The sequence below is a fragment of the Chelonia mydas genome, chromosome 3 (genome assembly GCF_015237465.2).
Source record: "Chelonia mydas isolate rCheMyd1 chromosome 3, rCheMyd1.pri.v2, whole genome shotgun sequence".
Classification (NCBI taxonomy): domain Eukaryota; kingdom Metazoa; phylum Chordata; order Testudines; family Cheloniidae; genus Chelonia; species Chelonia mydas.
The window spans coordinates 157,952,268-158,024,356 of record NC_057851.1 but is presented as its reverse complement, the minus strand read 5'-3'; the positions used below and the strand labels follow the sequence as shown (position 1 = coordinate 158,024,356).

Here is a 72,089-nt window from a genome sequence, read left to right as displayed (position 1 = left end):
GTGGAGTAAAATACTACTCCGTATGACTAAGGGTGGCAGATGTAGACCATGATTTCTGGTACACGACATATCACTATATAATGCAGAGGGATAACTGATGGCATGGGATGAAAGTTTTATCAGAATGAGTTTGCAATAGCTCTATTGCTCACAAGCGGGGAAGCCACAGAATCATAGAAATGTAGGACTGGAAGGGACCTGGATAGGTCATCTAGTCTAGTCCCCTTCAGCGTGACGGAGTTCTGGACGTCATTTCAAATAAATACCAACAAAACCTTTATACTGTATCATACCATCAGGTAGTCTGTTTATGTCATATATTTTATGGAAAAATATATTCTGGAAATGTTTTACAGAGTTTTAGAAAATTGTGCCAGTACTATTTTCCATATCCCTATCCCTAAAAAGCCAGGCTGTATTAATACTGTGAGTCCAACTGCACATGCCTCTGAGGGAGGCAGAAACTACAGTCTGAAAAGGACCTAAAATGGTTTTTACACGTTTAATATTCTCACAACTTCAAAGTTAGATATATGGATGCAAATGATGTGTATCCTAATGGAAAGCAGGAGTTTTCCCATCCCAGAGGTACAAAGTTTCTATTACTACATTGATGGATCACATACCAGCATGGGCCTTATACCTATCACAGGCCTATGAGTTGATAATGCAGTAAAGGGGAATTCCATATTTATCGGGAAAGAAGACATTTCTGGGGCTGCATTTTCAACAGAGCTTGTTTGCAGCTGTTTAGATGTTTCTGCAGTGTTAGAAGTAGTCATGGGGTAGATGGATTAGTGGATAGGGCACAAGTGATCTGGTCAAACGTGCATGATAAATGCAATTTATCACATTTCACATTTGTCACATCAATAGCTGCAATACTGAATATACAGTATATATATAAATACAAAATTATAAGTAACTGAAAATAGGATCTTATCATGGAAAGTGTCAAGCACCTTAACTATGGTGTTAGTAACTGCATTGCCTATAACGCAGTATATATAACTTACACAAACAGATTTGCAAATATGCTGTCATCTGTTCAGACCCAATACGTTCTCTTAATATGGGAATTGTTAAGTACTGCAAATAAACTCTTCAGGTATACATCTGTATTGAAAAGTTTGCATAACTGAGCTTGTTTTGATCTTGATGTCACAGGCTGTTACAGTTTCTGCATGTAACAATTTTATTTTCAAAAAGAAAGCGTTTATGGCATAACCAGGAAAAAAGACAATGACAACAAAAACGCCGAATGAGACAAGAAGGGGAAGCTCCCAATACTGCAGAGAATAATAATGGTTACATTTCTATTTGGTTACTGTGGCACAATAAACCAAAACTACAAAATGAACTTTGACTCAACAGCTTCTTCTCTCCTATTAATTTAACAGGAAATGTTTAAAATGTAATTATCACACAACATGCTTATATCACAGAAAACACTGCTCTTCAGGGGCCATAATGATCAATGCATCAAGGAATTATAATGTTATGTTAGCAAATAATCACAGCTATGATTATATAGATATCACCTCAAGATAGGTACAAGCATCTCCTTGAAGGTACCCAAGAGATTTCACTACTGGAGACAGGGTGATTAGTGGACAGGGGATAAGATGGGAAGTCAGACAAGGGGACCCCATGTATTCCTGACATAGGCAGGCAAACCCTCATAGGCTTATGTCAGGGGTGAATTTGTTCCCTGGTTTCTATTCCAGCTCTGACACTGACTTACTGTGCAAAGTTGGGCATCTCACTTAATCCCTCTGCACACCTCAGGTGCATCATGGGTAAAACAAGGAGGATTGTATTTACCCATCTTTGTAAGAGCTTTGAGCTCTGTGGATGAAAAGTAATATAGAAGTTCCAACTATATTTTTTTATTTTTCATTGAGGCTGGTATCTCCCCCCCCCCCCCGCCCCCAGGTTTGATTCTGTACTCTTTGACCACCCAAAAATACTCCCCTTAACTTCAGAGGGATAAGTCTTATAGTCAATAGCACAAAATAAACTGGATGAGTCAATCACAAATCCTGCGAAGTACTGAGAGCCATCAGCTCCCACTGACTTTGGAGGTGCTCAGTACTGCATATCTCTGGGAGCTGAGCCCCTTTGAAAGAATCCACCCAAGCCAATGAAAATATTCTCTCCATCAAAGCAATTTTACAGAGCTTTGGAAACAGCAAAAAGACAAAACAAATATTGAGTGAGAAGCAAAAAAGCCAGTATTGCATCAAATACTAGCCCCAGGCCCTGTGACAACAAAATGAGGTGACATGCAGCCATACATGAGTGGACAACATGTCAGCTGCACAGAGGGTCTCTTCATCCTCACACATGTCCCCTAACTGGCAGTTTACCCCCTCAAACACAATGTTAAGAGACACAGGAAGAATGTTCTCTTTTTGAAAAGTGTCACATAAAGTAGCTTACCAGACTGGTTGGCAGAAAATCATATTTTCTGATATCTGATGTCACATTTTATTAGATTTAGGTTACTATTATCCTACTTACTTAGCGGTTTTAAAGTATCCTTTTTATAGCTAATGCCACAGGTAGAATGTTAAACTACAGACATTTTGCAGTAGAGGACTAGACTGTTCTTCACACACATCTGGTAATTTTTGCCCCAAACAATGCACTCAGTATTTTTTATGCAAGATTTTTTCATGCCCACACAATTATCCCCATTCTTCCATTAACCTAAGAATGAATCTGCTTATAGAGTTTGCTAAAGAATGTAACCATTTTCTATAATACAATTACTGAATACACATTATATGGCTTTAGATTTAATCCCAGACTCCAGAAGGCAGAGTCCTTCCAGTTCAAATGTGACTACCACTGTAGAGTTTAAAGTTTGCTGGTGGATTTCCATCTTCTAACAACAATAATACATAAATTGGACTCTCTCTCTCTATCTTTTGCCATCTAGCAATTTAAATTGTTATCAAATAAAAATTTCCACTCCCTCCCCCTTACATTTGTGTGAAAAAAATCTGTTTTAAAATGCTGTTCTTAATCTTTTGGCTTTAGTATCTAATATGTCCTCTACCCTGACTGGCAGGAGATAGACTCAATGATACACATTTGGAGAAGTCTTTGCCATCTCTAATTATGATAATCCCAGTGAGCATTAGATCCCAAAACTGAACAGTTTTCCTAAGCAGAAACATTGCAAAATATCCAAGAAATGTTAATCTTTAACATAGATTCTGATTATTAATTGAGTTTTGAAACTAATATTTGAATGCAGTTTGCAGCCATTTTGCTTTAACCAGTGTTACTTATACTGAGCATGATCTTGCTCCCATTTAAATTTAATAGCAAAACTGCATTTACTCAAGGGCAGATTTTTAACCCACAGTACCAAATGCCAGCACATGGCATTCTGATCGGGCAGCAGAAGCAATGCCTTATTTACAGGAACACTGCCACATGCAGGCAAACCATGCAAAATATAATATTTTGAAAAAAATCCCATTAGAATACAAATACACCTTTTGCTGTATTGTCATGGAAATCTTTGATTATTGCATGTGAACTGTAGCTAGCTCATTTCTAATCAGCCTCCACCTTTCTGATTCTTTCAGTGATGCCACAATTCAGTGACAGATGTCATAGTTGCATGCATGACACTAAACACTAGATTGTAGCAGTATTGGATGAACCAGGCAGAAGAGATCGGAAAGGTTATGGAGTGGTTGACATGATTATACACAAACTGAAATCATAATCATTGTGAGAAAGGAGGAGCAGAAAAAGTTCATGATAATGTAACAGAATTCTAAGAGAATATTAACATTTTAAAATCTTGTTGGAATTTTTGCTGAGTTCTTTAGTGATACTTAAATTCAAATAAAAGGGAAACAATTTAAAACGGACTCAAGCAGCCACAAAGTTTTGGCAAAGCAACTAGAGACTACTTGCTACATGATTGGTTTTTGTTGGCTTTCAAGTAAAAATCCAAAAGGCAGCACCGTACATTCATTTAGGGTGATAATTTTACATAAGCGTGTGACACATGGCATTCTACATTGCAAAGAATTTTCTCTGGACAGAACGTATCTTCTTGTCAAGTTTTTTAAAATGTCATTTTGCATATTTTAAAATGTTAAGTCTATTTTCTAGTCTACAAATTGTCCAGCACTTGAATGAGACACATCCAAGGAAAACTTGGGTGCAACAGTAAATGGCGTATGTAATTCAGTAGGTGATGTTCTCCCATTAGTGTCATATTAAAATATAGTGCTGGAATGGTGTCAGAGCATTGTGCTAGTGGAGGCACTGTGTTATGGATGAATTGTAGAGCCTCGGCTCTGCCCACGTATGGTCATTAAAGAGGTCATGGCGTTTTTTCTGAAGACGGGAATATTAGTTTTAGTAACCTGGACATAGTCTAACAAAAGTAATTGCATTTTGCCCACCAAAATTCCCTCTAATTTTAATTCCATAAATGATCCTAAATAACCCTGTTATATGGAGTGACTGGTACAGAATGGGTGCTACATTCCACATCAGAGGTGGGTACATTTCAAAGTCATTGTTCCTAACCAAAATAAAATTGTCACAAAGTTTACTAAATCACAGGTTTTTGTGCTACCAAAACATCTCTGATATATTATGAACAGAGCCTGAGAAGAATTCCCACTTATTTCAACTTCTCTTTACAAGTGTTCCACTCCATGGTTCAAGTTACTGCAATAAAATCAAATAATTTGTTCACCCAAACCAACAATTTCATCTTTACTATCTAGCTATTGATATAGCAAGGCCTCCCAGACAACTATGACACTTATATCTCTCAACTATGTTCATATATAAACCATGTACATTTTAAAATAATCTTTAAATTAAGGCTCTTCTTTATCTTCTCAGAATCATTCTTGTCATGCAGATACATTATTGCTCCAGTCTAGTGGCTCTCTTCATTTCTGACCCTGTGCCTTCTATCTCACCTGAGAAATTATCTCAGGTTTTTATTTTTCGTATCCTTGTGGAGAGTTATTCCAATATTTTGTGAATTATTTCTCCTTATCAAAATTCCTTTCTCTGTTTTTAAAAAGTTATTCAAGTTCCCATTCAAGTTCCCATTCAGGTCCTCTTTCTGACACATATGGTTGACTGCCTTAGTCACCCTTCTGAAGAGGAAGAATTGTCTCCGAATCTGAATTTAATTGATGGAGGTCGCACCCTTACACTGTGGACTGTTTTAAAGGAGCTGAATGTAACCTTCAGCTGTGTCTTAATTCTGTAGAGATTTTATCTCCAAAGCCCTTCCCAACAAGTTGAGGTTGAAAGCTTACCAATATTTGAAGAACACCATTGAGTAGTAGGTTGTATTTGTTTGTATCCTGCAGTCATTCAATTACGAAAATAATCCATTATGGAACATCTTGATTAAAAGTTGTCTTATTCTCCCATTTGATTAAAATCCAGCATTACATGGAATCAATTGGTCAGTACGTTTGTGAAACCTGTGTAAACTGCAGAAAGAAGACTAATTCATCTGTTGTTCTTTAGCTCCTGTTCACCTTTGTTGTGTCCTCTGATTAGAAAAGCCAATTGAAAACAACAAACAAGCTATTCCAAAGTTCTTCTTCATAACATATCTACAGTAATTTTAGTAATTTCCCTGCTGTAAGTCTTTTTTAATATTAGAAAAAATAGCAGGTGTTAGCCCGATCGTGGGTTTAACACCAAGTGCTTTCAGTGTTAAAGTCACTAAAGCAAACGGGAGCCGAGGATCCTGTAGGATCAGGCCTTTTGGCCTCGTAGTCCCTACTCAGCCAAAATTTCCACTGACTTAGATGGTGGCATCAGCTATTCTTGGCAGGGACCTCAATGAGCATTTTACCTGGATAAGCCCTTAATAAAGACTTTTGGACTCAGCTCCTTGTATGATTCCACCATAATATCAGTAGACAGTGCTTATCTTGCATGCCAACAAAACAATTCTGTAACTGTAAATCTCAAACCAAGCCTTCAGTTAAGGTTGCTAAGTGATATCCTGTGTTGTGACCTACTACATCACACTAGAACCCATGTGGAGTATCATTAAACAACTACAACCCATACTTGATGGGGACCACATCCCAAAATAAATCTTTCCTGAACGTCCTCTTCTAGCCTTCAAACAACCCTCCAACTCTGTCAAGCTCATCATCAAAAGCAAGCTCTCAGCAGACCAGGATACACCAATTCAAAGTGGCATCAGACTCTGCCAGAACAACAGATGCAAAACCTGCAGACAAATTTGCACTACTACAGTGATCAATACCCGCACAACACACCTTTCAAGATCCATGGGTCCTACCCATATCTATCACAACATGTGGTGTATCTCACCCAGTGCACTAAGTGCCCCCAACAACTGCTATGCGAAACCAGACAATTACTACGCTCTCGAATGAACTCACACAGAAAAATGATAAAAGACAAAAACACCGCATCTCCTGTGGGGGAATACTTTTCACAAAACAATCACTCAATATCTGACATCTCAGTAATCACTCTCAAAAGAAACCTGCACAACACCTTAAAAAGATGAGCCTGGAAATTTAAATTCATCCCTTGCTGGACACTAAAAACCAAGGACTTAAAAGAGACAGTGGTTTTATGGGCCATTACAACAATCTGCAATACAGCCTACTGCCTGCTAACCCTTAATTTCCCACTTCCTTTTTAAGTGGTCTCCTACAGCAGCATTTTTCAAAGTTCGGATCGCGACCCAGTACTGGCTTATGGTACGTCAGGCGAGTCTCGTCAGTGGGGGGACTGCCCAGCTACGTCAGGCTAGTGCCCACCTGCTCCAACATCACGCTGCACCTTGGAAGAGGCCAGCCCCGGGTCCGACTTCTAGGCAGGGGGGCCACGGGTCTCTGCGCGCTGTCCCCGCCCTGAGCAGCGGCTGCGCACTCCCATTGGCCAATGGGAGCAGGGGGGAGGGGGCAGTGCCTGCGGGCAAGCGTCACGTGCCTCCATCTAGGAGCCGGACCTGCTGCTGGCCGCTTCAGGCACAGCACAGTCCACAGTGTCAGGACAGACAGGAAGCCTGCCTCTGCACCACAGCTGCACCACTGACGGGGAGCTGCTGAAGGTAAGTCCGGCGCCCCAACCCCATGCCCCAATCCCCTGCCCCAGCCCTGAGCCCCCCCAAACCCAGAGCCCTTTCTTCATCCCAAACCCCTCATCCATGGCCCCACCCCAGAGCCTGCACCCCCAGCCCAGAGCCCTGACCCCCTCCCGCACCCCAACCCTCTGCCCCAGCCCTGAGCCCCCCACACACCCCCAAACCCCTCATCCCCAGCTCCGTTGGGTCGTAGGCATCAACAATTTTCTTTAACTGGGTCCCCAGAAAAAAAAAAGTTTGAAAACCACTGTCCTACAGCATGTGTGAAACCCTTATGCTTAACAATACGTCCCAATTTGTATTTCACTCAGACACTCTGATTACTTTCTCCAGATTGAGAAAGCGCTTGGTGAAGCTTGAAAGCTTGTCCCTCCCATCAGCAGATGTTGGTCCAGAAAAAGATATTACCTCACCTAGGTTGTCTCTCTCACATCCTGGAACCAATATGGCTACAACAACACTGCAAACAAACAACGAACTAGCGATTTAGAAATGAACGGCTTTTTAAACCCATTCAATACCCTGAGCCAAACTGTCCTCCTCCTGACTGTGTTCTTTAACTCTAGAAGGACTGAGCCTGTGCTATAGTTTATGATGTTTGACAGGTTGCAAAGGTGAAATCTTGGGCCCACTGAAGTCAATGGCAAAGCTCCCATTGGCCTCACTGGGGCTAGGATTTTATCCTAAATGGGATTTTAAAAAGCTAGTGAAGTAGTACTAGCCTTTTGGCGCTAGACACCTGGATTTATAGTTTAGGTATGACTTGTAGATGCAAATGTAACAGTTTGGAGCAATGAGGAATTTTGGGGTAGAAGGAACCAATCACACCAACAGCAGAACTGCAGTAGGTTGCCCAGTCAGAGCTTTGTGGGGAAGTGTGTACAATACAACCCTGAAGCATGTTTGGCTTGGATTATTATTTCTAGGCTGTATCAGTCTACCAACATTTTCTTGAAATGTAAATAAAAGTTCGTTTGCAACATCGGTGGTAGCTTTTGCTAAATTTAGTTGGATTCTAATAATTAATTCATTAACTTCTAACACTAAAATTCTATGAGTGAGATTGATTTTCTTTACAGACAAGTTCCCTTACATCAACAATGCCTTAATCCCTGCTGTTCTGTCTTTCTTTTAGGTCACTCTTCGAAACAAGTTCTTACACCTCAAGAGGTTTGCCTACTGAAACATTGTAAAAATAAACCATGAACCTGTACCTTCAGTATGTTAGCAGCAGGAAGTAATGTTCGTTATGGGAACAGTCTCCTTTATTACTTGATAAGCATAAATGACATCGAAAAATTGACATGCACTTGGAAAAAGACCTATGGGGTGGCACATAATTGTCATAGCTGAGGATCTGACTCAGGAGTTGTCTATACTTATGGCTAGATCCGCATTGCTGCAATCAATGCAGCTGTGTTGATTTAGCGGGTCTGGTGAAGACCAGTTAAGTCGATGGCAGAGCACTCTCCCATTGACTCCTGTACTCCAGGCTCCCAGAGAAGCGTAAGGTAAGTCAGCGGGACAGCATCTCCCATTGACACAGCGCGGTGTAGACACTGCTGTAAGTAGACCTAAGTTACATCTACTTCCGTTACGTAACTTACGTGACAGAAGTAGCATAACTGAAGTCAACATACAGCTGTAGTGTAGACCAGCCAGCCCTCAGTGTCTGTCCCAAAAAGTGTACAGTTTAAAAGTTACCTCTGAAACATTGGAGGGTATTGAAAGGAAGAGTAATCTTAATAAACATTCACATATGAAACACTGGATAAGTAGATTGTTGAATTTGGTATTATTTCCACTTCAGAATTATTAAGTGGAACCAAATGTTCCCTAGAATTAAGGGAAACATTTCATATTAGCTAAGGCAGAGAGGTGAGACTATAATTTCTGTGCATAAATAATATATACGGTAAAGCAAAGAACAGAAGCGAACAAGAAAGTGGTGCTAAAACTACTTCTGGAGGTGGGTATTTGTGATGAAAATAGGGAAAAGATTTATGGAGAAGTAATTCAATCAAACAATATGAAGCAGGTCAGAAGTATTTCATGCCAATGTAATGTATGAAATCTGTATCAAATAATATCTCTCTGTGTTATTAGACAAACAACAAATCAAATCCCCAGAATGCTGCAGAAAAAAACAAAACAAAACAAAGGAGAAAGCAAAAAGAAAGGGCAGATGCAAAAGATCTCATTTTGGAAACCTACAATATGTTGATTGATAGAACTAGCATTTTTCAAGCTCTGTCACAGCTGAAGTATAAAGCTGTCAGTGCCCATGATAATGATGGATGCTCTAAAACATGCAAATAGCATGAAAAATCATTTCTCACATAATTTTGGAAGATGAGAAGAGTTCTGAACTGAGGGGAAAGGGGAGGGTAGGTCAAGCTTAACATTCAGCCAAGAGGAATAGGAATGGGCTGCCTTGCTACTGTCTGAATTGTTAATTACTCTGCAAGTAAAACAATGAGTTATGTGGGCCTTCTACAAATTTTCCCACAGATCTTTTATTGTGACCAATGAGATAGGGGGCCAGAGAGGAGGGGGGAAAAGCCAGTTTAATAATTAAACACAATGGTGTGCCTACTGTAACAAATCCTTATGAAAGGAACAAGGCCCACTAGCTGCAGTCACTTTCAGGAATGTGTTGTTTTAAGAATGTGCTGTGTATTTCAGAGGTGACATTTACAGTATACCATCAATATTGGGGGTGTTTCAGTTAATTAGCCATTTTTATTAACACTAAAGTACAGTAAAATCCAATGGAAGTGTTGAGAATGTAAATTAGAGCTATCCCCAGGCAGCTCTATCTCGAGTGGTGAACTGCTCCATACCATTTATGGTACTTTCTCCGCCCCCTCTCCCCAATGAGGATTGTTCAAACTGCTTCACTTTCCAGTTGATTTTCTCATGGTCAGTGTGAGTGTGGGGGTGTGTGTGTATGTGTGTGAGTGAGTGAGAGAGAAAGTGCATGTGTGTATATATACACAAAATGTTCCTTGGTGTAGTCAGTGGAAGCCTAGCCAATGATCATAACAAAAAAACTAGTGTCCAAGATGTGGCCTTTGGTTTTTCAGTGGTAAACTGTGCAATTTTCAGATAAAATATTTTTGGGGGTGCAGTGTTTTGAACAATAACACAAGGGGCTAAATTCTGCTCTAGGTCAACAGCTGAGAGAGGTGGCTGCACCCCAAGACTGCAGAGCAGTATTCAGCTGGATGAAATATCAGGACCAAGACAGATGCATGAAGGTCTGAAGGGTCTGTTCCCCAGGATGTTCCCAAGAGTTTTTGTATCAGAGTGGTACAGGAAGAGAGCTTCATTGTCAAGTGTTCTAGGAGAGGCTGGTATGTCAGGCTATGGTTGAGTATTACTCCCAGGTGTGTGACAACTGGATGGAATGGCAGTGGCCATCCTTGACCTTGGATCAAGATGGGTTGATTGGCAAAATGATTGTTTAGATAGAAAGTAGATAGAATTAGTCTCCATTGCTGGAAGTAAATAAGTATCTATGTCTTGGCTAAGAGATGGAGGCCTGGGCAGAGTTGTGCATGGCCCTAAAGGCAAGAAGAAGAAGTTTAAACTTAATATGGTGAGCAAGAATGGATGGGTTCAAACAGGGAAGTGACGTGGTCTGAGTAAACCCAACATCTGCTGGTTCACTAAGGGAGAACCCAGGCCCCCTGCATGACAGTCCATTTCAATACTTCTATTCAAACACAAGGGATTTTCTTCTCTCATTAGGGCTTCAGACACCAGTCTATATCCTTCTAATACCCACCACACCAACATCTTAAAAAAGGGAGACTGATGGAAACAAACAAAAGGTTATTCTAAGTCTTCCAGTGATATTGTGTTACCTGTGTCTGTCTTTCAGGCTGTAAGCTCTTGGAGGCAAAGATTGTCTCTGTGTACACTACTGAGCACACTGTCCCCAAAATACAAGTAATGAATAATGATGAACTGCCTTCTCCACTGTCTTACATCATATACAGCCATATACTCCTGTGTAAAGCAAGTGTTAAATAGAAGACTTCAGTGGGAACTGTGGTTCCTCAGCAACTCAGGGTATCTTAAGTTGGGCACCCAATAATGAAGGCACAGAAAACTGGTCAACAGTTCTGAAAAATGTTAGCCAAACATTTTAGCAAATTATTAATTGAATTTCAAATTGAGTTTTGAGGCAGATTCCACGTAGTATTTTGTTAGATACCGGCAATTATTCATAAAGAGTCCAACACCAATCCTGCAACTGCATCCAGGCTGGCAGAGCCCTGTGCCTGGTAAAGACCCACAGATGGTTTTAAGCAGGTCTCGGGTTTGTTTTTTCCTTGTCTGGATCCTGTATCATCTTTTCAGACCTGAAAAAAGCAGTGGACATTCAAGTCCAAATACTAATAACTACTGACATTTGTTACCTGAAAATTTCAGAGGAAAATGCCTTTCTAGGTATATTAAAGTTCAGTTCTGAATATTAAAACAAAAATAAAAGATAAAAAATATCCATGTACTGCAGCCTGTACTAGCATAAGCACTCACCTCCAAAGCACCCCCTCATGTCACTGCTAGTGTTGCCACACTTGCCTCCTGCTGCCCTGGTGCAGAGCAGTGAGTGTATCCCTGCCTCAGTTTCCCAATGGATTTTCAATAAGTTCAATGAGACTGCTATGTAGTGAACCATGCCCCTTCAGAGGTCTACATTATTTAACCAAAAGCCAAACAGCCAAACAGACATGCAAGCAACTTCACCCCCACTCTCCTAACTGGGGTGAGGTGACTTAATATTAGTCAGTCTTCCCGACTCACCTGAGTCCATCCATCTCCTCCATCCAGACTAATCACCGGTAAAGGCTTCTTGAACCAGGACCCTCTTTTGGAGTCAAGCCTCCTGCCATCACTTGTGGAAGAGATACTTCTCTGGACTCAGGACCCTGTAGCCCTTCTCTGGAGTGCTGTGTCGTTCCCCTAGCAATCTGGACATCTTTCCACTGTCTAGTAAAGTCCTCTCACTGGAACCGGGCCTTCTGAAAGGGCTATGCATGGCAAAGCCATGGGACTCCGCTCCCTCCAAGAGTACCCTTCTTCAATCCCCTCTTGTAGTAAGCGCTCTAACCAGCTCTCCTGAGAAGTCCCTCTCAAACTTCCTGTGCATGTTCTAGGTCTTTTGCCTGAGTCCTCCTAACCCTTTATAAGGCCCAGTTTTTCCTTAACTAATTAACTGCTACCCAGCCACCTGAGTAATTAACTACTCACAGGTGGATCTGGGTTGGCTCATTCTCCTTAACAGAGCCTGTGACAGATAGGTTTGTCCCTGACTTCCCTAAAAGAGCCAGCCCCTGTGACATACCCACATCTTCCACTTCTGTTGTCTCTTTAGTCTTAAGTGCTTGGGCACAGCAGATGCTGGAAGTAGCTGCTGATGGGTAGGTGAATTTGAAACCAAAAGACACACTCAAAACCAATTTATAACAGTTGCATAATGATCATGATATACTGTATCTGATCCAAAACAGGCAAAGTGATGCCTATTTTTGCCTGTCTCTTCATATGAGAAAAGACAATGATAAATAATCTTGATTGTCCCACCCTTCTCCCCCAGAACAGAAGTAAAGTTAGATATGGCAAATACAACTAAGTCAGGGAAAGCCCGCAAAAGACAGGGGTACTGAATACTTTACTATGCTGAATTTCTTCAGACACAATGTAGTACTGAAGCAGTGCATTGTATATAGCCGAGAGGACCGGAGGCCAAGTGAAAACCACGGAGTTTTAAAATATTGCTCTGAGGCACCTTCTCCCAATAATGCTAGGTGACAGGACAATGCTAATCCACTGTGCACTTTAAGAACAGTGAACTTGAACAAGCAATTGCTGTTCATCTGTGAAGGAAGACACAAGCTGGTAGAAATGTGAACACTTAATTTTATTAGAATACATGGACATTTACATGCAAATTAATTGAGTCTGTCTGGCACCTAACTGAGGCAGGAGTTTCTCTGCATTTCTCACAATAAACATATCTGTAGAGGAGAAGTAAATGGAAATAGAGATCTGCACTGCCTGAGAGAGCGAAGTTGTACTTAGAACAGCTGGATAGATCGCTCAGCAGCAGTTAATGTAAGTGAAAGTTCTCAGGGGAAAATGCCAACATTGTATTATTGTGCTGCTATTGCATTTAAGTTTTATAAAAATTTCAGATACTGGGATATATTACCTTGCAGGTGCCCCTCTGGAGCACATACGTGCCACTGAAGTCAAAAAGCTTCCATGAAGTTTTAAAACCTTTTCCAAGGCACTTCTTCTATATTCTCATTAGATTATTAATCTGGGGATTTACTTCAGAACATGAAACACGAACACTGGAACTCACGCTTTGGATCCAAATTTAGCGAATATGGCCCATTAACAAAAAATGAGGGACGGCACTCTATATGTTAACCTCTACATTAACAAAACAAATATAATCCAGTATTGAAGGAGACTGATAAGAAGAATGCATTGTTTCAGAGCAGGCTTTTGAAACCAAAAGGACTTTAACCAATTTATTCTGACCAAGAGGTGGACACAGTTTCATGTGTTTACAGCATTACTGTGCTGGTCATGAAAGTACAGACTGCCCCTCCTTCTGTTTTCCATGAAAATGAATCTGTACCATTTACATGGAGCTCTTAACCTTCAGACTGTCCTTACTACAGCAACACTACTCCTATTGTAGAGGCATGTTTACTTAGACAAATCTAATTTACCCTTTGTTAATGTGTGCCGTCTTTACTTGCTATATCACATTAAAGTAGAAATAGAGTTACAAAAAATTATCTTGCTTAAAATCATTCATAAACTATCATCAAGGGAATAAATTTACCAATTTCCCTCTTAGTTTATAACCATCCACTGTACTAACTTGACCTTTACCTAAACAGGGCTATAATTGCAGTTAAATTTATATAATTTACAATAACAACAAAAAATTACTTTTGAGGAACTGCTACTGGGCATGAATGTCTCACGGCCATTAAATGCATCATTCATCTTGAGAAGAAAATTATTCTTATCCACGTCGACATTTTTAACATAAACTGTAGTACTCTCTGTTGGCACTTTTTTACGTACCCATTAATCTCAATAGTAAAGCGTAAGTCTCACGCACGTATTCTCTGAAGTTTGGATGTCACTACTGTGTACAATAAAAATTGTATATTCATGAACTCCATTTGTTTTATGTCCTTCTCTCTGTCAAAGTCTCCCAAGCAGCATATGCTTTGCTCTGTGGAGAATAAAATCAAATTTGTCTGTCTTGTCATATTGTCATCAAAGTGATAGTATCACAATTAGATTAACATTTTGTGAAGGAGCTGAAGGGAGGGAAATGAAATAGGAACACATTATAGAAAAGCCCAGTTAACCCTTTCTGTAGCATAACCCCCCCTTCCCCTTTCAGTAGTACCCGGAGGTAAAAAGGTAATCAGAATCTAAAATAAGTGACATTGTCAAATTATTATGATCCATGTTGGAATCAATTAGGTCTGTTTAGTAGGCCTGCAAGGTAAATTTTCATCTGAAGGAGTCATTAAGATTAGTGACAACAACAATCTTTAGGAGTAAAACACTTTCCAGGTTTTTTCAGCAAATCATCATCACTGAGCCAGAACATGCCGTTACCTAGAGCGAGAACTGGTCAGAATGGCTGCTGAGAACATGCCTTGGCACTCACTTGGATGTGACACATTAAAGGCCAGATGTAGAGAAAACTTGAGCGCCATTAAAGTGGCCGTCCTAGGAATTTACTATAGAAAAATAATAGTTGATGGCAAGATGAAAGAGAAAAAAAAAGGGGACTTCAACAGGCTCTCTTCGTTCTTCCAATCCCTTTGCCCCTGTACTCAACTTTCATAGTTATTTTGATAAATGAAAATAAAATTAACATGTCATCCAGATAAAAGGGGAAAGTTTGGTCTACAGTATGCATACGGAAGAAACCAAAAAGAAAACAGGAAAAAATCTCTAAGCACAGTTATATCATATACATACACATACCCACGTACCATTCTGGTATAAGTGGAGATAATATCCATGCAACGAACTGTACAGACGCTCGATAAATAAATATATCCCATGCCTGTGTAACTTATCTTACAGCGATGACCTCATCATCTGCCTGCTAGTCCACCTGTTCTGGGACTTATTTTAACATTCCAAACCCCTGAGCAGCAGCAAACACACACCTTTTTCCTAAATCCGCATGCGACAGAAATGTTTTCTCCTTCTCTGACCATGTGTGAATTTCCCCCCAAATTCGGGCAGAATCTTTATATGATACCAGACAACCATACATGCCTCATGTATTATAGGAAAACTATTGAGAAATGTTGTAGCGAGTTTTTAATTGTTTTCACTGAGACTACTTCTTGAATTCCTCTGCAGGTAAAGTCAGTTGCCTTAGTTATTATGAGAGGTATCACACAAGGTTCAGAGAAAGAAAAAATTAATACAATTTAAAACCTCTGAAAAAAGGACCTAAAATAGATTTTCTGTATATAAAAGTGACATTGCTTTAAAATCTGATATCTTGGGAGATCAGACTTTAGCGAGAGAGCATTGCCTGCCCATGTCTGAGTGCAAATCATAGCTTTAGCTGTAATTTCAAATTAAAAAGGGTGGGTCTGATCGTGGGAGAAGTTGAGTTCCCTCAACTCTCACCAAAGTCAACGGGAGCTAAGGGAACTCAGTACTTTCCAGGGTCAGGCCATGTATCACTAAAAAAAACCCTCACCAACATTAAACATAATTAAAGAATCTAATGGTCACTAACTAGTAATAGACCAACAAGAAAGAATCAATCGTTGTCTCCAAAATCATCTTATTTACTACAGCATATGCATATTCCCCTTAATGACAGTAAAGGATAGTGACATTGAATGATAGGCCACTGATGACAGTGAATACGAATGATTGCTTCTTAATTAATCAGGACAGTATTAGTAAAAAAATTGCACTTAACAGTGATACATTTTGGTGCATAACCAGGTGATTAGGGGGCATAATATTCTGAACTCCAGTAGCAGAAGTTGCAGTTAAAAAAGAAATGGAGAGAACATCATTTTTATTCTTTTGTTTTTATTCAGTACAGTAGATACATTTTTTTCCCCATTTTTAATCTTTTCATACAGGGGTTTTTTTTAGTTTAATTATCTCTTAGTTTGAACTCCACTTTAACAGGTAAGCTGTTTACTGGACATCCCAATTAAAAGGAATCTACTTTATTGCACTATGTTATTCTTTCTGAACAGGCTGGATCACTTAGGACTCCATCACTTAGGCTTTATTGAGGAAAAACTCTCATGGTCTTTAACTGCAATTTTTGGCTAGCCACAAGCATTGGCGTGGAGGATTTTATTCAGCAGGTTGTACACGGGCAATGCTCCCATTGCCTAACAATGAGAGTAACTCATGCAAGAGGACGACAGAATTTGGTTCAGTATATTAAAGCAAAATTTGTCTGACCCTGCTGTGGATTTCCTTTTCTACAGGATCTGCCTTTTTGTAATAAGGATCCTTCCATTAGCCCTAGAAATATTTCTTCATGATAATTTTATGACAAACAATAAACTGCTAGATATAAAGGCTTATCTGCATTTCTCCAATACACAACTATCTTCCCAGTCTGATTGAATTTATCAGTAACTTTTACAAACCTGAATCTTAAAGAATTTAGATGGTTTGCACATCTCCCCTCTTTTAATTTACAATAAATTGGTATTATGCCATCTGGATGCTTCACTGCCTGGATGCTTCGCCTGGAAGCATGTCCAAAGTCCAATGGAAACAAGCCACTCCAAAAGGAGAAAGAAAACAGAGAAAGGTGAGAATCTAGCTCAAGAAACACATGGTAAGAAGTCACAAAGATAAAGACTATGTTTCAGAAAAAAAATCAGCTTTCACATGAATGATCAGCCCATACACAGCAGATGTCCTTAGGTTGAGACCTTAGGTTATTAGGAGCATTACAGGGCAATCCGTACACAAGGACAAACTGTTCTTGAGCAATTTCTGAAATATATTAGACACAAAACAGGTTTCTCCTCAGGAGCATGCCAGCCTTTGTTTCACCTCTTCTACTTTTCCCTGAACAAACATATTTATTGTGGTCAGTTCAAGGAAATCAATACTCCCCAAATGGGGCTTCAATCCCCTTGTATAAGAACCAATGGCCCATTAGGGGGATCTTTTTAGAATGACTGGTTGATATCTACCCACGTCCTCAAAGGTTCTGTACCCATGTTGTTTAATGAAAGAAATGTGACTTAGTATCTTTGTATACATTTTATTAAAACACACACACACATTCTTTCTCCCCCTCCCCTCGCAACAGAGATATTATAGTATAGACCAGGGGTCTCAAACACGCGGCCCGCAGGGTTATTTTCTGCGGCCCGCCAGCTCCCCGTGTTCCCCCCGCACCCCCAGCATTTACCAAGAGCAGCTCCGGCCCGGCGCACACCAGGGGCAGGGCAGGCTCCCTGCCTGCCTGCCCTGCCCCCGCGCCGCTCCGGGAAGCGGCCAGGACCTGGGGGGGAGGGAGGGCACAGGGGTCTGTGTGTTGCTCTGGCTGCACCTCCAGGCACCGCCCCCTGCAGCTCCCATTGGCCGCGGTTCCCCATTCCCGGCCAATGGGAGCTTCGGGGGAGGTACCTGAAGGCACCGCCAGGGCAACACACAGAGCCCTGTGCCCCCCCACCCCAGGTCCTGGCCACCTCCCGGAGCGGCGCAGGGGCAGGGCAGGCAGGCAGGGAGCCTGCCCTGCCCCCAGTGCGTGCCGGGCCAGACCCGCCCCCGAACCCCTCCTGCAGCCGAACCCCCTGCCCTGAGCCCCCTGCTGTACCCCGCACCCCGACGCCCTGCCCTGAGTCCCCTGCCACACTCCTCCTGCACCCCAACCCCCTGCCAAACCCCATGCCCCTCCTGTACCCCAACCCCCTGCCCTGAGCCCCCTGCTGCACCCTGCACCCCAACCCCCTGCCCTGAGCCTCCTGCTACACCCTGCACCCCGACCCCCTGCCATTAGCCCCCTGATGCATCCCACACCCCTCCTTCACCCTGACCCCCTACCCTAAGCCCCCGCCACACACCACACCCCTCCTGCACCGCGACCTGAGCCCCCTGCATCACCCGCGTCCCGACCCCCTGCCCTGAGCCCCCTGCTGCACCCCGAACACCTCCTGCACCCCAACCCTCTGCCCTGAGCCCCCTGATGCACCCTGCACCCCTCCTGCACCCCAACCCCCTCCCTGAGACCCCTACCAGACCCTGCAGCCCTCCTCCACCCCCTGGGGGCAGGGAGGGGGCGCAGTTGGGGTGGGGATTTCAGGGAAGGGGTGGGAAGATGCGGGGCAGGGGCGGGGCCTCAGGGAAGGGATGGAGTGGGGGCGGGGGCAGGGCAGCGGGGGTGTGGGGTGGTCAGTGGTGCGGCCCTCGGGCCAATGTACTAGTCCTCATGTGGCCCTCGTGGTCATTTGAGACCCCTGGCATAGACTATAACAGAACACTTTTGATAAACAGAAGTTTGAAAGCTTATATACCCAAAATTGGAGTTGACAATTTCAAGCATCTGTAGTTTTCAACATAGAACACAGTCTAATTAATAGTTTTATGAGGCACTATTTAGACCTTGGGAACTTTCTTTCGGGTGGACTTTATGGCTGCTCAGCCACATGAATGCACACAACCACACTTTCACACCCTATAATTAGACAATAAAAAAAGACTGGGGTGTCTCCCAGCTAACAAAAACAAAAGACAAAAAAGGCAAAATAAGATACTTAGGGGTTTATAAACTCTTCAGTACTCACAGTCTTCTGGACTGTCATAGACTATAGACAAGAAGACAGACAGTCATGTTCTGGAGGCACAGCACTTCTTGCTAGTGGGCTTTCTTCAAGTGCAAGGACACTGGTGAAAGGCTGGCATAGCTTGTTTGTTGATACTTTGACTTCTTCTTGTCAGGTCCTGGAGATTCTGGAATGTCAGTCTTACTTCAGGAGGCTTGTAGATCCAAAAGGTAAGGGTTCTCAGCCTTAATCTTGATTCTTATACTTTTGCAAACTTTGCATACTCCACCTTGCAGTGCCTCCCTCCAAGGCCTTCAGACAAATTAGGTGAGAGATCTACCTTGAAGCCATGCAACTTGTCCCAATCATATTTTAATTAGGTCATCCTTAGTCCTATCAAAATCATCAATTTAAAAAATATTTACTGTTTTACACGCTGCAGACACTGCAACCCCCCGGGCCCTGCCAATATCAGAACTTCAGACACAAGACCAAATTTGAGGAAGCTGGCATGGTCTTACTTGGGTAGAGAGATCCAAAGATTACATTGTCTCACCGGTTTATGGAAAGTTCAACACAAAACTCCTGTAACAATAGCTGATGTTCTTTTTCAACAACCGGTCACGCAACATTTATCCATCAGCAAAATTAAAAGCAAGTTTGAACAACTTATAATCAATGTCATCATTCATTTCATAAATAAGACAATTTACAATAACCTTTCTATTTTGGAACTGGGCTATAAGTCAAATAGTTTACCTTCTAGAATTTTCATCTAGAGAGAGAAAATATATTTTAAAAGCTATTAGAATGAAACCCAGTTTAAACTTGATTTTTTAAAAAACGTTTATAAAAGATCTGTACATAGTATTTTCATGGCCTACTTCACCAACAGTTCATTTTTATGGCAATGATAATAAATGAAGGGATTGGCATTCAAATCTCTTCACAGCTTTGAGAACCTCAGCTTAAATAGATAAATAATAGATTGAGAGTGATCATCTTCATCTTGGGCGTGTGATGATTATATCTATTGTGCCCCTTCTCCATCACAAAAGATATTATTAAACTTTCTAACATTTGCAGTGATTTTCTCCTCAACTCTGAAGGGGATTAGTCCAAAATCTGCGGAATTCTGTCAAGATTTCTGTTGTTGTTACCTATGGTGGGATTTTCAAAAGTGCCTAAGTGATTTAGGAACAGAAATCCCATGGGATTTGTGCTCCTAAGTCACTAAAGGTTTGTCTACATGGCAAAATTTACCAGAAGGACTATACTGCATTTATAGTGGTATAGCTCCCCATGTAGACATTATTAATTCAGACTAAGAATGCCTTTTATGACTTTCAGGACAAATGGCAATCCTAGAATGGTTTTGTGGTTAAAGCACTGCACTGGTACCCAGGAAGTCTAAGATCTATTATTGGTTCTGCCACAGTCTTCCTCTATTACCTTGGGCAAGATACCTATTTTTTCTGTGTCCCCAATCTGCACTGTAAAATGCAAATACTACTACTTCATTACCTACCAATGTCGTGACGATTCATCTTTCAATATATATGGTGATAAGTACCATAGAAAAGCTTACAACCACTGTTGACGCTAGTAAGAATTAAAATTTACAACTTTTGTTTGCCCAAAGCACTTTCGGTGCCGTGATGGGGATCGATAGGAATCCTTTGTTAGTTATGTCCTTTTCTCAAACCCTAATGCCCCTGATTGGACAGTCACCGCTTTTATTGCTCCCAGCATCACAGTTCTTAAGAACAGAACCTCATACCCGTTCCCACCAAATAATAATGTACTCTGTACTTTATGACAGGTTTCAGAGTAACAGCCGTGTTAGTCTGTATTCGTAAAAAGAAAAGGAGTACTTGTGGCACCTTAGATGAAGTGAGCTGTAGCTCACGAAAGCTCATGCTCAAATAAACTGGTTAGTCTCTAAGGTGCCACAAGTACTCCTTTTCTCTGTACTTTATATCTTCTAAGCTCTGTTCAAAGCCAAGGTGCAGGCAAGCTGTAAACTCTGGATTCAAATCTGAACTTTCCAAAAGATTGGCAGTGTTTAGACATTTGGTATTGATTTAGGCCCATCTCTAGTACAACATGAATGAATTAGTCTCCAGAATGACCCTATGAGGTTGCCAAGTGTGACACTCACCATTAAGTAATCATTTGCCAACATTTATCTAATTTGATGTAACTGTTTTTTACATATAACCAGAATAGCAATTATCTATGGTAACCATACAGTAACATTTGGAAAACATTAACTTTTTAATGGATTCTACTCTAAGCTCTCTTTTCTCCATTTTACAGAGAACTCAACAACATGCCCAAGACCTAACAAAGAATCAGTTGAAGAGAAAGGATTTTAACTCAGGAGTTCCCAGTTCCACACTTACTTGCTTATTACATATCTGAAAATTCAGTGGCTCGAGCCATTCAAGCTGCCGTAATGCCATTCCTTTACAGTGTTCCAGGACAACTTGACAAACTCTTTGATTGTCCTTCAAGTTTTTTTTTTATTTATTACTTTCATTAAATCATGTGTCTTCCCAATCTAGGAAAAGGAAGTTGTTCAACACCTACACAATACCATCCCTAAGGAGATAACTGTACAAGCAAAGTTCATGTGACCCATCATTGATTGCATGTGTTTCATGCTAAGCTCCTTCAACTGTAATGCACTTTCTACAATAGCTGATAGATTTTTCCAGGTTTCCTCTGGGAATTCTAAACTCCACTGCTAGGGAATTCAATTTTAAAGGGTCTTCCTCCTTTTCCTTCACGTACAGTAACCCCCAATTCATAAACTAAGCTTTTGAAAACCTTTCAAAATTCCTTATAATGCACCACCCTTGCTAGGTTTGTAAAAAAGGAAATCAGGTAAGTGAACGAGCATATTTGGCTCATCCTTCATTAGTCACTTGCAATAATATGCTTTAGCAAGATGTTGTAATATTATTGGACCTTAAATTGTATAGACCCAGGAGTCAAAATGCTGTTTAAGAAGTGTTAGCTGCCTAAATGTAAAGTTTGATTCACATGTAGGCCCTGATTTAAGGAAGATCTCTGTTCAGAAAAGCAACTTGAACCCAGGCTTAACTTTAAGTACATGCTTATGGGTTTTCCTGAATATAGACGGACTTCAGCACATCTTTGGTGCTTTCCTGAATCAGGGCCTTAGCTACTAATGTTCCCTAAACACTATATACGATCTAATGGGTGGCTTGACCAAATATTATACACACACACAGTGTAATGGAATATGAAACTGTTAATGTCACATTTCTCTGTTGACATTTTGGGTAATAAAGTGTGAAATTCTTAAGTTTTCCAAGGTAAGGATTGCATCAAGAAAATCGCCTGAAACAGACCAGAGATTGTCCAGCGTTGGATAAACTTGTTACCTTCCTTATCTCGTCACATTTCCTGTCGAAGTGTTGCCTTATTTTAAGAGGCTTGTCTAATTTTTGCTTAACCTGTTAAATTATCCAGGTAACTTGTTATTTGTTTAAAAATGAATATTACAATAAAAAGAGTATTAAAAATGCGTGGTCTGTAAGCAGTCCTGATATTTATTATTCATATTGCAGTGGCACTTGAAGGACCCAGCACCGTTGCACTAGGCACTGTACAAATGTATAAAAAAAAAGGATGGTTCATGCCCCCAAAGAGTTTACAATACCAATAATTTTGAATCATGCCAAGTTCAATTTCTTGAGTCACTTTCTTTCTTTGAATACAGGTCAGTTTCAGCACAAGCTTCATATTCATTTTCAAGTGAAAGAATTGGCACCTTTTATTCATTCATTCATCCCTTTTACAAGTTGCCTTTGTAGTAAGTCCTGCAAAATTGTTGCGCTGACATCGGAAGTTTACTTTGATAACTCAATAATGTTACTTCATTGTATGCGGTATTTGCTAGGTATTCCCTATACAGTACAAAGCATAGGCAAGTATGGAAATTTCTCCAAATATTGAAGTAAACTTATCCATCAGTGTAAAACAAAACTGGCATATTGTAAAAGATGACCCTCCGTATCTTGCACTAGCACTGGCAGAGATGCATACCTAACTGATCCAGTCACAGCTCAATATCCATTTTGTCTTTCATACCACACACAGAACCCTTTTCCTTCTCCTACCAACTAGGACACAAACACTTCATTGTGTGCTTACTGTGATTCCTGAATTCCCAGCACAAATATTTACATAATGACTTTCCACTGGGCTCATAACATATGCATGTATACTTACTGTGGAGATCTATGAGCCTGAGATCATAACAGATATGTGCCTCCTGTTTAGATTCTTGCAGCATCAGATCCTTATGCCAAAATTTTCAAAAACAGGAGCCTAAAGAAACACTTCTAAATCTGTACTTGGGGCTAATTAAGTGGCCAGATTTTCAGAAGTTACCAGGGAGCTACCACTGACCTGGCTTTTAAATCTTCTATAATTAAATCTTCCAGATTTGTGCTATCAAGACCAATCCCATGGCATAAAAGGGAAAAATCCTCAACTAGCCTGTAAACTGGCATAGTTTCATTGAAGGCAAAGGACAGCTACATCAATTCACACCAGCTAAGTATCTGGCCCCTAATTCCTTCCTTGAGTAAATATGTCAGGTGGGCTGACATTAAATACATTTTGCTCCCTTTGCATCATTTTAGTTATTCTGTAATATTACATTGCACTGATTACTGTAGCTATGACTGTAGTCCTCTTGGCGACAAGAAAGCACCAGTCTAAACCTTTGCAGAACCTATAACCATCTTTTACAGAGTAAATAGGAAGATAGCATAAATATTTGTGTGCTAACTCTGCAGGTTTTTATAAGGTTGCATAATCCCTTCTGCTCCTGGTCAAAGACCTCTGAACTTCATTAATTTGTTTCTCACTGATTTTTTTTATGCGTTTCCCTCTCCCATCCCTTTTTTACTTTAAAGAACAGTACCATTCAATGAACAGCTCCAATTATAACAGCAATACTGGACATGGATAGGGAGATATTTGTGTCCTGCCACATGAAAGAATATGAAGGAATAAAAATTAAAAAACAAAAACCCTATGAACCGATTTGTTTTGTTGTGTCATTTAGCATATGGTCACTCACATGATCAAGACAATAACTGGCATTTTTCCAAGTTAATTCATCTCTTTTTCTTTCTCTTTGTCCTCTGCTGCAGGGTCAGGCTTTTTTTAAAGTCCTTAAAAGTATTCCAGGTTGTGAGCCCCTTGGAGAAGAGGCTGTCTTTATTGAGTGTTTAGGAAGCACCTTGAGCTAGAATTTTAAAAATGATTTCAATGGGAGTTAAGCACTTAGATACCTTTAAAAATCTGGGCTTTAGGAATTAGTGGTGAACCAAGCACAATTATAGCACCACCATAATTGAATAATAATATAATACATTTGAAATCTATCATCCTCTTGTCTTTAGCTGACATATTACTTTTCCAGTAGAATGATATGATGAACATCTTGATAATGTGTAACACTTTCAAGTTCTAATTCAGTGTTTTCTGAGGTTTTTATAGTTGCAAATAATGATGTGAATGAACTAATATTTACAGAACTCTACTGTGAAATCACTCAGATGTAAGAGACACAGTGTGTGCAGAATATTCATATACATTATCTCCACTATGTTGCTAATGACATCTGTCCAATATTTGGGTAAATACTAGACATATGTCATGATTTGTTACCATGTATTTTACAGGGGTTGGCAGGCTTAGATATTTCTTTTGAATGTAACATGCTAATGTGTAGATTTACGGCCAGATCCTCAGCTGGTGTAGATGGGTGGCACTCCATTGCAGTCAATGGTCATGGCACTGCCTTCTGACCTTGGAATCTGTGAATCTCCCTAGTTCACCCCTTTCCTTCACAGACCATGGAGACACAGGATTGACTACATTGCCCTCAGTATTCTCATAACGTTTGCAGCTCTGCATTAAGTCAGTGACTGTAATCAAAGCACATGCTTGAGAGTTTCAGTCACTCAACTAAGGGGTCAGGAAGGAATTTCTTCCCCCAGTGCACAGTTAGCCAGATGTACTCTGGTGGGGATTTTATTTTATTTTTTTTTGCCTTCCTCTGAAGCATCAGAGATTGGACACAGCTAGGGATGACACACGGGACAAGGTGTTCTGAGGTGGTATGGAGATTCTACTTTCTTAAATGCTTAGCAAGTGTGCCTAGCTCCCATGCTTTTGGTCAAACTGATCACCAGATTTGGGGTTGGGAAGGAATCTGCCCCCAGGTTAGATTGTCGGGGACCCGGGTGGGGAGAGAAAGGGTTGCCTTGCTCTGAAGCATGGGGCTTTGTTCAACCTGCTGTGATCATCTGGGCATCTCTCACATCATCAACTCCCTGCCATAGTGGGGATCTCAGGTACTGGTGGCACCTGAGTCTCTCTTCTCTGTCTATGGCACACATCAATTTAGTCTCCTGAGAACTGAAATGCATTAATTTAAGTCACTGGGTTTAATATAGAAGTATTTGGGTGAAATGTAATGGCCTGTGGATATACAGGAAGTCAGACTAGATGACCTAATGGTTTCTTCAGGCCTCAAAAATCTATAGAACTATTAATGGAACTAAGCTGATTTACACCAGCTGAAGTTTTGGAGAAAATTCATATGCTATCCAGATCGGTGAGAGTGGCAAAGATAAAGTCTTGAACCACGGAAGATATAAGTAAACTCTGTTTCTATGACAAAGATCAACAGAAGTAACTATTTCCAATTCCCTAGACCATCCAGACAATATGTGTGGCTTGAGATCCTTGAAGACTATGAAGAACATAATATTTGAATATCTTCCTCCTTAATGCTACCTCATTATCTGGTAATAAATGAGTAAAGCTGAGAGATTTTGTTTACACACCTGAAATCTACAAGGATGGCAATCCCCAGCGCTACATTCTACCTGAAATGTTCAAGGACATGCAATTGACTTAGTGGGCCTCCAACTGCAAGACAGACAGCTTCAGGCCACAAAGCTGCTGTATAAAACTGTCTACATCTCCCTAAATTAGAACTGACAACCAGCCTGGTTTTATACTGCTGAGTCCTCAACTTTTGGACACCAAAACCAATCCAGAAGAGGAAACAGAGCACATATGAGACTTTTTTTTTTTGCTTTTGGGCATTTTTTTTCCAATACAGCATTTGAAATATTAACTTTTTTAGCTCTATTCTTTTGTTATAAAAACCCTTGAAAGTTAAAGATTTTATTCTAAAATAGGGTAATTTACTTGAAGGTTACTATGCCAAAAGGAACTTGAACATGATAAGGTATTTGCAGTTAAGAATGTAGTATTTTTTAAAGTTTAATACTACACCATTATGTAAATTGGAAACAATAATCTCTATGCTGGAGTAGAAGATCAGGAATAAAGACTTCTTTGTCTTCTTCCCAGACTCTGCCACTGACTTGAACATTGCCATGAACAAGGCTTTTAGGACGACATTTTCAAAAATGATCACCAATCTCAGATGCAAATTTGAGACTGCTATTAGGGGAATAATTTTAGAGGTGCTGAACAACCATTACTCCAGCTCAAGTCAATGGGAGACGCATGTGCTCAGCACCTCCAAAAATAAGTGATTTTATATCACTTTACATCTTTATCTCACTGACACTATACTCAGCATCATGGTATTTCAGTGCCCGAGACTCCAGTTTTGAGACAAAAAAGCCACTAAAAGTATTAACAGGTTTCAGAGTAACAGCCATGCTAGTCTGTATTCGCAAAAAGAAAAGGAGTACTTGTGGCACCTTAGAGACTAACCAATTTATTTGAGCATAAGCTTTCGTGAGCTACAGCTCACTTCATCGGATGCATCGGATGAAGTGAGCCGTAGCTCACGAAAGCTTATGCTCAAATAAATTGGTTAGTCTCTAAGGTGCCACAAGTACTCTTTTTCTTTTTAAAAGTATTAAGCATTTTGTAATTGCTTCATTTTTAATAAAATAATAATAATAAATAATTATTATTATAATCAATAGAAATGGGCTCAAACAGGAAATTGTCTCCAGAATCTCTCAAACCTATCCCATTCTGGTGACCTCTCCAGTTTGAATACGAGGGAATAAAGTTCCAACCAACGTGACTTTGATTTTGCAGACCCAAATCCTGACCTACACATTTTTAAAAATCAAAACCACCTTTTCTTTTTCCCTAATAATAAATAACAGAACAACTGTAGAGCTAGTTTGGATCATCAATATTACTATGATATTTAGCATTTCATTGGGATACGTATATCTGCTCAAGAATCTTCAGTTGACTTAGAAATTATATTTTCTTTTTATTAAAATGCTGTCTTAAAAGTAAAATTGGAGAAGATAATATTTTCTTAATGAATATTATTTACTGTTGTGGTTTCTTAAAGCTTTGATAATGATGGACCTGTCACAGTTATTTTTCTAATATGAATGTACCATTGTTTAAGAAATGCACAAAATATTCTGGGTAAACTCTTGCATTATTCTGCATTCTGCAACATATTTTGTTAGAAAAGCCCACAGTAGTATCTAAAATAGTGTAAATCATCATTTTTTAATCTGGCAGGAAGTAGATAGTGGCCCATTAAACTTTCATAATTAAATTTCTCCTGTACTCCCACACAGAACCATTATCTGAGTTTTCTAATTAACACAAGAGGAGGGAGTCAATTCAGAGTGATGGCATCTATAGCCATCCCCTTTCATTTTAATGACCTTTAATAAACTTTTATTACTATTGATATTGATAATTATAATACACCCTTTAATCTGCAATGTGATTCTAAGGGCCTTTTCAAAAGTTGAAAAATTCACCCTTAAGAGTTAAAGCAAAACAAACTGTTGTATTCCCAGAGACTCAGAATTTGAGGCTAGCGACATTATTATGAAAAAGCCTGAACACTGGCTGGAGCTGTGCAAATTTGCCTTTGCACCTCTATCAATGGACTGTACCATGGTCCTGATCTACCACAGCCAGGCAGCTCTCCAATCTTACAGTGGAACATCCCCCAAACAGACTGCCAATGATGCTGAATCATGAAGTGGTTTTACGACAAATAACTACTAGGAATTATGCAGAGTTCACTAAATTTATTTTGCTTTCACCCCCCAGAGGTCAGATACTAGAGAAGAGGATTAACCACTGTGACATTTACTCCTTCCCTAGATTTTCCCTCAATGGTTTTTATATTAAACATTTTTACACTGAGTTTTTTATACATCAGTCAAAAACTTCTAACCTTACAACAGTATGTCTGTGACACAATTCTGGGCAACAGCAGCTGAGCCCACACTCTGGTCACTGCAGCGCCAATTAAGCACTGCAGGACAGACCTGGTTAAGCAGAGTTGTAGAGCCCTGCGGGGTACAAAATTTATATCCACGGGTATAAAGCGAATATCTGCGGAGCTGCAGGACTCTAACAGGAACTGCAGTGGGCAAAAGCAGCAGTATGTCGGGCTGCCAATGGAAGGAGCCAGTGCCCAGCCCGGGCAGCTTCTCTGGCATGACTGTAGTGCCCCCTGCCTCTCTGGGGAAAGGGTGAGAGATCAAATAACATGTGACAGATGTGTAGTCACATGGCTTAATGCACTTAATCAGAAGGAGCTCAGATACTACAGGCATAAGCGCAGTATAAAAACCTATACAGAATAGAACTGAAGCCACATGCTTCAGTTTATATACATGCCCCAGTTCTGCCTCTATTTTCACTGGAAATTGCAGGTGTGGGTAAGAAGGGAAATGCCCCTTCCTATAAAAAAAGAGAAGGGATTCATCATTCCTGTGGAGGGATGAGGTTTGTGTCGATGCCCCAAGCTCCAAAGAGAAATCCCACTGGTGTTGGGGAATCCACAAAGAGGGCTTTCCCCTTCATGCTACTCCTCAGGTTCCCCTCCACTTCCATCGCAGCAGCTTGGCACAACTATGAGCCCCTTTACCTCCTCCTCACAGTTTCACTTTCAGTCTAGACATATCCTAGTACACACAGAGCAAGAGTTAATGCTGGAAGAGCATGATGCAATGTGCCCCATCTTGCCCCCCCTCCCATGGGGTAAAATGTACCCCAGCTGCATGGTGTTCCAGAGGTATGGATTTGAACTTCATGACTCTCTATGATAGGTCAAAACCAGAATACTAAAGATGAACAACTTCAAATACTGGAGAAGTTTGGATTAGGATCCAATTCTAAATCTGAGCTTCCTGACTCAGGATCGTCTCCATTTATTACTAGAATCAGTGTGGCCGCATCTTTATTGTGGATTACAAACATGGAAAAACAACACAAGTGTTAAATAAAACAAGATAATTTGCAGTCTAGCAAAATGCAAAGAAAGTGCTAGAACATTTATTTATAATTAACTTGCAAATGCCAGGCAATGTATTTATTTAAAAAAAAAAAAGAAAAAAAGCTTCCTTTCTCACTCTATTAATAGACAAGAGTCACCACCAACTGTTAACTGCAAGTAGCTTACATATTTTATTTTAATATAATTGTAAAATATGATAAGAGTGCATTTGCTGTAAGAGTATCAGCAGAAATCTTTCATTAATAACAACATTCATTCATAGCTGGTGGAATCCTGCATTTAGATTAGACAAAAGGCAGCCATTAAATTGAAGTACTGATCTTATTAAGGAGCAGAGCTTTTATTTCTACTGCTTGAATTTACTGACGGTCTGATGTGCACATTTAAATGCCAGAGTTCCTAAACACAATAAATAGAATTGGAAACCTGTGTATGCTTATTATTTTCCAGTAACTTTACTTCTTTTACTTGGTATTTTTAACTGGACTTTGTGTTTTCCTCTATGGTATAAGGCGGCTAACCAAGTTAATTCCTGGGGTTGAAATCATGAACTCATAAGTGGAAGTCATGAACTGGACTAAAGAGAAGGGAAAATTCTCCATGAACAAGGTAGTCAATAAAATAATAGTTGGCGTATGTTGTCAGAGTGATTATGAGGTCTGTGTGAAAACCGTAGTAGGTAAATTTTGTCTGGCAGTGAATATACATGCACAAGCGAGAAAACAGAGTCAATAGTGTAAATACAGGACAGGACCCAGGAACCTGGATTCTGTCTCCTGAAAAAACAAACACAATAAAACACACAGGGAGAAACCCTGTGACTTACAGTGCTGAAGGCTATAACCAGGCATGTTCAAGTGTCAGAGAATGGTCCGTACATATATGTGAAAATGCATGTGAAGCTGCTCTGACCAAAGCACTGACCACAATGTACAGTCCCCCATGTAAATTATTCCTACTCTGAGCAGCTTCTTCTAACAGCATATGGAGGCACTCTTAACACTATGCCTCTTTGGTGGACATTACAGTATAATGGAGTTCAGACAGAATTTGGCCTAAAAGTAACTAGATATCAATGACTGGTATTATCAAGCAATATTTCAGATGCCCGATCAAGTCTACTCATGTAGAGCAGTGTTTCCCAAACTTGGGATGCCGCTTGTTCAGGGAAAGCCCCTGGCGGGCCGGGCCAGTTTGTTTACCTGCCGCGTCTGCAGGTTCGGCCGATTGCGGCTCCCACTGGCAGCGGTTCACTGTGCCCGGCCCAAGGGGGCTGCAGGAAGCGGTGCGGGCCGAGGGATGTACCGGCCGCCGCTTCCCGCAGCCCCCATTGGCTGAACAAGCCAATGAACAAGCAGCATCCCAAGTCTCAACAAGCAGCGTCCCAAGTCTGGGAAACACTGTTGTGGAGTAATGGCAGCACTCCTTTTAACCGGGCTTGAATCACTACGATGGTTTTTACTTTAGAATTTATTTTATTTTTAACTACAAATATTCTAAATAGTCTAAGTGGAGCACAGGATCAGGTCCAAGAGGTGAATATAGCTGGACTGCTTTGTAATAGTGACCATAATATAATTAAATATAAGATCCCTGTGGTGGGGAAAACACCACAGTGGCCCAACACTATAGCATTTAATTTCAGAAAGGGGATCGACACAAAAATGAGGAGGTTAGTTAAACAGAAATTAAAAGACACAGCACCAAAAGTAAAATCCCTGAAAGCTGCATGGAAACTTTTTAAAGACACGATAATAGAGGCTCAACTTAAATATATACCCCAAATTAAAAAAACATAGTAAGAGAACCAAAAAAGAGCCACCGTGGCTGAGAAACAAAGTAAAACAAGCAGTGAGAGGCAAAAAGGCACCCTTTAAATAGCAGAAGTTAAATCCTAGTGAGGAAAATAGAAAGGAGCACAAACTCCGGCAAATGAAGTGTAAAAATAAAATTAGGAAGGCCAAAAAAGAATTTGAGGTACAGCTAGCCAAAGACTCAAAAAGTAATAGCTAACATTTTTTTAAGTACATCAGAAGCAGGAAGCCTGCTAAACAACCAGTGGGGCCACTGGACGATCGAGATGCTAAAGGAGCACTCAAGGACGATAAAGCCATTGTGGAAAAACTAAATGAATTCTTTGCATCGGTCTTCATGGCTGAGGATGTGAGGGAGATTCCCAAACCTGAGCCATTCTTTTTAGGTGACAAATCTGAGGAACTGTCCCAGATTGAGGTGTCATTAGAGGAGGTTTTGGAACAAATTGATAAACTAAACAGTAATAAGTCACCAGGACCAGATGGTATTCACCCAAGAGTTCTGAAGGAACTCAAATGTGAAATTGCATAACTACTAACTGTAGTTTGTAACCTATTATTTAAATCAGCTTCTGTACCAAATGACTGGAGGATACCTAATGTGACACTACTTTTTAAAAAGGGCTCCAGAGTTGACCCCAGCAATTACAGGCCGGTAAGCCTGACTTCAGTACCGGGCAAACTGGTTGAAACTATAAAAAAAGAACAAAATTGTCAGACACATAGATGAACATAATTTGTTGGGGAAGAGTCAACATGGTTTCTGTAAAGAGAACTCATAGCTCACCAATCTACTAGAATTCTCTGAGGGGGTCAACAAGCATGTGGACGAAGGGGATCCAGTGGATATAGTGTACTTAGATTTTCAGAAAGCCTTTGACAAGGTCCCTCACCAAAGGCTCTTATGCAAAGTAAGCTGCCACGGGATAAGAGGGAAGGTGCTCTCATGGATTGGTAATTGGTTAAAAGATAGGAAACAAAGAGTAGGAATAAATGGTCAGTTTTCAGAATGGAGAGAGGTGGTGTCCCCCATGGGTCTGTACTAGGCCCAGTCCTATTTAACTTATTCATAAATGAGATGGAAAAAGGGGTAAAGAGTGAGGTGGCAACATTTGCAGGTGATACAAAACTACTCAAGATTGTTAAGTACCAGGTAGACTGCGAAGAGCTACAAAAGGATCTCTCAAAACCAGGTGACTGGGCAACAAAATGGCAGATGAAATTCAATGTTGATAAATGCAAAGTAATACACATTGGAAAATAATCCCAGCTACACACACACACACATTATATAAATCTATATCTATTTATATATCTATTTATATATATATACACACACACACACACACACTAAATGATGGGGTCTAAATTAGCTGTTACTACTCAAGAAAGAGATCTTGGAGTCATTGCGGATAGTTCTCTGAAAAAGTCCACGCAATGTGCAGCGGCAGTCAAGAAAGCGAACAGAATGTTGGGAATCATTAAGAAAGGGAGATAATAAGACAGAAATATCAGATTGCCTCTTCATATATCATATCATATATCGTATCTAGCATAAATCCATAGTATGCCCACATCTTGAATACTGCGTGCAGATGTGGTCACCCCATCTCAAAAAAGATATATTGGAATGGGAAAGGGTTCAGGAAAGGGCAACAAAAATGATTAAGGGTATGGAACGGCTGCCGTATGAGGAGAGATTAATAAGATTTTGACTTTTCAGCTTGGAAAAAAAGACGACTAAGGGGAGATATGATAGCAGTCTATAAAATCATGACTGGTATGGAGAAAGCAAATTAGGAAGTGTTATTTACTCCTTCTTATAAACACAAGAACTAGGGGCCACCAAATGAAATTAATAGGCAGCAGGCTTAAAACAAACAAAAGGAAGTATTTCTTCACACAATGCACAGTCAGCCTGTGGAACTCCTTGCCAGAGGATGTTGTGAAGGCCACTACTATAACAGGGTTCAAAAAAGAACTACATAAATCCATGGAGGATAGGTCTATCAATGGCTGTTAGGCAGGATGGGCAGGGATCGTGTTCCTAGCCTCAGTTTGCCAGAAGCTGGGAATGGGCGACGGGATGATTACCTGTTCTGTTCATTCCCTCTGGGGCACCTGATATTGGCTACTGTCAGAAAACAGGATACTGGGCTAGATGGACCTTTGGTCTGACCCAGTATGGCCGTTTTTATATTATGTTTATGTTTTTATGAATAGATGTTTTCAATTAAAGAAGGAATTCCCTGAATTTCCAAAATACTTGTAATGGAGGACAGGACATTGTAGAATAGATTAACAATTCATCTAGTCTAGAATCCTGCCTCTAGTAGTTGCCAACACAATACCTCAGAGGAAGACTAAACAAACCCTTCAATTCACCTGGAAAATTAGCTAATATTCAAATATGGGCCAAAATTTTCTCTTCTGACCCCAATTGGCGGTCAGCTTATGTTCTGAAACATGCAGATTTATAGTCCTTGCTATTTTTATCCTCATCTATTTAACCCCAAATTCTATCATTAGTCAAAAGTGACTAAAACTATTTTTGATTACTAAACCATTTGTTTCCATAGTGTCCTGCAGCTTAGAGTTCTGCAGATGACTTTCCTAAACAATCTGCTCAATACAGGCGGTATCTGATTCAGCCAAATCATTTTTGATGCAAACAGATTCATTTCACCCATCTGGATACAGAAGAGCATTAATCTGCACGTCTGTTTCCATCTGTCTAGCTCAGCCAGTTGTAGCTCTGCAAGGAAAACGTCTCTCCTGACTATTAGGGAGATGGAAGAAGTTCTTCTCTCCTGTTGTCCCATTTTTCTTACTTCATAGAAAGAAGGTAAAGCAAGAAACCTCCTGGTTCCAGGGCTTTGGAGTCTTGAAAGGGAATCTTCTAGAAAGAAGTCAAGTGTGCAATATAACCTCTGACATTTCAGTAGTATCCTGTGACAATCTAAGACAGGTTCTGAGGAGCTCAAATGGAATAGCTGACGGCTTGTTATATTTTACACAATACATATAACTGTTCAAAAATATTGATTAAAAAGGCACGTATTACCTAATATTTAAGGAATATGTTTTGGTTCTTAATGCACTAAGGATGTTCTTGTATACAGATTACAGTCTTTAAACATTGCCAAGGACAATGTCTGCAGGTATCTGTAGCAGTATTGGTTGCCTGCCAGACATAGCTCTAATTTTCCCACCTGACTTCTTAGAATATTGCCCAAGTTTACCATGAATGAACAAACATTTTTCCTTATCTCTCACTAGTCACCTCTTTTCTTTGCAGCTTATTCTGTCCCCTGCCTCATGCTAGCAGAGAGTCCCACTCTGCACTAGGAAGCCTGTGGTGACAAATAGCAACTTTGCTTATGTTGCTCAAGAAAAATATAATGCTCAGCAATTTCATATAACACATACATACATATAAAAATAAAAGTGTACATGGAATACAAGTAGTCTTTAAATAGGACCCCCACAATTAAGCTCCCTTATTGTAATTCATGCTTAGAGCACATTTGGTGGTAAGAATTTAGGCCAAAAATTGGAAACAACATCTGTGATAAAGGTATCAAGCAGCCTTTCTAGCCATGTACGAAGTTCAAGGTCTGTGTTTAGCCACCTGGATATTTCTAGATACTTGGATAACCCCAAGCTGGTAGTACACTGTTTAGCTCGAAAGGGGCCTTGTCGCCAGACACCGAGCTGATGAGTTTAAGGTTCTGTCTGTTGTGACCCACAAGAAAATTGTTTCTTTGATCGTCATTTATGCAAATGCTTCACACAAAGCCTTGCTAGCAAGGGCTGGACATCTTAATGACAAAAGCTGGTAGTAGTCACTTACTTTACAAGTCAGAATCTATGTTTCCTTTAGCTTTTTCTCCACAGCCTAGCTGGCTGCTAGAAGAAGAGCTGGTCTCTGTGTACTCCCAAAAAGTCCAGGTACCTGCCTTGCAGGAAGTGACACTTTCCTATATAAGTGATGTCAGCTCTTTAATTCTTCCTACAGGCCCCCTCCTGTGCTAGTGTGTAGGCTTACTATCTCGTCTGTTGGGATTTGTTCCTGTTGCCCACAGTCAGAGTTGCCAGGGAGCTGGCTGAGGTAGGAACAGACACAGGCTGGAGCAGGGGCTGACTAGTGTGGATGCAGGAGTAGTCTGGAAACTATCAGCAAAGAGAGCGTTCCCAGGCAGGCAGTGAGATTGAGCAAAGACTGCTTCCCTTAGGAGCCTATATACTTGCTTTGGGATCACCTGGGTGGGTCCTTGCCTGTGGATTGGCTGACGCCTGGTTGAATGGCGTGAGCCCTATCATAAGACCTGCAGGTAATTGCCTCTGATGACTCAACACACTGTCGGGCTCAGGGATGACAGGCTTAGGCAGGCTCAGAGATATCTCATACCTCTTGCTTGTGAGCCTTTCTATATAGAAAAGTTGGTGTTTTTCCCCTAAGGTACAACAACAAATAATTATGGGGACCTGAATATACTAGGAGTGATATCAATATGGCCAGGCATAACCAACTTTCACATTAAATATGGCCTTATCTTTGTAAATCTGTGTTAAAAGCCTCTAACCAGTTAGCAGCTGTCCATTTTGTCTCCCACTAGTCGTTCCCTGCCCCATATGGAGACCAGTCTGTTTTGTCCATTTAAAATATGGGTGACATATCTCTCTTTTCTACTCTCAAAATAACATTCCCGTTTCCTAGTGGAAACTAAAACCTCTAATAGATCACCTGTATTTTTCCAGAATTCTGAGATTTAGTCCTTGGCCTCTCTTTGTTTCTAGTTGCTCTAATTCTCATTGACCTGTTCTGTTATCACCCTTAATTTTCATATACTTCACCAACACCTCTCGGTTTCTAACAGGTTTATCTTGCGTTGCATGGTCAATGCTAAAATAAAAATTATGTTAATATCCAGCAATATCTAACTTCGCTGTTGTCAAGTTCTCTTCATTATTTCTTTATGGGCCTCGATCTCCAAGTGGCCTCTTGCTCATCAAATACTTATAAAAATCATTGTCTTTGCAATCTTCTTTTCATTTTCACCCTGATTTTCTTGATCACCCTTTTATTTTAGAGGTCTCTCTCTCTTGCAGCTATGGCCCTATGATTTATATGTTTCGTACAGTCTCCTCTTGTCTTTCATTGCGCCCTGTATTTCTATGGCTACCTGCATTGTTTTCTCACTTCTCCTAAAGTGTATTTATTTCTCAGTAGTATACATACTTGGTTGGGCTACCTGCAACTTGCTTTAACATATTCCCCATTTCTCTTTACTGTGTTTCTGACTCACTTCAGTTTCCCACCGTGTTCTGGTCAGAAGTGCATATGTTTTGTAACAACCTGCACACAAATGTTTATAGAACTGTTCACATCTTCCTTAGTTGCCTTACTTTTTTTTTTTTCTTTTTTCCGCCTAGGACTCACTCAGGCCTCTACATTTATCTTTTCAACCACATCTTCTGGGTTAGTTAATGAAAGACTGAGGATTTCCATAGTCCTCCCACCTTGCTTGTTTTGTCCTCCTCTTGCATTCTGTTTCATGTAGATTGTGAACTTTCTGGGCTGGGACAGTCCTCTTTGTTATGTGTCTGTACTATACCTAGGACAATTGGGCCCTGATCCTTTATGGGGGTTCCTAGGTACTATCATATTACAAATAATAGAGAGTCCTACTCTCTTACCTCTTTGACTCTCACACTGTACCTCTCAAGTCTAGCCAACATGCAGCTATAATGTCATCTGCTTTACCTCTCAATCATTCACATCACCCCTTTCGTGGAATCTCGGTGTTGAGATTCCCTCCAGCACCTTTTCCACTCAGCTTATCCAGAACACCTAGTCCAGTTCTGGGAGAACACTTCATCCAGTCCTCTGGAATCCAAAAACTCAGTTGAACTCCAACTCATCACTTAGATTACTTTATTAGGCATGTAAATGTCCATGCTGGCCAAGCCCAGATGCTGGGGGTTTAGGTACAAGGTGATACCACAGTTCCAAACCATTTCATAAACTACACCATTTATACACAGTTTTTGCTAGCTACTAATATCTAGACTTCTTGAATCTTATTGGTCTGGACATCATATGGATCATGTAAGGATCAGTCGCTTTGCAGATCATGTAAGGACCAATTGTTTATGTCCTCACCTTATCGACATTTCAAGCTTATCACTTAAGTGTCTTTCCATTTATTTCAACTATACGGAAAACAGTCTTCAGCACACAGCCTGTCACACCCTTGTTTACGGTTTAACCTGGCACTCAAATCAAGCTATATGCAAGTTTATTCATGTCAAGCAAGATCTATGCCTATACCCTGCATGGCTTTTCATCTTCTGTGTCATGTTCAAAACTCACATCTTCACCTTCAAGACTTTGCACAGGTGCACCCCAAGCTACATCTCACCTCTAGTTGCCCCCTGCTCTTGAGCTCTGGCATTCTGCTCAGCTGGTTTAGGTCACCTCAACATGTCACCTCCTTCACCCATGAAGAACTCCATGTCCTTTCTTAGCTGACATCAATTTCTGGGACAGCCCCTTTACCCCATGCAACCTGTCTCTTCTCCTTCAAATCCCTCCTCAAAACTCACCTCTTCCAGTTAGCTTCCTTTGCTGACTTAAACACTGTCCCCAAATTTTAATAGAGTAAGCTATTTTTGAAAAACATCTAGAGGCTGTAACCAGATATTTACATAACAATAAGTACATCTCGTGATCTTTAGTTGTTGCAGTCATCTCTCTCTCATGCCCTTTTACCCACCTTTTGTTTATTGTCACCACTTGCTTTGTTAACTTTGATTTAGACTGTAAGATCCTCTAGGCAGAGACTTGTCATTTCCATTTGTCTTTGAAATGCCTTGTGCATTAAAACTGTACAAATATAGTGCAATGCAAAGAAGCAGGTATGTACCATGTCCACAGATGTGCTGCCTGACCTGCTTCTTATTTAGCATGTTCCAATTTATATCTGACTAGTTAATATCTATCGATACTATCCTCCTGTTTTCAAAGGCCTTTTTAATTTCACTTAATGAGACAGCGCACTCGTAACTGCCTTTTTTTAACCTACTAATGTTACAAGTAACATCTTGGATTACAATAAATGAAAGAAATTAAAGACTTTTTTCTCAGGTTGTTTACTCTTGCACATGACAGTACCTTACGTATAGTCAATTGCACTCTTTCTGCTGAACAGTCAGTTTCCTATATATTTATGTGCCTCTTTCAAACAGCCAAAGAGGACAGAAAAAACATTTATAAAAAAGAAAAATCAGTCCACATTAGGTTACATCTTCAGTTGTCGGACCACTGTATTACCATGAGTGTAATTAGTCCATTTGGAGTGAATTTGGGACAAGGGTATGTACAAGGAGGTACAACCCCAGGCATCACTGTGGGGTACTATTCATTCATTTCAATGGCAGTCCTTTAAAAACCGAAAGCTGTAGCCCACTCTGGATCAGAAACAACTTCCAAACCACAACACAGTTGCCTATGGAGTATGGCATGGAGCCATGTGCCACCTTTGGGAAGGACATCTTTCACAGCTCTGTTTCTTTGCCATTGAAAGGTAATGACAAATGCTATGAAATGGGCAGAACAAACAGCAACCAGACCGTGCCATTCCAAGGGCTACATTGTGCCATTCATTTTTCAGCAGAGCTTCCCACTGAATTCAATGAGAAAGCAGTTCTGGTTTGAAAAAAAGAAAAGATTACTAGCAATGTGGCCTCTGTCATTAATTTGTGTATTTTTCAATGCTGGTATAAATGGGGAAAGGTGCATTTATCATAAAAGTTAATTGTGGGTTCAGAAATGTTTTACATTATTAACTTTCTGCATGTCTTCTAGTTATTTATAACCCAGACATTATGCAAGCAGTTGAACACACTGGCTCAGACATCATGCAGAGTGTATTATGTTCTGCTAGGGTTAAATTTGTAGTGAGCGGCAGGTGCCTATCGAATCTGCAAAATTCCTTGATTGATTTTTCATACAAAATTTCCATGGAGAATAAATTTTATCTAAGATGTAGTTGGGCTTCTTTTGAGGAATTTCTAATTTGTGGGCTGCATACTACTAAGGTTTACAATCGGGAATTGAGGAACACAGCCATTCTGTTTTGAATATACTGCAAGGAGTTTTCAGACTGACCTTGAGTAATATATATCCCATCCAACTCAATGTCCTTTTTGGGGGATAATTAAAGGTGTATCGGCATTTTAGGAACAGGATACACAATTCTATCTTCCTAGTTATTTCTAATTCACTCATCACCATGTTATCATTCGATTTTGTAACAGAGAAAGTGTTAGAAATAACCTTGTTATGAAACTTTGCCAGTATACTTTTGACACAATTGCTATATTACTAATATATTTTATACATGCCATTTTTGTCCTAATTAATAACACAGATGAAGAACAAAATCATTTGTTTTAACAGCATCATATAAAAGCATTTGGGTAAATATAATTAATGCTCTTGTATGAAATACCTTTTACTGAGTTATTGATGACTCTATATAGCCACTGAGTAAGTCAAATTACTATGTATTTTAGAAGCAATACATTCCTTCCATCTTTGGTATTATTGTTCTATAAGAACCACCTAGCACCATTAAGAAGCTGCCACAGATACAGCAAAAAAGCCATAAGTCATCTTGGTGTTAACCACATTAAATATCTTCTACAAGTCTGGGACATACTGTTTACTTACTAACCTAAAAATTAGATCTAGAATCATGGGATTATTGTCAGGAAAAATGTAAATGAAATCTACGGAAAGTCTAAAAGAATGACCATATGAAACACATCAAAACACTGCTTTGTCTGTCTGTGAATTTTTATAATGTTTTTATTACAGGAAACTTCACTCATCCATATTTGTCTTTTACAAAGCATTATGAATTGAGGACTACAACTCCATATAATTTATATTTTGTCATCTGGTTTGATTGGTGAAATTGTGTTATTGAGAAGGATTCTGAGATCACATTAGCCAGAAAAGAGTAATGCACTAACCCACTGGAAGAACAATACATGTTCTTATCTACAAAGGCAGGCAATCAATTTTCTAGTGCATACATCAATATAGGCTAGAAGTCCACTATTGGCAGATCAGGTGGATGAGGTCCTGATACTGGCTTTACCAGCAATGATTACCACGGAAGAATTTACAGTGGACTAAAAAAAACCAAAACAACCAAAAAACCCAGTAGTTCCATAATATCACTGTAAGTGAATTCTGTAATAAGATCATGGAAACTCTCCCCTCAGATGTACACACACTACATATACTCTATTTTTACATTAAAATCTAAGGAAATACATAATTTTAACACCTTGTACACAATAAAAACAATGACTAGAAACAAGGAGGCAAACCCTCAGTTGCGACTTTAATGGAGCTACAGCCATTTACACCAGCTGAGAATCCAGCCCAGAAAGTAATAGGCATCTCATAGGAGAACTTATTCCCACTGGCTTTCCAGCCTAGTTTTGCAGACACAACCAGGCCTTTTGAGTGCTTGCTATTTGGATAGGGTTAATGAAAGAGGTACGATTCCTCCCAATCTCCTGCCCCCCCACGCCCCCTTGAATGCTTCACATTTGGGATGAAACAAATTCCTGTACAGAGGTACAAGCCCTGTACGCCACTTAAGTCTCACTGAAGTCCAGGGCTGCAATGCTGGCCCCATTGACTCCCTGGGGCCAAGATTTCACTCCATGACTTTGGTGGTGGAGAGCCTTGCGCTGGTCCTCTGCACAGGGTAAAATTTCATCCTTGCAGCCTAGGCAGTCCCATGGTGCTGACTCAACCTCTTCCTACCCATCCCCGGTGCAATTTTCTTGGGATGCTCCAGAGGACATAAAGGAAACTGCAGAGAGACTGGAGAAGCAGCCTGGTAATGGGATGCTATGAAAGCCTTGGGGAAAGGCACATTTAGCACTGCAATTTTGACCTAAAAAAGAGTATTTGATTGTGAATTAATATTTTTCACCTATTCAGTATGTATGTTGATATGAACACACAAATAACTGCATACAGCACATTAACAGTGGCTACACATTTATTGCAGTAAGAAAATGCAAACCATGTATACAGTATCTAACAATGTAATCATACAATTGTAGGTATACATGGCAAAAAAAAGCTATTAATTATAGCCCAAATTCTGCATTGTGTTATGCCAGTTACATGCCATTGTAACCCCCTTATAGTCATAAGACAGGTATAAGAATTAGGAAAATCAGGACCTGAAACCCCCACAGATCGGATAAGATTTAATGAACCAAATGGAATTTCTAAACTTTTAATGGATGCCGATCACTAATTTAGGCAATTTTCAAATGATCAGAGTAAAGAATCGCCCAGTGTGTAATTTGAATCGAAGAGCTATGTGAACTATTCAACTCAACCCACAAAAGTATTTGAAATCAGCGCTGGTTCAATTTTGAACTGCATCTGTGAAACAGCAGTGATTTCCTCGAACTTTTTTCACGTTTATGAACTGTTCATAGATTTCTTTTTTGGCTCTGTGTCAATATCCATTAACACTTTTAGGCCATTGATTGTGCAGTTCAAATCTGAAACTGACTCACTGAGGTGATATAGGCATGTCACACAGTGGAAGTCGCCTGGCGCCTGATTTCTCTACTGCCATGAGACTTGTAGAATCACTTACATCTGTGCAAAATAACTGCAAGATGTGTGTAAAATGCTACCAAATAACTGCCTGCTCACAGAGGTGATGGCAGTTTACACTTAATTTACAAAAAGAAAAGGAGGACTTGTGGCACCTTAGAGACTAACCAATTTATTTATCAAATAAATTGGTTAGTCTCTAAGGTGCCACAAGTCCTCCTTTTCTTTTTGCGAATACAAACTAACACGGCTGCTACTCTGAAACTTAATTTACACTCACTTTCCACAGGTGTAAATGACTATACAAGCTGCAAAGAAGTAGCAAATTTGGCCCATGGCATTTCTCCAGTGTCCTTGATTAGCTGATCTTATTCCAAGTGATCAAAATGGCAGCTTGGCTTAATAGCCATTGACATCTGGCTGCTTATGCTTTGTCTACATGAGCAAGTTTTTAAACTGATGTAGTTAAACCAATGGAAACAACCGTGAAGACATTCCAGTTTCTGTGAGTCTTATTTTGACCTAGTTTGAGTGGATTCCTAATGCATTTAAACCTCTCTTAAACCAAAATAAGAGAGCCCATACACAGGAGTGGTGAGTTGTATGGGTCCATGGTACGTGGGTTCCAGGAATATTCAGGGCCTGGGGGCCCAGCTCCACCAATGTTTGGAGCCAGGTCTCTCCCCTGACCCTGTCTGCCACCCCCACGCACTCCCTCGCTGCCGGCTGCTACTCCCTACAACACAAGAGCGGTGCCTGCGGCAGGCTGAGGCAGCTGCTGCACCAGTGGAGGGAGGAGGCGCACATATGACTGGCAGCCCTCCCCTCCTCCACACCCACCGGGAGCTGATGCCAAGGGGGCTTCCGGGAGACGGAGTCTGGGACCTCACCTGAGCAACTGCTGGGGCTTGGGTGAGTGTCTGACCGTGTGATCCGTGCCCTCTTCCCCCCGCCAGCAGCCACCACTCCTGCCCCGCACTGGGCAAGGGGCAGCCCCATCCCCTGTAAGCCTATGGTTTGAGGGGCAGCAGGCTGCAGCAGGGAAGGAGGCCACACGTGATGGCAGTCCCCTCCCCTCCTCACCTATCACTGGGGAGGTGAGGGGGCTTCCTGGACCTGAGAGGGGCCCAGCCCCTAGGAGCATGTACAGTGATGGTGCTGGGTGAGTGTGCTGCCGGGGGGGGGGGGGGGTAGAGTAGGGCCCTTCCCCCAGAGCTCGCTGCTGCCGGCGGGGAGACGGCTGGGGGAACTGTGGAGTCCTCTCTGGCCCCAGCCCCAGGGCAGCCTGCCTGCACCCCAGACTCCTCATCCCCAGCCCCACCCCACCCCAGAGCCCGCACCCCTAGCCAGAGCCCTCACCCCCTGCACCCCAACCCTCTGCCCACCCTGAGCCCTCTCCTGCACCGTGAACCCCTCATCCCTGGTTCCACCCCGCAGCCCTCACCCCAACCCTCTGCCCCAGCCCTGAGCCCCTCCCATACCCCAAACTTTTCATCCCCAGCCCCACGCCAGAGCCCACAGCCCCAGATGGAGCCCTCATCCCTCCACACCCCCCACATTGTACAATTTTGGGAAACTGTTTCATTAACACGCTGGCTACATAGGAACAGGGGAATGCTGAGAACTCACAGATCATGGATATGAGTTTGCAATGAATGACTACAGCAAAACAAGAGCCCGTGTACATGTGAGCACACACATGAGATTTCTGCATTCATGTGAATTTCAATGTGGGATTTTGCATGTGTGTGTGTGTGTGTGATGTATGTATGTGGTGCCGTGCTATGTGAGCTGGGATGAGAGTGGGTTTGCACAGCTCTAGTGAAGAGTTAACACCAGAGACCAGAACTAAAATGAGGCAATAACAGCAGTGTTTTATTTCTCTCTCATGGGAGATGGCTTAAGGATCCATTTAAATTGATGTAGGTACTATACAGCATACTATATCCTAATATGTACTTCCAATCCTCACATTCTTGTCAGGGGTAAAAATAATAAGAAATTCCATTCAATAATCAGTTGAAAGGGGGGAAAAAACCAGTATCAAGTACTAAAATATGGAATTAGGGCAGAGTAACTAGCCTGAGGATATATTTTGGACTGAACGTTATTTTTCAAGATTTATAAGAGTTTTAAAAGAAGCTTGCAAAATGCCACAGGAGAAATGAAGTCCTCTTAAGCTTTACCTTGTTTTGCCAGTGCTTTCATAACACTTGTTTATGTTTTAAAAGGGAGGGGGGTGGAATGTACAGTGAGGTGGAACGGTTATTGACCAGATTGATCATGGGAACAAATCTGCTGGTGGTAACCTTGTTTAATGATATGTTGCTGGGCTCAGCACCTTGCTGAGGCTGTGATTCCTCACCGGCTGGGCCCGCATGATGGATCACGGTAGGAGGCTGATGGTGCAATCACTCACTGGCAGGCACTGACACCTGCACCAGTCTGACACCTGTCCCCTCTGGATGTATCAGCCAGCCTGTTCAGCCTATTGGGAGACACAACTATTCCACCAAACAACAAACAAAAGTTCTTTATCTACCTTGCAACTTCTTTTGTAGGACGTTTCCTTCTCTTTTTTATTCCATTTTATTCCAGTTCAATTGGCAATTCAGCCATTTCCTCCCATCCCCCATTCAAAGTCACAACTACAGTGGAGAGAGACAAACAAACAAGTCCAAGTATATATCTTAGCCAAAAATTAACTCACAAATGTATGAAAGTGGTACTGTCTCAGTCTCCGGTTAGCTGTGTTTTTCCACTAGACATTATATGAAGGCACATAAATTCTGTATATACCATTATTTAAAGAAAACTACTCTTCAGTCATTTGTATTTCATACACTCACATTACCACCTCCCAATTAAAACTTATAACGGAAAAACGTGCCACAACCACCTCGTTGTAGACCATTTACTTTGTTTTACATTCTTAAGAAAAATGGAAAGATAGATCTATTGAACATTATTTTGGATTCCATGTCTTAATACAGTATTCAGAGATAAAATTATAATCAAACTAAAATCAGTTGTATGGATGTGTTATATATAATATACAAAGAATATTTTCAATGATTTTCTTCTAGAGACCCTTCATGGACATTTACAGAGCTGACGGGCTCTTAAAAAAACAATACAATAGTAAGGCAGTCCATTATAAGTATAGAAAATGGTTAGGATATAGGTAAAGTTATCAGGAGTCCTGTTTTCGACTGGAACACCTGGTCGAAAAGGGACCCTAGTGGCTCCGGTCAGGCTGCTAAAAGTCCAGTCGGCGGCGCAGCAGGGCTAAGGCAGGCTCCCTGCCTGCCCTGGCTCCATGCGGCTCCTGGAAACAGCTGGCATGGTTGGCTCCTAGGTGCAGAGATGGCCACGGGGGCTCCACGCGCTGCCCCCACTCTGAGCGCCGGCTCCACAGCTCCCACTTCCGACAAATGGGAGCTGTGGGGGTGGCAGCTGCGGGCACAGGCAGCACGCAGAGCCCCCGGCCCCTCCAGCTAGGAGCCGGACATGCTAGCTGCTTCCAGGGGCCGCACGGAGCCAGGGCAGGCAGGCAGGGGGCCTGCCTTAGCCCCGCTGTGGCGCCAACCAGGAGCCACCTGAGGTAAGTGCCGCCCAGCTGGAGCCCGCACCCCAAACCCCCTGTCCCAGGTTGGAACCCTCTCTCACACACTAACTCCCTCCCAGAACCCGCACCCCAACCTCATGCCCCAGCCCTGAATCTCCTCCTGCACCCAAACTCCCTCCTGGAGCCCGCACCCTGCACCCCTTCCCATGTCCAAACTTCCTCCTGCACCCCAACCCTCTACCCCAGCCCTAAGTCCCCTCCTGCACTCCAAACCCCTCTCTGACCCCACCCCTGAGCCCACACCCCCAGCCAGAGCTCAAATCCCCGTCCTCTGCCCCAGCCCTAAGCCTGCTCCTGCATCCTGAACCCCACATTTCTGGCCCCATCCTGGAGCCCGCACCCCCAGCCAGAGCCCTGACCCCCTCCCGCACCTCAACCCCCTGCCCCAGCCCAGTGAAAGTGAATGAGGGTGGGGGAGAGCAAGCGATGGGGGAGGGTGAGGGGGGGCTTCTGAGAAGGGGTGGGGCCAAGGGCAGGGCGTTCAGTTTTGAACTATCAGAAAGTTGGCAACCCTAGATATAGGATAATTTTACCATGTAGTCTTCAAATCTTAAATTTTATATAAAGGCTTTTTCATTAGTTTAGATTACAAATCTGAAGTAAGCATCAGTTAAGAACAGGAAGTCCAGTTGAACTTCAATATGTTTCTTAAGTGTCCATTAAGCAGTCTCACAATACAAAGTATAGCTAACACACATCTCTGCAAATGACAATAAATTCAAAGCTGTAATACACAGGACTAGAAGGAGCTGCACCACCAATCACAATTAGTTGGATTGAGCTCTTCACCAACAGAGACCACAGGCTGCTAATCAATGGTATATGGGATGCCTTACACTGACCCCGTTTTTCTTGAAAATGAGACAATTATTTTCTGAAGTTTGCTATATTTCCTATACTAGCTATGGGAGAGATCCTGCAACCCTTATTCATGTGAGCTGTCCCCAAGCTGTCCTGCAATCTTTACTCTCATGAATTGTCCCATGCGAGTAGATTACAGGATTGTGATGAGCCTTCACCTGTAAAAGTGGTAGCCATAATAACTTGATGTAAAAGCACTTGATCCAAGTCTTATTCTTTTCACTGGTAACTACATGTAGTTTATATATAACCTGTGTGTGCGCACACACATTATATCCCAGATAGTTTTGAAGTGAGCACTAATATCCCATTGAAACTTACTCTTTGGGTCACCATTTGTGTTAGCCAATAAAGGGTAAAAATACAAAACTAAAATTTGTCATCAACCATTTTTTAAAAATATATTTTCTCCTATTTCCTTTAATGAGTTATTAGTAATCAATATATATATTTTTGAGTCACTATTGAAAAGAACACCACTCAGATATACATGTACCTATAGACACATACACACCCACACCAAAAGTATGATTGGGTATCATTTAACTTGATAACCATACCCCAACTCTTCTTCCTCCTTTTGGGATGGCAATCACAGTATGCAGCTGCTATGACAATGAAAATGCTTTTCCAGCTGCAGCATCTGGCTATTTGGCAGACTCATTTAGTAGTTGTGTTGGCAGCATTGGATTTGCCTCTGGGTATATCATATGTTTATAAAGGCAACGAACTGTCAACCTATACTCATTCTGTTTGTGCGCATCTCATCTTTGTGTATGGGTCCTTTTCGTTTTATTGCATGAAAATATGAATCAAACTTAGAGAGAAAAATCACCTACTGAGTTTATGATAATCAAAGAAGTTACCTATAAACACAACTGTGTCACCTAAATTTAGCCATCTTATTCTCAGTAAACATCTGTTTTATTTGTAATAAAGATAATTCACAAGACAAAAATTCTTTGTTGTACAACAAAACTGCACATTTGTGTGTGTGTGTGTGTGATTTCTCTGTGAATAAGACCCTTAATGCAGTGATAGCATAATAAATGGAAGGGAACATTTTTCATGTTACAGTAATAAATGAGATGTTAAAGGAATATCCTGATAAGTGAGCATTTTGTAACTACTGCTTGTTGTTTTGTGGCAACTCTAAAGCAGGGCTCACTGAATTAGCTATGATGTACTATTACAGACTGGTGTTAAAAAATGCTTACCATTGTAAATGTAGCTTCTTTACATTTTAACATCCTTTGGTATAACACACGAGCAAACACAATGTTTAAGCAATTAAATAATCTGTCTTGATCTACTCTTTAGCAGAAAAGTATTCCAACATGGTGCAAATCGGGGGAGGGGAGGAGAGATTATTTTTAAATGATCTTGCCTACTGACCTTATATTTTAAAGGTAACAGAGAACATTATTTATCTACCTACACAGATGTATGCATTAGTGTACAGGTAAGTAATCTGTTACATTTCTACACCACTGAAAAAACCTCTGAGATAAAATGTCCCTCATCCCTAAATGCTTTTCATGGAAAAAACATGCAACTTTCAAAACCACACAGTCCATGGTGGGTAGCAATGAGCTTTATTCATGTGTGTTGTAGCCTCTGAAATTCATTCCAAATAATTTCCATGTTGAAAAATAATGGTGAGGGTCCTCAAAGTATAAATATCATGAACTAAGTTTTAATTCATTTAGGTTTACTTAATATTGCTTTTTACAAGCAAAAATTTGAAAAAAAAAATCCAAATATAAACTACAATAATGTTTTAGCGAAGGCAGCTTGTGGTAGAAATTCTGATTTTTGGAACTCTTTCTAGAATCAAAAGAAATAGACTGAGCACTTAATTTATTTTTTATATTTTGAGGCAGTTTTGCATACAAAAAATAAAATGGGGGAAAGAGGGGAGATAAATAAGGGGCCATCGATTGGTATCTAAGATTTGTCTCTACCAGCAATACTATCAATCCAATATAAAGATTAATTCAAAAATATATTTTTAAAATTCCCTTCCATACATTTTTTGTAACTTATTACTATATTTAAAACAAAACAAGGAGCTGTTTTTCCCCAGGATCACATAAAACAATGTTTATATGTTCATTTTGGTTTGGTTTTTAATATCTGTAGAATTCATTGAGGACCACATAACAGTCCCAATGAAAGAAATTTTACAATTTAAAATGAAACTCTTTATGCAAATTATTTTGCCTTTGGCTATTTCAGAATAAAATGAAGGAAATGGAGGATATTATAATTTTACATAACACTAGTGAGATTGCTGTCATCTTTGATCTTACATCAATTAGTCAAGATCTTGAATGATCACAGGCAAAAAAACCTAAAATCTGCTCCCCAGCTGAACAAAAATGTGTCAAAGAATCTAACTGCATAAATTATTACATTATATCCTAAAGCAATAATATTTTCTTTAGGTAGACTTTCTGGTCGTCTGTTATACACTGGGAATAGAATCTCAATATATATTTTATTGTATATACAATGATCTACGCTAATGTATATTTTAATCTAATTTTTCCACAAGTGTTAGCAATATCAAATTAATCTTAAATATGACTCCATACTGAAACTGGGTTCTGCTCCCCTCTTGGGTTATTTCCAATAATTCTGTTGAGGAATCTGGTTAAAAAATACAAGATAAAACAGCCCACTAATGAACTTTTCAATAAGTAAAACTTGATAAGCTGCAAGCAACTATAGTATTTTAACGTTACTCATTTGAGTAGGTGCTATGAAGTTCCCCTTCCCAACTTGGATTGTTACAATATGGAGCTAGAAGCTATATTTAACTTTTAGGAAATATGACCTTTTCATTATATATGAAGAACTAAAATTTCTAAACATCAATGAACAACCAATCCCCACAAAGTTTTTCTTTTCCCTACAGGTAGCATGAAATGGAGCCAGAATGACAGGGCCCCATCTGAGCCATGCCCAGCTCCCCCAGTCTGCACAAACCCACTCTATCAATCATGGCAGGATAATGCATAGTGGCTGCACCTGTGACAGGAAATGATTGAGTGCTGAACACAGGGCCTGCTTCGCCTGTCGCTTGTGCATTTGTATTTCTCCAGGGCCAGTTCAAGAATTTTCAGAACTTGGGGGAAAAATTATCTTGCATTTTAGAAATATTTTAATTCTGTTTGATTATTGGATGACACCACAATATAAAGACCTAAAACTGACTTGCAGGGTAACAAGACCTAAGTTCTATCAAGGCAACATAACTATACATGGTGTAATTTTATTAAGGTGCAAACAATTTAGTCTAGGTACAGTAAGTAGAGACTGCAGGTTGTTGACATCCATTTGATTTCTCCTAAACTGTTAATACAAGTGACAAGTTTTCACTTTATCATAATGTAACAGAGATACAAAAAAGCCAATACTTAATACAGCTGAAATACTCAGACTCTTAAGATGATGTTTAATATAAAATATGGGAAACCAGTGAGAGATAATCAAATAACTTGCTTCAAAGCAATCCTTTTTTCAGGAGAATTTTTAGAAGGACTTGATTTAATTTAGTACTTTTTTTTTTTAAAGACTTTAGTTTAGTAGTAACCTAAATTTAAGAAACTACAGTTACAATGATTGTGCTAATTCTGCCCTTTTTGTAAAAATGTATGTAAGCAAACTGTATTATAATATATGCACAGAAAACATTTTATCTGAATTAATGTTTGTACAGAATACTGTGTATATTTCTTTTAGATATATAAAAGGAATCTACACAATTCAGGTAATAGTACATAAGGATCATATATGTTTCCTGTTTAAAAAAAAATATGTAATTCAATCCAACTCTACAAATATTTGTTATATGCAAATCCATGAAAAAATAATTAGCTTACTTTAAAACAAAATGAACACTTAAAAAATGGGACGAAACAATCTAAACACAGCCATGGAAATTTCAAATCTGAAACATGCCAACCCCTGAAATAGCAGGAAGAATGTAATCACTGCTATATAAACATTAGACAATGATATTCTATGTATGTGTGGCATTTAATTTTAAAGTCAATATTATTACCTGTACATACTTAGAAACCATATGAAGGACTTCTTAAGTATTAAAAGCTTTTATTTTCCTAATACGTCTATGCCATTTCAACTGCTGATGCATTTTTGGAAAACTAAAATTCTGAAACAAAGGCTTTTCAAGCTCATATATTTGAAAAGACGACAATTGCTTCCAAGTAGTTCTGAGCTACTCCCGACAGTTACATGTCAATCGCCAACATTTATCTGAACTCCCCTTTTTTCAGTTGGTTCTTCACATTGTTAATAAACGTTTCACAATTGCCTCTTCAATGCCTTTTTTCGAAATTCACAGAATGGATCAAGAAATGGATATTTAAGTTATGGTGATGGCTGGGCCATTGTATAAGGAAACTAAAGGTACATTGTTACCAGAGGACAAGACCTCAGGGAAGAAAAACAAAAAAACCCCTGAGGGGCACAGTGTGTCAAACCACTGCTATTGAAAGAGTTTTGTCCTCTACTGATTCGTCCGCAGTTCGGCATTTCTAGCCTCTGTGCTCGCAGATCACTAGAAACAATGAAAATTTGGTGGTGGTGTTTTTTTTTTTTTTTTTTAAAAAGGAAGGCTTTGTATGTGGCAATTGGTGTGTGTTTGCTGCTTCACACTCATCCCCCCCCCCGAAGCGGCTGTAGCCCCTCAGCCTGGAAAAGCAGCCAACATGAAGCAACACAAGCCTCACTACCTAGCGTGTGCACCTCTCCGAGCGAGCAGCCGCCCCTACTCCCGGAGTAAGAGCCAGTGAGAGGGGACAGCTGCTGCCAGAGCGCAGCTCCGTTTCTTGCAGGACTTGGGGAGCTTGGGGGGGGAGGTTCCTCCTCCTCCTCCTGTGTTCTCCCCCACAGCTGCAGAGCAATGGCCGCAGCAAGGCTCGCAGCTTGCGACCCCTCTCGCTGCTGCTGCAGCTGGGTGTTAACTCTCGTGCCTGATTCGGGTTTATTTATTTGCAGTCGGATTCCGTGCAGCTGGGAGCAAAGGAAGGGGAAGGAGGTGCAGCCAGGAGCTTTCTTCCTGCGGGCTCAGCAAACATCTTTCACATACCCTTCCCGCCCCTCCCTCGCCTTCGTCCAGTTACAACAGTTTCCTACTGGCCTGGGTTATGCTGAGTCTCATGGATGCTCCTGTCAGTGGCAAAAGAGCGTTCAGGTGCCACTTCCCCATAAGGTTCCCCCCTCCCCCACACCACACAGTATCTGGCTAGGAGACAAAGGGGTCCCCGGCTTCTGGGTTAACAGGCCTGAGACTTCCCCAAGCCATGCTGTACAAACAATCACTAGGTTCAGGGAAAGCACCAGTGATTACCCCCCCCCCCACACACACACACACTCCTCTGCTGCCAGGGAGGCTATAAAGGGAAAATGCAGCCCAGGCTGCTAGTTAGAGACCCCAAGCAAAACTTAGAGCATGGAAAGGGAAAAGAGCCCAGCTTCCCAACTAGCCTTTCTTGGAGGGGGAGAGCGAGAGAGAAAGACAAACATCTGGGGATTGGACCATATGCTAAAGCTTTGTCTTGTCCTTCAAAGTTAGGCTGCCCTTGAAGTGATTTGTCAGGCGGCCTAACTGTGACAGGGAGAATATGTGGCAGAGGAGGAGAGAAGGGGGGGCAGAGGCACAGATTGAGAGGAGGGGGAAAAGGTGAAAGAGGAGTGGGGGGCCGACTGAACAGAGGAAAAGACAAGGCAGAGCACAAAGTGCGTGTTGCAAAGGCACAGAAAGGAAAAGAAACAAAACCGGGAACTCTTGTGTGTCTCACACAGATGGAAAGGGAAAGAAATGGGGTGTGGGGGCAAATTCTCTTCTCCCCACCGCCCCAAAAAGGAAGGCAAGAGAAAAGGAAAAGCAGCAGCATGAGAATGAGACAGAGAATGCAAAGGAAAAGCGGAAGAGAGAACATGAAAGTTGACTAAAGACACAGTGGAGGGTGAAAAAGCAGAGAGATGGAGGAGAAGGAAGAGAAAAGCTGCTGCTACTGCTGTGGCCTCCTTTATCCCTCTTCCCTTTTGCCCACCAAGCACTGAACTGATTAGAGTGTAATTAAGGCCATAAAACCTTCAGCTTATCCACCTGTTTATTCACTAAAGTCGGGGGCTCATCAGGCAAATTAGCTCCTTCCAGGCTGCACATTGGGCCTAGAGCTGGCCTGATTAATGAAGTTTATTGGGAGCTGTTAAAAGCATTAACTGAAGGAAATCTCAGCAATTCGTCATATTTAAGAGATGGAAATTAAATCTCCCCATGCAAATGAGAGGAGACTCCAAAGGAGCTTCTTTTAGAGGTTACTAGGGATGGGGGCGCTGGCTGAGTTCTGCTCACAACACTGCTTCCTACCCACTGGGCAGACAGTCCATTGAAACTGGGCCTGCACTGGTGAGGAATTTGCAATGCAGGCTCTAATACTTGGGTGGCAGACAAGGGAAAAAAAATGAGATCTGAAGGCACTAGCTCTCAATTTGCCAAGGTCCAAATACAGGAGCCAGGCCTAGAACCAGGGACACTTAACTAAGGCTATGGCCCCAGCTGATCTTGTATTGAGTGTCACTTTAAGGATCTAAAACATTTTCAGTATAGTTCAGCCAACTAGTGACTTTACAGGACTGTTTTAACACAGTTGGGTCCTGTCTTCTTTGGCCAGCAAAGCCATTTTCACATATTTAGCCTGAAGTATTTTAAACTCTCCTTAGTACTAGTTTAGGTAACATGGTTTTATAAGAAGAATACAAGGGCCCACATAATACTGGAAATGTAAAATGCAGTGGGATTTTTATTAAGGAATGTTGTTGGTAACTAGCTTTGAGAACCACAAATAGCAGGTACTGCATATAAACAAAGTATTATTCAGATATGCGAGATGGGCGAAAAAGCAAAGTTTGCATTTGGATCCTATTCTGAACTTTCCCAAATTTCTGGAGTGCTTAGAACCAGGATTTTAGTTCAAACTCATTTGAATGTGAGTAACAGTTCCAAGCCCTCAGCTTCATGAGTTATAGCATTTCTGATAAAAACAATCTACAGTAATAAGAGGAACAACAGGCATTTATGAAACAGGTAAATTTGCTTCCATAATGAGGTGGGAAAGAAGAAGACTGTCGCTTATTCTTCCTTTTAAATGTTTGGTTTACATGTTTACTAGGTAGGGATTTATTTTTAAAAAAAAATGTTTTTAATAGCAAGAAAATTGCTTACTTTCATCTCAAATAAAAAAAAAATTCAACAAGGAAGATAAGTGGGGGGAGAAGAGTGTGTCCATGTTTGATATAATTCCTATTCACGGTGCTTGGATATCTCATTACTAGAAAGCTAATTATTTGTTGCAATTACTGGATTAACAATTTGTTAATCTTTTTTTCTTGTCTGTGGAACATTGACCTATTATTTTTCTCTCTGTAGAACATTTACCTGATGCAGTGAAACAAGCTGAAAATCTTGTCTGGATTTTCGCAAGGAAACTGAAATGCCATATCTCATTATGTGTAAATTTGTCCAGTGCTCTTACTATTTTCTAATAGGACAGCACTATCATATTTAGCACCTCTGCAGCCATGGCAGAGAAGGACATTAGTTTTCTATATTTTTCATTCTGAAGACTACTTCCCAATAGCAAAAGAAAGATCTTCACCTCTCCTCCCAACATCGCAGTCCCTTATTCAAAATGTTTCACTCTGTGGACCACTATGCAGAGCACAGTGAGAAATTACAAACAATGGCTTGACAAAAACAGGACTAGTAGAATGTGTATTTTTAAAAATGTCAATATATGAGTTTCAGTTTCCTGTATAATTCAATCTGCATACACAAATAACATTTTTTAATAGAGAGACAATATTCATACACATAACTCAGTCATTATCTATACAGTAGGCTCACCAAGACTATCTACATACCTATAAAAAGGTAAATGTCCTTTTTGGTTAGTACTTTAAAAAAACCTTTCCTGCAACATCTATATTTTTACTTTTACCTTTCTATAACAAATTTATTATTGCATGTATTATGCAGTGCTTAAGTCTCCTATTGATATTCTGAAAAACAGACTGTTTTAGTTAGCCTGGGGTGGGTTTTTGTTTATTCTAACTGGATGATGATAAAGCATTTCCTAGGGTTATAAAGTACCACAGTATTTTCCAGCTACAGCATCCAATTATGTAAGGGATAAGGAAACTATTATCTGTGCTCATTTATGTGGTGTATGTCAAACTTATTGAAAATGTTCTCAAGGATTTGCTTCAATAGATTAAGACTATTTTATTTAAATCTAAAATAGCACTAGATAATTTAACTTTTGGCCAATATTACTACTTAGTTTTCAACAGAGTAAACTACTTAGGTTTTTTAATGACTTAAGTACAGGCCTACAACAGGTCTGTTTGAGACAATGCTAATACCAATTTTGTAGATTTCTTCTGAAGATTCTTTAAATTCAAGGAGTAGGGGGAATATACTGCCAAAATACTTATTTTTCTTGCTTACCAGTTTCTTCAATAAATTGATTTGTCACATTATGTGGGGTCTTTTAGTTACACCACTAATGGAATGTGCCACTTTGAACTCTCCCATTTTAGAAATAAAAGATGCTGTTTAAAGAGAAATGTTTAGGTCAATCCACCAAAAACTTGTAAGTGCACTATAAATCACATTTTAATTAGAGGATATTTTTTAGCAGAAGAATATAATTTATTGCTCAATCTCTACTTATAAAGGAGGTTATGTGAGAAATGTATGGTAAAAACAATGAACACACAAGCCACTCCCCCCACAACAGCAGTCATTGTTTAATTGATTGTTTACATAATCACCTGAAAGGAGGGTTTATAATTTGGTCAGAGACATTTTTCTCCAAACTGAAAATTTTAATACCAGATCTCTGTTTGGAAACTATTTTCTCTTTTGCCAAATTTGTTTTGAAATTGTTCATAGATATACAAATGGAAATGCAAGTTAACACAGTAGTTTCAAATGCTTTTTCTCCAACTGTAGCTCAAATAGTTCTAAAATTAACTAAGAAATTAGTTTTGTGCTTTAATCCAGATTTGGGAAAATTAACAAAATATAAAATGTTTAATTTAAAAGTTAATTCAAGATATCCAGTACTATTTTTTATTAAAACAAAAGTATACCGAGTTTTGAATACAGACACAATGAATACATGAAGTAGACAAAACAACCAAAGATTAATCAAGCCACTGCTTTCTGTTTTGTCAATAATTTACTAATTGGCTATTGTGTCACTTAACTATAGATCATGTGGGCGTATCCAGACTTGACGCAATCTCAGTGAAAATGCAGAGACTCCCCCCACCTTAACACTTTGTTTTCACCACATTGAAAACAAAGGAATTTTAAGTACAGCAGAAAACTTCATTAAAGAACATTCAGGGTCAAACAATTCAAAAAAATCAAAGAGAATATCAGTCAGGCCCAAATCATCATCCTTAATCGTACAGTGCAAAAAGTGTCTGCAAACTGTAAGAGCCCAATTCTACTCTTGAATAATGTACACAAATATGTAACTCACAAAAGCTTATGCTCAAATAAATTTCTTAGTCTCTAAGGTGCCACAAGTACTCCTTTTCTTTTTACAAACACCATTGACTTCCATGAGGGGAACAGGGGGTTATTTGAGGGCAGAATTGGGCCCTAGATGATATCACATACAGTACTGTGTGTTGCACTACTTAAGAACATCAAGGTTGGTGCAGCATATTATTTCATCCTTAACTCAGTTTTTCCTGGCTTTTGCTAGTTTACTAGACCATCAATGACAGTTTTGGTGGTTAATTAATTCTTTTACACTGTCTCCTTCCTATTCAGTCATGTACTGTATTTGAATCTTTTTTTATTAACTTTTTACAACATGTTTTTCAGCTGTGGATAGAACCACAATGTTAATGAACCACAATTATCTTTTTTACTTATCTGGAAAGTTTAATGAAGCTTCATTAAAATTAACATGACATGATATTACTGGAAGAGCTGCACAAAACCTTTTTCATTTATAACCTTTTAATTTTTTTATTAAATAGAAATTATAACTTACTCCAGTTTGCTGAGCAATAATTAGTGCATTCATTGAGAGCTCTTTCTTTTCTTAATAGCTTCACAAAAGCAGGACCTAAGGGGGAAAACACTCCAGTGTCCTTTGGAGGAACCTACTGTATCTTAGCACTTAGTTAATCCTCTAGTCAAACACACTCAAGAAAATGAAAGCTACATGTCACATTGTCAATGTGAGGAATTGGTTAGACACCTTTCATTTGATTCTTTTTTTTTCCACAGAAGATAATATATAGTGAAGGAACGAGACAAATGCATTATGTACATATGCATATTTACACGTACTACTAAATTACAAATGACCACCTATATTCTTGAAACTTACTTTCTGTATGTCTTTCATCAAAGAAACTGACTATAGCAGCCATATTTTAAAACTAAGTTTTGCAGATAATTTTTGGACAATAGACACAGTATCAAGAAAAAATGCAGTTTACATAATCAAGAAACTGCCAGAGGGTCATAAAATATGTATTCTGTTTATGTATTTACATTTAAACTTTTATCAAATAAACATACAATATATTTAGTGGTTTTAGATATGTTTCAAGTATAACATTTTTAGACTAAAAAGTTAAGTCATTAGGGTTTTATTTTGACATACAAAATGCCCTGTTCCTTCAAGTGTTACATATTTCTAGGTGGAAATGAAACATTTTTAAAGTAAATCTAAACTGCAACAGCGAAAACGAAGTACTGTCATTTTAATGACACCAGTAGACTAAGTATGGAATGAATCAATTATTGTAAGCGTAGTCCCAGTGTAAATCACGGAACGGCAAACCAACCTCAGGATTATAAAATGAATCTTTGACAAGTATTCAAGGTTTCAGCATATTCTCAATAATGAGGATTAAGTACCTACTATCCTGTGAAAGAAAAGTTTTATTCACTTACTAAGGAATATGTGAGTAATCATTAAGAGAGGTCAAATTAACTGAGATACTTTTTAAAAAAGGGCATCCAGTACAACATCTGCTAGAAAATCAATGATAAATATGTCAATTTTTTAGAAAAAGGAAGAGATTAAGAAAAAGGTAGTGTAATGGAATGACTTAATGCGGTATTTTTAAAGAAAGGAGAAGAATTATAATGACATCATAAAATATTGTTCTGAAACTTTTTGACATTTTTATGTCAAGAAAAAGACTATTCTTTCTTGAATCAAGAACAAACAGTGATTTCCGCTAACCATGGGCAATTCAGTCAAGTCCAAATAAATCCTGATTCTACACTGAGGGATTATGTAAAAAAGGCTCTAGACTACGCTGTGTCGTTCATTATAATTCCTTGTTTAATATTTTTGCACTGAGACTGAAATTGAATTCAGTGTTCTAAATTTATAGCTGAGTGCTGTGAAAAATGTTCATGCTATTTTGATGCAGGTATCTTTAAAGTAGGCTTTTTATAAAATATAGCATATACCTTTACCATATATTCCACTTCCAAAACATTACTGCTTTGTGTCTTTCAGTTTAGTTTCCATACGGTAATGTGAAATACAGAACCACTAGTATGGTAATGGTTGAGCAGCAACATTAACAGAAATAAAAGGCATTGTGTTCTAAGTCATCATCTGTATTTTAATTATGAATGAAAGCCTCTGCTTTAACTGTCAGAATATTTTTATTCATGTCTTTTATACTTGCATACTATCCTTTTATATAGTTCCAATAGGGAAGTTTGTTTATATTCAGTATATGCATCTGTTTTTATACTGAAAGGTTTGCTTTTGCAAGCTGCCTTTAACTATTGATATCACATGGATCTAAGGGTGCTTTCGGTTCATTGGGATGAGGGAATTCAAAACGCCTGCAATAACACTACATCATGTCATTTAATATATCCTCAAATAATGTAATGTAAGTTAGAAAAAAAACCAGAATCCACAACTAAATCCAACATCTATCACAGCTAACACATGTACCTGTTTATTTAAACTCTTGCAATTCCTTCATATAGTTTGTCCAAAATTATGTTTATTTTCTATATTAATGTGTTGGTGTGTGTTCCTCTGATTATGCCACAATGCACTGTCTCTTTGGTCCAAAATGGATGATTCAAGCTTTGATCTTTTCATTCCGTACTAAACAATCAATTCATTTACAAATGTGTGAATTATTTATGAATCTACTTAAAACGGTTTAGTAAAAAAAAAAAAAATCACGCATTTCACAGTAAAATCATGTTAGCCATCTGAACATCAAATTGTAAATCTGTAATTTTTCAGTTAACCAAATTGTAGAAAATGTATCTATCTTAAAAGCGTATAACTGAAGAATGTTTAATCTGGACAATAAAGGTCGATGTAAGATAAATGACGTGAATTAGTTACTTTTTTTAGTACTCTGATCTTTAAAATGTATTAGAATAAACATTTTCCCCTCCAGCCCTTCTTGTATATAAGAACAGAAATTATGCTTATCTTGATGTTTACTAAGTTATGGGCAGCTAAATTGTTGATTACATTTAATTTTGCACTAATGATTTTAAACATTTTGTTGCTGCTTCACACCAGGTGTCATATTGTTCTTTCCTTTTTTATGTTTGGGTAGGGATTTTTAAATCTTCATCCCGTGTCATTATGGCTCATAGGTGGTAGATTCATAACCGGCTAATAGAAGGGAGCTTAAAAAGAGGTGTTTGAATAACCATCTACAACTAGTTTACAAACGATATAAAATTAAGAATTACAGTAAAATTGTATAGCTAAGGCAGAAAGCACACTGCTTAAAAGACTTACAAATTAAACCTTTTAAAGGAAGAAAAACTGAAGGGCTATATCAAAATGTAGAAAGATAAACATTTGTTTCTGTTGTGCAGGTGGAGGAATAGAATTTTGCAGTAAAAGTGTGGCATCTGGTGGTTCAGAGAAGAAATGGCAACCTATTTCAGATAATATACAAGATGGTCACTGCTTGAAGGACTGAATCAATTCAGAATAAATGAACATTCCTTTCCAAAGCATAGCACACCTCAAGACTCTTATTTCACTCTCCCAATCTCACCCTATTTTTATACCATGTTTTTGTTTTCAAGTTCTAGAACACCCTTACTCCTCTCAGAAACAGAGGTTGAAATACTTGCATGTATATCCACCATAAGACCATGTTGCCAATTTCTCAAAAGTTTTGGTGATGACTCACCTAAACCCTGAACTGGAGCTGGAGGATATATAGAGTTCTGACATAGTCCCACTTTTCACCATCATTGCTTAAAAAAAAAAAAAAGAAGAAGAAGAAGAAGGGAAGTTGAGGGAGAAAATAAAGCATGCTGTTACTAATTAGAGGCAGAAGTGAAGCATTTGGGCAGAAGGGGCATACCATTCAGTATGAGTACAGACTCATAATCTGCTTACTAATGTGTTTTATCACAGAAAATTTCATAAAGAATTCCTTTTCCCCCCACCCCTGCAGCTTTGGGGGGCCCTGACCCCACAGAGGTAGTGGGGTCACTATGTGGAGAGAGATATTGAGAGAAAGGTACTGAGAGAAACCCCCACTTGACAGACAGTCATGATGTATATTTGTTACTCTGAAAGGCACGTGGATACCATGAAGATGAGTGAGGTATATCAGGTCCTGCACCCCATACATGCTAGTGACCTCTTCCACAATGGCTCCTAAAATTCAATGTTTAAGTGGGGAGGGAACAAGAGTGGGAATCGAGGACCAATAATGGCCATTCTCTCCCCTCTGCTCCGCCTACCCACCCACACGTAAGCAATAGTTGCAGGAGTTATTGTTGACTCAAGGGGGTTACTATATTATTTATATAGCAATAGTGTTTAGCTGCCACCAACTAAAGATCAGGCCCCATTGTGATGGGGACTGTACAAACATATGTACACACACACAAGCCTTCTCCTTTTTTTAAGAGCTAGAGATTTCTTCCTCCGACCCCTACATATCTCCTCAACACACCACTCACATATTTGGGATTGTATGATGGGCCACGGCTTGCTCCCTAAAATCACAACAACAAAAACAGCATAATCTACCAAACAAACAGTACAAAACAAACAACACCACCATTGACTGAAACACCAAGAACACAATACTTAAGCAACAAGAGTTACTAAAAGGGACCAATTTTAAATAAGAAATGCAACTACAGAAGGCACAGGATGTACAACAGAAGTTGCTATTTTAAAATTTTTACTTTCATCTGTTGCTTGATAAACGCAGATAAAATATTCAGCAGTTTGCTATATTACTTTACATAATAGTCACAAAAGTTGGCATTGCAATGTTTCAAATGGTTGTGACATATCCTAAGCCACTGTACATTATGGAAGTCAGGTGTCCAGGAGTGAATTCAGACTGTGTGATAGGGCTGCTACATAGCTGTAGTTACCATTATTCATGTAGAAACTAAACCATAAATCAGTTAATTTTGGATGAAGTAACTTTTGAAGTGATGTGTCTAATATTCTGGCATATTAAAACATCATGGACTTCAAATGGTTTATTTTTCATATTAACAATAAGAATTTCTTAAATCTTTTGCTTTGTTGAAACGTCTTATTTTCCTGTTCTCTTTCTCAGCTAATCATTTTCTAATTTTTATTTTTATTTTATTCTAATGTTATTCTAATTCAATTTATCATGAATGGTGGTTTGGGGTTATAAGTACTGAATGCTCAAACTGATGGATGGAAAAGATCTCCCCATTTTACTAAGGTTTCATAATTTCCTCCATAACATGCAATAATATCAACGTCTGCTTGAAAGCAAGAATTCAGGGTTAATAGTAAGGAAATATCAAAGTAGCCATTTTCACACTGCACCCTATGGGTGGAATGCTGTCCCTGATATGGTCTGTGAAGCACTACTTCCTAGGGTTGCCAACTTTCTATTTGCAGAAAACCAAACACCAATGCCCCGCCCCTGCTCCAAGGCCCTGCACCGCCCTATCGTTTCTGCGAGGCAGCACCTCCACTCACTCCATCCCCCCTCCTTCTGTTGCTCACTCTCCCCCACCCTCACTCACTTGCTCATTGTCATCGGGGTTGAGCAGGGGGCTGGGGTGTGGGAGGGGGTGAGGGCTCCAACTGGGGGTATGGGCTCTGGGGTTCAGGAGGTGGCTGGGGCCAAGGAGTTCATGTGGGAGGAGGTACAGTCTCTGGGCTGGGGGTGCAGGCTCTGGGGTGGGGCCAGAAATGAGAGGCTCAGGGCGCAGGAGGGGGCTCCAGGCTGGGACAGGGTGTAGGACAGGGTACAGACTCTGGGCTAGTGGTGGTGGGGCCAGAAATGAGGGGCTGGAGGGGCTGGGATTGAGGAGTTTGGAACATGGGAGGGGGCTCTGGAATGGGGCAGAGGGTTGGGCTGTAGGAGTGGGTGAGAGTTCTGGCTAGGGGTGCCGGCTCTGTTATGGGGCTGCAGATAAGGAGTTTGCAGTGCAGGAGGGGGCTCCAGGCTGGGGCAGGGGGTTGGAGTGTGGGAGGGGGCTCTGGGTAGGGGCTTGGGTGTGCGAGGGGGTGTGGGCTCCAGGAGGGAGTTTGGGTGCAGGAGGGAGCTCAGGACTGAGGAAGGGGTTTGAGGTGTGGGAGGGTGTTCAGGGTGCGGGCTCTGAGCAGCCAAGCTGGGGCAGAGGCTTGGGACACAGGAGAGGGTCGTGGTGCAGGCTCCAGGCAGTGCACCACTTACCTCAGGTGGCTCCCAGAAGCAGCTAGCATGTTTCTCTGTCTCCTAGGTGCAGGGGCGACCAGGTGGCTCCATGCACTGCCCCTGCCTGCAGGCGCCACCTCTGTAGCTGCCATTGGCCGCGGTTACCAGCCAATGGGAACTGCAGAGCCAGTGCTCAGGGCAGAACTCACTGAACGTGGCTGACTGGCCCAGGCCTCTTGGCCCTTAAAGGGGCAGGCCACCATATTATACCTCCACCCCCCCTTTATAGCAGCCTCCCTGCCCGCCCTTGTGCCTAGGAGCCATAGGGACAAGATAGCCACTTCCAGGAGCGGCGCAGAGCCAGGTAGGGAGCGAGCCTCCCTGCCCACCCTGCTACAGGCGGCCAACTGGACTTTTAATGGCACAGTCAGCAGTGCTGACTGGAACCGCCAGCTTCCCTTTTTGACCGGGTGTTCCAGTCGAAAACCAGATGCCTGGCAACCCTACTACTTTCTCCTTACTCAAATCCCTCCTTAAGGCCAATTTCTTCTGGCAAGCCCAGAAACCAGGCATACAGGTCTGCCTGCGTGGACCCAGTTGTATGATTGGGGCCTAAACTCCCTGGCATGGGACCATGTTTTTAAATTTGCACAATGAGAGAGACCATTTGGGTGCTGTAGAATAAATGAGAATTTAAAAGGAAAGTCACTAAAATATATTTTAGTTTGATATTATATGAATGCATATTTCCCTGTTACTTCTTTCTCATATTCCTATGTCTAGATGTGTGATCCATTAAGAGCATAAGGCCTGTATCCACGGTGAAAGAGCACTTATGGGTTGCAATATCTAACTTCACCACCCAGTGGTATCCACAATCCCTGAGTTAGACACCTAGGCTCTCTATATACTGAAGAGAGAGAGGGGCCTGAGAATGGGATCCAAAAAAGCCAGCACACTGAGAAGGGAGCCATCTCTTAGTCAAAAACCCACAAAGGGTTATATAACAAGTATTTCCAGCCCCAGCTCTTAAAGTGCTTTTACCTATCTGTGAGTTAATCAATACTGTATTATCCCTATTTTACAGATGGGTCCTTTGAGGCAATGAGAGGATACGATTTAGTTATGGCCACACAGAGGTAGTGCCAGAGCTGGGACTAGAATTCAAAAGTCCTCATTCCTAGTCCTCTGTACTAGTCCCAAGACCATCCTTCCCCTATTTATTCTTGTAATGTTTCCTTTCCTCTGTTCAGAGCCAGTCTCTGTCTTTTCTCTCTCCTTCTTGCCACATGGCCCCTTTTCCCCACTGCTACAAAACTCACTGTCTCAGCCTCCCCCCTTGCAGCAATACCCAGTATTGCAACACTCTGCCTCAGTTTCCCCACCACAGTCTTCAGCTAACTCCCATTATAAAGATGACTTGGCCATCTGGCCAAGCCACTTTGAAGAATTTCACCCCTTCCAGGGTATCAACATCCCAACACAAAATCTTCATATTGGTCTGAAGCTGGGCGAAGCTCCTCCTTACCAAAACACCTGTCTTCTCGCCTCAGCTCCTCCTGGGCTCCTTTGGGGTGTTTTCTGCTCTCCCCTAAGCTCCCAGGCCTTTCTACTAGAGTCTTCCACAGGCTTCTGCTCTCCCCCAGCAAGCCCATCACTTCTGGGCTTTTCTCCTCAGTCCCCAGGTTCTAGTTCAGCCCACAAGCCTCTGGGTCTTCTTGGGCTCAGTCTTTACACACCTCACCAGCATCCTCCTAACCCATGAATCCCCATTCCTGAGGCCTATCCGCTCTCCTCCCCAGCCAGCACTCAACTACTGAGCTTTCCTCCTTTGAAGTCCTACACCCTTCTGTACAGGTGTAGTAGGGCAGGGCTCACTGAACTTGGCTGACTGGCCCCAGGCCTCTTGGCCCTTAAAGGGGCAGGCCACCATATTACACCTCCACCCCCCTTTTATAGCAGCCCTCTCCCTACAATGGTTCAACCTCTCCTATATGTTCCTCCCGCTGCAATGACTTTCTTTGTAACTTCTCTGTTTCTGTCTCCCTCATAACATGACCATTTCTTGGGGCTGGAAGGCACTGCTTCTCAGGTCCTGGAAGAAGTACGGCTGGCCACCTATTCCTCCTTACTTCCTGCCCCATTGTGCTGCACTAAGAGGCACAATGGGGGTTAGACAGCAGTGGAGAAGGAGCAGAAACTCTTGGTTACCTGTGAGGAAGCCCTAAAAGAAGCCTCTGCCAGTGGGATACCTTTGCCCACTGCTTGCAGACTTCCTTGTGAGTGACAATGACATTTCAGCTAGCAGGAACAAGAGAGTGTCATCAAGGGCAAATACATATGACTGTCACGCCACATGAACAGATCTCTGGATTGCCGGGCTATATGCATAGACACCTAGGGTTTCAGCCTGGTTCCTTGTACCCACCCCCGTCCGCTTTTTTATTATTATTATTTTGTACTGCTGTCGCACCTAGGCAACCCAGTCATGGACCAGAACACAACAGTGCTGTACACTGTACAAACACACAACAAAAAGAGGGTTCCTGCCCCAGACAGCCAGTAGCGATTTCTCAGTAGTCATAACTTCATGCTCTCCCTACCGAAGCCCACTTTGTGCAGCACTATTTATTTACTGCAAACAGCGTTTCCCAACTGTCCAGTAAATAACATTACTTTAAACTTACAGAAACGTTGCCTTATTAACAGGATTCCTTACTCCCTTTAAATCAAATTCTCCAGTTAAAACAAGAAATCTCCAGATAGACAACACTGCACCACTAGGGGATTTAATTGATTTAACTCAGCTCCTGTTTTTGCTACTCACAGACCCACTCTTGTATCTGGCTACCCCTAAGAAAAAGATTTCCTTTGGCTTCAATATGAAACAAAGTCTTTTTTAGAAAAAGCCTATGCAGGAGAATACTTTCCCAATGAAAGCGTAAAGACTAGCCTACACAAGTAGAGACAGCGCTCAAACAGCTAACAGGTGGACTAACATGTAGTACTCCACCCCAATTAGGCCCAACAAAATCCACTAAATACAGCAATTGGACCCAGCTGCTTTCTTATTTCGGTTAGCTGTTAGCTGGCTGCTTTACCTCAATATGCAGTGACGCCTACTTGATGTAAACTTCATTGAGTGAGGTAGCATACAAACACCCAGTACAGAAAAGAAACGGTTAAACAGCCATTTAATGGAATTTTATTGTTTGCAGATGCCTGCAGACCTCCTTGTGAGTGACAAACCAATTGTTAAAAATAAGCACTGTCTGGAGGACAGCCCACCTAAATAAAAACATATAATACCAACTATGATGCAGTGAATGTCACACCAGGTGAATAACACATCTTGTGAAATGCATATATGTGCTTTACAACCAATTTATAGCCGTGCTATACACAGTCAAATCTCTGGTCAATTATTAAGCCTATTAAATAAGCAGCTTTTTGTCCATTAAGCACTTTATACCAAACAGTCTGGGCAGCACCAGCAGCAGCATATTGCTGGATAAGCACTAACATGCAGGTGCCATGTTATGGAGAACTTTCTTCCATTGCAGGAGAAGATGTTATGAGTCAGGGTGGCTTAATGCATGGAGGGGATGTTTTTTGCAGGCAAAACATGCTCATTTGTACTACTTTGTGTTTGCTGCGGCTGCTAACATAAGCACTCAGTGGGTTTGTGCAAACCACAACCATTGTGACCACCAAGTTATACCTCCCACTGTGTAAACTGGGCATAGCTGTCAATAGTAATGCTCCAAGTCCCACGATATTTGTTTTTTTCTTAAAAGCCCAATTCATGGAATAATGCCACCTCAGCTTTCTGAGGGGGCGGGAATCTATCCTTGCAAACCCAAAAGGCTCAGAAAACAAATTTTAGTCCCCTTCCCCCCCACGTTATTTTTTTAAAGTACCAGGATTTTTACACAACTTTTGGAGACTCTAACTCATTTTTGAATGCTTGGAGATGGCAATACCATAACATACTCCTGTATGCTCTGGCAAGCTACATTATGGGCATACTTATCACCTGCAATTCTATTTGCAGTGTTGGATTTATATTTTTCAGGATACTTTGTCATTAAAACATACTTACAAGGAACAAACGTTTGAAACATTCATAAGGGGAAGCAGGGGGAGGTTCTGAATGCAACATTGGAAGGACAAACCTGAAAAATCTCCCTGTCCTCCCACAACCTTTAAACAATTCTCCTTTCCCCAAGTGGATCTGACTCACTGTAAGCAGGAAGACCTGGGCTCACTTCCTCACACGTTCTGTAGAGCAGGCAGATTCAATCCTTTTCTAGCTAGCTTGGCCCTTTCTCTACTGAGCCTAGCTGTTCTCTGCTGGAGGTGTGGCCTATAGAGGAAGCCTGCAGGAAAAAAAGAGTTCTAGATCCTGGAGAAGAGAAGTCTCTAGTAGAAGGTAGGAAGCTAATTTGGAAGGAGCTAGCATAGAACTCAGATTCTGAGCTACCACCTCTAGCAATTTTATCCTGAGTCGTGGCACACTTCATGTTTTTCTGGAAGCCCCAGTCCCTAGAGTGAACTCTCAGCTTTGATTGCCAAAAAAAAAAAAAAAAAGGTCCTGGCTCTTATGGTTGTGGAGAAAAGCTTAAAAATTAGAATCTTAAAGGCTCAAATCGCAGAAGAATCTAAAATGTATTTTTTTAAAGCCAATATCATGGGGGGCTGGCTCTTGATTTTTGTGAATCTTTGGGATTAGCAGTATTGAGACCTGAAAGTTGTTTTTATTTTCTTCTGCCTGTTATCACTTGAGGCCTTCCTGCAACCCAGTTGGGTGTTTCAAATCGTATGTTGGGGAAACCCTGCTTTTATCTACAGTCCAACAATAAAACACAATAGCACAATACTCTGTGACTTTGCAGTGGTTGAACTGCAAAGGAGGTTGCATTGACTAGACACCATGCTTATATCTTACATAACAGTATCTTGCTCCTGAACATGTGTTAGAAATTTCCTGAATGTAAAGTTTTCAATAAAACTTTTCATTGCAAGTTAAGTTTTTTATTACAAAACAAAAACTAAGTTTACAACAAAAAGTTAGCAAATTTGTTGTTGTTGTTTGTGTGTTTTTTTACCATCTGTAGAGCTGGTGGAAATTTTTGACTATAGAAAATGTCAGTTTTGACTTTTTTTTTTAAATCAACTATAAAATATGTTTAAGAATTCTTACAAAACTTTTTGTTGCTTTTTCATTCAACTCTAACATAAACAGTGGTAGCTATGTTCCAGAAAGAATAGCAAACAAAACTTGGTAGGAAGTTGATACATTATTCTTATGATTCAAAAGATCATTCTGTTTGCATATTATCTGATATTTAAATAAAGAGAAAAAGTAAAATGAATACTGTATTCATGTATGCATGTAAATATTAAAGCACCAAACAAATATCCAGTACAAAACTAGGTGATTGTGTGACAGTCTGAAGCTCTTTACTTCATATTTCTCGTCGTCTACCTCTGTAGGCAAAGGTAGCGTTTAGCCCTAAAACAATTTGTTTATGTCACAGACTACTTAGTGTCTTACTGCTAATAGTATTTTTGAACTTGGATGTCCAGACACCATTTGGTTCTTCTATGCAGGATGGCTTTAGTTTTCATTTTCAGAAACCGATTACATCTTAAATATTTTAAAAGGCTCCTTTCAGGCCACTTAGCCCTAACCATAGTTCTCATATTATGTTTTGGCTGGATCTAGAGCTGGTCAAAAACAAGGGGAAAATTTCATGAATGTTTTTCTTTTACATTTCTCATTGAATTATAATTAAAATGATCAATGAAACTTTGAAATTCAGAAGATCTCAACCAACTCTAATCCCAAAAAAAAATGAAGAAAAAAAAAATCTCATTCAAGAGATAATGAACAAACTATTTCCTTGGCATAAAAGAATAAATTGTTTTTTTTTTATAATTTTTAAAAGTGATTTTAGTGCTTGTAGAAGGTGTCAGATTGAGAACACTGGAGATATAAATTGTCTATATGCAGAAGTGGCTGAAGTACCCATAGCACCCAGCCAGTGCATTTCTAAACCATCCTGATCTGACCATGGGCATTCCAATTTTTACCTCCCAGCTGAAATTGCCAGCAAGAGTTTTAACTGTGATGTTAATAACTTTCTGCTGGGAAGAGGACTGAGACCACCGATTTATTTCACATAGACTACCATGCAGAAGGTAAGTAGCAATTGCTTCTAGTTACTACCAACTTTTGGCCTGTAACTACCAACATGGGCCACAGTCTGACTGAGGCCAATCTCCTCAGCCATTCATGTCTCTGTCCTTTTTATGGTTTATCACTGCGTTGTACAATTTATAATAGTGTGTATTAAGTATTAAGAAAAGAACCCTAACTATCCTTGTCTGGATAAATGTATACAGATAACTGAAGTATTACAGTGGCTCACTACAGCATATTATCTTTACGTCACAAAGTATTTATTATAGGCAAGGCTAGCAACTGCATGTTTTAACTGTATGTTTTAAGGTTGCCTGACACTTTCCAGTACAAGACCCTATTTTCAGTTGCTTCTTACTTTGCCAAATTTTAACTGTTCAGGCTGAAAATTTACATACAAGTGTCTCCCTCAGGAGGAATGCTTTAGGCAGTTTCAGTCAAAATGGTTTGGCATTTCCAAGAATGGGCTAGGAAAAATTACAGCCCATCCTTTGGAGCCAGGACTTGAAATTTGCCAGGGTGTAGTTATTATGTCAGGGATGTGCCTTTTGTTGAAAATCTGCCCAAATCTGGCCAATTTATTAAAAAAAATCACAGTTCACATATGCTCAGTAGAGAATTTTTCGATTTTAGCAGCTAAACTATGCAAAGATTCAATCCGCACTGAACATGCATAAGCCTCTCACAGGTCCTAGTGCTAACCAGACTGTGCATGCGCCATTACCACAGAGCAACTGAACGTGTTCCATCCCCTCACAGCTCCTACCTGTAACAAGAATGACTAAGCATAATCCTTTCAGACCAAAGCTACATGGTAGAAGCCATTCTGTCCCTATAATGGCTGCTGCAGGCTAGGGTGAAGTTAGACACTGGAACAGAGAGCCAAGACCCTGTCTTCCTTTTCACTTAAAGAGTCTCCTACTGTAAATGAATGACTATGAATGGCCACTGTGAATGATAATGAATAATCATTAGGCCAGGAAAGGAGAGTGAAGACAATTCTATAGCCTGGTGGTTAGAGCAGTTTCACAGGCTATGGGAAACATAGGGCTGGAGCACCCACGGAAAAAAATTAGTGGGTGCTCAGCATCCACCAGCAGCCAGCTGCCCCTTTTCCCCCCAAAGCCTCCCCCGCACTGACAGCCCCACCAATCAACTCCTCCCCCTCCCGCCCAGCACCCCACCACGATCAGCTGTTCCATGGCATGCAGGAAGCACTGGGAGGGACGGGGAAGAGCGTGGAGGGGGCGTGTTTGGGGAAGGGGTGGGCGGGGCCTGGGGCAGAGCTGGGGGATTGAGCAGCCTTGGACCCAGAGGAAGCCGGCGCCTGTGATGGGAAACACAAGTTCCAGTCCCTGCTTCAATAACAATTTAATTATTTATACAAAGTGGAACAGCCACAACAGGAAAGACTGAGAAAGACCCACACCAGGCTGTCCCATAGCCCAGTGGCTAAGATACTCTCCTGCAATGTGGGAAACCCCAGTGAAAATCCTTTCTCCACATCAGGCAGAGGGGGGAATTGAGCCCAGGTCTCTCACATCCCAGGTGAGCTATAAGTAGGTGCCAGTCCACCTCCTCCTATGCTTTTTGTTAAAAAGCTCAAAATTGAAGTGAAAATTTTCAGGTTGAGTCAAACAAACTGTTCATTCAACCCAACTCAAAATGTTTTCTGACTTTTTGATTTGTTCAAAATTTTGAAAAATTCATTTTCGGTTTGACCAGAAACTAAAGTTCTTTTATATTTTTGGAATTGCTAGTTAATCCGAAACCCCATTATACACACAGCTTTTTCAAATATTTATTCAAATATGTATCTGCATGTAATTTTAAATCTACACATGTATCCTGTTAATAATGTGGCATCTCGAAGGAAATTCAAGAGGGGACATAGTTGATGTCAGCTTAACAAATAGGGTTGCCAACTTTCTACTCGCACAAAACTGAACACCCTTGCCTCGCCCGTCCCCGAGGCCCTGTCCGTGCCCCACCCCTTCTCCGAGGCCCTGACCCTGCTCACTCCATCCCCCCTCCCTCTGTTGTTCACTCTCCCCATCCTCACTCACTCACTCATTTTCACTGTACTTGCTCAGAGAGCTGGGATACAAGAGGGGGTGAGGGCTCTGGCTGGGGGTGCAGACTCTGGGATGGGGCTGAGGGTGAGGGGTTTGCGGTGTAGGAGGGTGCTCTGGGGTGGGGCCAGGGATGACGGGTTTGGGGTGCAAGAGGGGGCTGCGGGCTGTGAGGTGGAGCCAAGGAGTTTGGAGTATGGGAGGGGGCTCCGGGCTGGGGCTGAGGCAGGGGGTTGGGGTGTGGGAGGAGATGTGGGCTCTGGGCTAGGGGTGTGCGTTCTGGGTTGGGGCCAGAAATGAGGGGTTCAGGGTGTAAGAGGGGGCTCCAGCCTGAGGCAGGGGGTTGGGATGCGGGGGGTGGGAGGGCTCTGGCTGGGGGTGCAGACTCTGGGATGGGGCTGAGGGTGAGGGGTTTGCGGTGTAGGAGGGTGCTCCAGGCTGGGACTGAGGGGTTTGGAGAGCAGGAGGAAGATGAAGTCTGGAGCAGGGGGTGAGGGTTCTGAGGTGGGGCTGGGAATGAGAGGTTTGGGGTGCAGGAGGGTGCTCCGGGCTGGGACTGAGGAGTTTGGAGGGTGGGATCAGAGCTGGGGCAGGGAGTTGGGGCATGGAAGGAACTCAGGGGTGCAGGCTCCGGGCAGTGCTTACCTCAAGCAGCTCCCAGAAGCTGCAGCATGTCTCCGCTTCACCTCCTATGCAGAGGTGTGGCCAGGCGGCTCTGTGCACTGCCCTGTCCGCAGGCACCACCCCTGCAGCTCCCACTGGCTGCAGTTCCTGGCCAATGGGAGCTGCAGGGGCAGCGCTTGGGGCGGGGGCAGCATGTGGCACCCCGTGGCTGCCCCTATTGTAGGAGCCAGACGAGGGACATGTCAGCTGCTTGCCAAGAGCCGCGTGACGCAGAGGCTAGCAGGGAGCCTGCCAGCCCCATTGTGTGGCGCCGCCAACCGGACAGTCAATGGCCCGGTCAGCACACCAGGATCCCTTTTCGACTGGGTGTTCCGGTCAAAAACTGGACACCTGGTCACCCAATTAACAAGTAATATCTTGGAAGCAAGAAAATGGCTTCATATTATGTTGGGGAACTCACCAATTCCCCTTCCTGCAGAATTTAGGTTTTCCTGGGACAGTGTGTCTCTCCTCTCCAAGTACTAATCAGAATCAAACCTACTTAACTTATAAGAGATGATAACATCACAGCCTGAAATGATACAGAAGTAATAAGTGTTTACAAACTTACATTAAAAGCTGATGCATTTAGTAATGAATACATCTTTTTAAATTCTGCCACTTAAAAACTATTCTTAAACATTTAATCAAACCTTTATACAATATTCACAAGTAAGTGCTGAGCCAGAGAGAAAGTTTATTGATCAAAGGTGATATATCCAGAAGCAATATACTGTTTACAGTAAGTTGTCACTCAATTGAATAATGATTTAGCCATTTACAAGGAAAATCCTTGCAAGTAGAGGTCTAATACGGTGATACTCAGTCTTCATGATGGAACCACCTTGCCAAGATTAAGTTCCATAAAGCACTTCACACAAATTTTATTGAAACTACTGTAGAGTACTTTATGTGAAGGATACAGAAGCACATAAAGGATTGTGCAGTAAATTTTGTAATGAAGGGCCACAAATGGTTTGTTAAAGATCCCTATGTGGATGTCAAGTCTCAGAGAAGGTATCACTAGCCTAATGTATCTTTTCCAATAGTTTGTAGCCTACCAAAACGTTGTGAAGAAGAGGTAACTACAGGCAAATTACTTAATGGTTAGCATAAGCACTCCATCTCCGATGAAGA

At 40.8% G+C, this 72,089-nt stretch overlaps 1 long non-coding RNA gene across 1 annotated transcript; it reads right to left on the bottom strand.

Annotated features, from left to right (window-relative positions):
- Positions 1-40,054: 40,054 nt before the first annotated feature.
- LOC122464844 lies at positions 40,055-66,932 on the bottom strand. Its single transcript, XR_006289239.1, has 3 exons — positions 66,256-66,932; positions 44,328-44,433; positions 40,055-41,102 (listed from the first exon to the last, which is right to left on the bottom strand). It is a non-coding gene; the product is annotated as an uncharacterized LOC122464844 (long non-coding RNA).
- Between the last annotated feature and the right edge of the window lie 5,157 nt (positions 66,933-72,089).